The 72,089-nt window shown below is 39.9% G+C and overlaps 1 protein-coding gene across 9 annotated transcripts; it reads left to right on the top strand.

Moving 5' to 3' along the window:
- The first annotated feature begins 20,963 nt into the window (after window positions 1-20,963).
- On the top strand, window positions 20,964-68,504 carry CCSER2 (coiled-coil serine rich protein 2). Of its 9 annotated transcripts, none has more exons than XM_033148839.1 (13): window positions 20,964-21,081; window positions 29,188-30,645; window positions 32,267-32,469; window positions 41,212-41,302; window positions 42,956-43,115; window positions 43,624-43,813; window positions 47,187-47,270; window positions 48,446-48,532; window positions 49,535-49,633; window positions 56,035-56,119; window positions 59,957-59,996; window positions 60,344-60,402; window positions 67,633-67,752. In XM_033148839.1, exons 2-12 carry the CDS (start codon window positions 29,235-29,237, stop codon window positions 60,363-60,365), a joined length of 2,472 nt encoding a protein of 823 aa, XP_033004730.1. In that variant the 5' UTR covers window positions 20,964-21,081; window positions 29,188-29,234; the 3' UTR covers window positions 60,366-60,402; window positions 67,633-67,752. The 9 variants fall into 9 exon arrangements, with proteins under 9 accessions (XP_033004730.1, XP_033004724.1, XP_033004722.1 ...); XM_033148832.1 differs by lacking the exon at window positions 59,957-59,996 and adding an exon at window positions 22,253-22,316 and having other exon boundaries at window positions 20,969-21,081; window positions 67,633-68,504; XM_033148833.1 differs by lacking the exon at window positions 59,957-59,996 and having other exon boundaries at window positions 32,270-32,469; window positions 67,633-68,504.
- The last annotated feature ends 3,585 nt before the right edge of the window (window positions 68,505-72,089 follow it).

Genomic DNA, 72,089 nt, shown 5'->3' with positions numbered 1-72,089 from the left:
GCAGCAATGCATTGCGTCAAAATCTATGTCCAAATAACTGCTGCTTGGGCTTTTTTAGCTTAGGGGTGAAGCATCTGCTTTTCATGCAGAAGATGGCAGGTTCAATCCCTGGCATCTCCTGTTAGTGCTGGGAATGCCCCCTACCTAAAAACCTGGAGAGTCAGTACTGAGCTGTATGGACCAAAGGTCATGTACATCTTGCTTTGTTTGGAATTCATTCTGCATGCACACACATATTTTGTGGATAGTGGACAGGTATAAAGAACCTCTTCATTCCTTGCATTATTATGTGGGAACCACTTTCCTATAGTTTCCTCTAAAGCTGTGATGGCCAAACTTGGCCCTCCAGCTGTTTTGGGACTACAGTTCCCATCATCCCTGTCCACTGGTCCTGTTAGCTAGGCATGATGGGAGTTGTAGTCCAAAAAAACAGCTAGAGGGCCAAGTTTGGCCATCACTGCTCTAAAGCAACCATGTTGGAAATGTCAAAACTATGGGAATGGGCCCCATTGTTCAGGTACTTCCATTCCAGTGGAACAAAAGAAGTTGCTTTCTACCTGGAGCGGAGAACCCTTTTGGCAAGGGCAAGCAGATCATTTTCTCCCCCCAGAAATGATGATATCAGATGATTGACAGGTGGGTGGTCCCACCCACCTGGCAAAGTTGGGGAGGTAGCTCTGGAGAAGGATTTGAACTTCCTCTCATCAGCTGATGAGAAGGGGGTTAAATCCTGCTTACTGCACGGTTGAGCTATGGGTGAGAGTTCACGGCAGAGAACTAGTTCATGCAGCCAACCTGGCAGGATTTAACCCCCCCTCTCACAATCAGCTGATGAGTAGGTGGGTTAAATCCTACTTTCTGCAGGGATCAACAGCACAGCTAAACTCGGCAGAACTGAACTCTGCCTCTTGCCCATCTAGTGGTGTCTGTTGATTGACAGGTGAGTGTGGTTAAAAAAAAAAAAAAGACCTCATGGGCCAAAGTGGAACCCCTGGTGGGCCAAAAATGCCCCACAGGTCTGAGACCTCCCATCCCTGCCTTATCCCAAATTAGACCATTGCTTCTCCTTATCTCTCTTATCCCTGCCTTGTTGCTTCACTTAGCGCAGCATTGTCCACATTGACTAACACGGAACAAAAACTAGGCCCAGTAAACAAAAACAAAAAACAACAACAAATAAATAAATAAATAAATAAAATAAATCCCTTAATTTATTATTGGGACTACAGGATAAGCTAATGAATCACTACCATCGACTGCTACTGGATACCTGGACTGAGGGTGTGATTTTGGCTTCCCTTCTTGAGGTCAAAGACACACAACCCAGTTTTCGTTTCAAGTGTAGATAACACAAGCTTGAGGAGAGATGATGGAATTTCAGTCTGAGTAGAGTGAAAGTGATCCTAATTGCAACATGAAGTTACCTAATGTTCAACGAGTAGCGCTCGTTCAAAAAGTGCACCCAGTTTTCCATGAAGGTAATTGCTCAGTAACGTTAAAAGCGTGTAATTAGGCTGGGGAGGAAAAGAACAGAGAGGGCTGATGAGAAAGTTACAGTCAATTTCAAATATTTCAGCACTAAAATGGTGCACTAGAATGGAATGGGACAACAAATGTTCTTACACACTGAAGATATAAAGATGAAACAGCATTGGCTGCAACCCACAATCCACTGCATAGTCTTTCAGTATAGTTCCTATAACAGCTATATAACACCTCTTTTTTCCCCATTTACGCTCTGGTTGGTAGCTCACTACATGTGTTCCCCATGCTTTTGATAGCTGAAGCATTCCCCCCCCCGTGCTAAAATTTGCCAGAAATCACTAGCCCTGCCCGGGGGGGGGTATATAAGAAGTACATGCAAAGGGCAAGAAAGTTGGGCAAAACCAAAGAACAGGAAATGGAAGCTGGGACTGCCACTCTAGCCATCCTTTATGGTTGCCTTTTCAAACACATTCCCGCCCATGGGAATTGCTAACTGTGGTTGTTCCAGAGTGTTGCTGTTTTCAGGTGGGATTCAATCACACATGGGCAAATTCAGGTTGTACAATTAAAGCTGATTCGGAGCTCTTCCACAACAAATCCACTCCCCCCCCCCAGGTCAGACTTTTTGCGATAAGCAAAGTTCCCCCAAACAGTCTGTTTTCTTCCAGTCCCTCTCCTGACCATGCCAGTGAAATAGTTCAGGAAGATGTGATGAATTGATGAATAACAGTCTTGAAGACATGTTCACAGGCCCAGAAGAGAGAAGGCTTTTTCTGTGGTGTCCTCACACTTCTGGAACTTCTTACCAGCTGACAGCCAGAAGTCCACCACATTCCACTATTTTTGGAAAGGTATCTCTGGAGGCTTTCAGATAGGACATGTTATTCAACTCTGGGGATCTTTTACTGCTGGTTTTATTAACTCTTTTATGGAATCAGTTATTTGAATTTGGAAGTTTCAGGCTGGGGGCTATTTTATCATGTTACAGTTGATCTTAATAGGCAAGCAGCCGTGGAGGAATTTTTATTTGGAAAGGCAAAATATAAAGGTTTTTAAAGGAATGAATAAACATCAATCTCATTCAAGAGCCAGACTTGAGAGCGGCCTGGAAGCCATACCTGACTTTTGTACAGCAATCTGGCCACCTAAGTATATCAAAGGCAAAAAATAGGATTTAGACACTTAATTCCCATCACTATTTGTAATGTTACCATGCAAGGCTAGTCCAGAATCTTGCATTCATTGTCCTCAAGGGTACTTACACCTTCCACTGACCTTCAGAACTCATAAAACATCTAGTGAGTATCAAGATATTAATGTAAGATGTACCCTCAAAAGTTTTGTTCCCTAAATATGTCTGAATGTATATTAAATATTTTGATAACATTGTAGAGGGTTTCCAGATGCAGAGGATCTGGAAATCTGCCATTGCTTTATTCCCACAAGAGTTTTTCTGTCAGTTGCATAATGCCACAGAATTACGAGACAGATGGTGATGTTTGCTGAGCTTAAATTTCTTTTTCCCCTCCTTTTTGGAAGGGAGCACCCCCCCCCCGGATATTTTTGTCCCATCTCATCCATAAGTCAGCTCCTTCCTCATTCACTTTGAACTTGTTTCAGCAAATTTTCCAAATCATCAGGGGGGCAGGTAACTGCTGTTTGGGGATTGGACAGGGAGGAGGAAGAAGAAATGACCATTATGTATTGTTGGATTGGGAGCACATCCATGCCCTTAGCCTTTGTGAAGTTGTCTTTGTTCCCTATTTTGCTGTAAAAAAATAATAATTCTTACTTGCGGTAGTTGTATTCCTCTGTAGCAGCAACATCACCTTAATTCCAACTGCTTTTCCTGGAGTCATGGGGCTGCTGCTCAGATCATTCTGGTTGTAGTCCACAAGCCCCCTGGTCCTTGTGCAGCAGTGATCTATCACTCGAAGCCAGCCATGCCAGATAATGGCCTTTCTATGTGCGATTCTGTCTGCAGATGTCAAGGTATAGCAGCTATTATTATCAGCTAGTACCTTACGACTGAAGGTTGTTAACCTTGGCCTTTAAACAAGATACTACCTGCATAGATGTGCACACCATTAAGAGGATAATGTATGAAGCTTTCAGGACCCTTGAGAACTGCAAGGGCCGAAGTCTGAAGAGTGTCCCAGGGGCTCAAGGGCGACTCTGCCCACTGAGACGGCCTGTTTGTTTCCTCTGATCTGAGACTTGGCAGGGCTGTTGAGAATGGGACAGGCTTAGGTTTTGCTTGGCCTCCTCTGGCTGGTGCCTGGGGAGCTGTCCAGCAGTGTCTGGTGCTGAGTAGAAGAGGAGCTGTCCAGAAGATAAGGCATCTTCTCTTTGTGCTTTGCTTATTGGACTTCTGCTGGTGGTGCTGATTGAAGCAGGGGACCCCATCTAGTTATTCTGATGCAAATTGTGGAGTAACTGTGGCCACCTGAATATAGGCTTGCCATATTTCAAAAAGCAAAATCCCTGACATCCCCAAAGTTGTTGAGGACACATTTCTCAACTCCTTGTTGAGGTTTCCCCCCTCCTGCTTTGGGAGGGTGGGACTGAGGAGGTAAGTTCTTTTGGACCTGCTCCCGAGCAAGTAGCCACAGGCACCCTGTTCCCTTTTAGCCAGGCTCCTTGCCTCCTGCTCTGCATGCTGGGAAGGGGAGCAATTGCCCTCCATGAGGCAGCAGCTGTGGCAGCCTTGAGAAGGTAAAGCAGCAGCTCTTGAGGGGGGAGGAAGGCAGGAGCAGGATAACAGAGTCTCTGGATGGCTGGTGGGCGCTTGGGGCTGCTCTCACCCTCTTTCCACCTTCTTCCGCGCTCCCCTCCTCCTCCTCAGTTGGGGCTGCTGCACAGAGGGAGGTAGGGGCGCAAGCACGCTTTGGGTCTCCCACATAAGGGGGGGACATTCCTCCCACTGCTCAGCAGAAAACAACAGGGGGGAAACCCGAGTTGCCATACATACAGGAAATTCTGGGCATCTCTTAAAATTCTAAAATTTCCCCAGGACGCCATTTTAGGCATCCGATTTCCTGGCATGTCCAGAATTTTCTGGACATATGACAAGCCTAATAGGATGGCCTTACATATTTGATTCCTGAAATAAGCACCACACAGATGAGAGGCTGGATCCTGACCTTAATCTAGCTCATCACATAGTAGGAACTGTTCTATGGCTGTTGTTGGCATCCATCTGTCTCAAGAGACAACGGAGAACACCTCCAGGAATAAAGTCAGATTTCTGCAGACTCACAGTGCCCGCTGTGGCTGCAGAGACCTGTAACTCACAACTGCCTCCCACACTGACCTCTCCTGGGCAGTGCGTCTGGGAATCCTTGGCTGTCCAGAAGACAAAACCCCTCTCTTAACCTCGCTGATGTGGTCCAAAGGAAAGCAGACTGATACATTTGGCATCAGCTTGGCTGCAGGAGTTGGTGGGAGGAGGCATACAAGGTGCCATCCAACTGTCTTAGGGACTCCACTCTGGATTTCTGTAGGGTTTACTCCTTAGCTTTTTCTCCTGCCAAAGATGCCCTGCAAGACAGTAGCTATCTACAGACTGTAGTGTATGTTCTAAATGCCCAGATTTTGAAAATCCTACTGTTTGAGCTATAATCAAAACATGGCTTCTTTTCTTTTCTTTTCTTTTCTTTTCTTTTCTTTTCTCTCTCTCTCTCCCTCTCTCTCCCCCCTCCCCCCGCCTCCATAAGTCCTTTCCTGAAAACATTCTTTTCAGTCACTATAATAGAGATTTTCCAGATTGCATTTACGCCATGATCTATGACATGGAGTAGCTGTCAAGCATGCCATTGATTGTTAGACACATGCTCAGTAATTATAAGATCTAAACCAGCAAAGGCAGGCAGGAGATATAATTAGAGCAGTTCATCTGTATGTATCAAAAGGATCCATCTGTCTTAGGCACCCAGTGGTACCTCTGGTTGCGAACAGGATCCGTTCGCAATGTGAAAAGCCGGCAACCTGAAACGCCATATCTGTGCATGTGTGCAGCACAGTTTGATGCTTGTGTGCATGCGCAAAGCGTGATTTAGCGCTACTGTGTGAGCGGCGAAACCCGGAAGTAACCCTTTCTGGTACTTCCGGGTCGCCCTGGGATGCAACCTGAAACAAACGTAACATGACATTTGACTGTATACTTTTGGGCAGGAAGATTGTAACAGTGCTGGAGTTAATACTCTGTGTATGTAAGATGAAATATTCTGCCTTTGTTAATACATTTTTTCCTCCGTCTGCATTTCATGACTCAGAGAAGGAATTTTGTAATTACAAATCATATTGCAGTCAATGCTAAATTAAATAACCAGCTAGTGATTAATGTCATGAACTTTGAAAGACATTTTATTCTGAATATATATGACTCATGCATTATGGGCTGTCATAAATTACTACACCAGAAAACTAGTGGTCAGCATTCAACTACAATGTGTCGTGACTTTACGGTGTTTTGACAATGTCACACAATGACCTGGGATGTTGCTTTGGGTCGCTTGAGAAATGTGATATTTATTAATTCCAGTATTAAGTACCCCAGTCTGCACCTCTTTGACTTAACATGTGGATCAGACAGGCTTATCAATCAGGTTTCGTGCTTTACTGAATATTGCGCTGCTTTTTTGACAGTTTAAGTGTACCAAAATATATACATTGATACAAACAACGTAGCAGGTAAAATCAAGCAGAATACACTAGAGGAACAGAAATACAGAAATGGGTCGTCAGATAAGTTTATAAAAACAAGGAATCATTTTCATAAGAAGGCTTGTTGAAATAACCAATTTAAAGCAGTATCACACCACGTCAAATAGTCATGGTTTCTCCTAAAGACTCCAGGAAACTGTAATTTATTAAGGGTGGTGTTAGGAGACCCCTATTCCCCTCACAAAGCTATAATTTCCAGAGTGGTTTAACAATCAATCCCCCAAATAAAACACCTAATAATGTGTAAATTGGCCCTGAAGGAAAAATCTATAAAGTTCTGTTTAATTATCTGCCAGCTTCACATGTTAACGGAGAGAACTTGTAGCCACAAAGCTAGAATGGGTTCTCACAGAATGGGATCACTATATATCTGTAGGGGTGCAATTGGGCCAAATACAGCTTTGCTGCAGTTGGTGTCTTACAGTGCAAGTCTATACATGTCTACTTGGAAGTAAGCCCTACTGGGCTTAGTCCCAGGTTAAGTGTGTACAGGATTGCAGCATTAATAGTGAATTAAGGCCATGCTCAAGGCCAGCAACCAGCATTTACCATGCTGCTTTCAATGCAAACATAGGTGCATTGACATTATTTTATTGCCGGGTCACAACAATGGGCTTTGAGGGACTGGCATTTCAGAAAATAAAGTAACATAGAGTTACTAGTTGTTGACTTGCTGTGTCTGGCCTGATTCTGCCTCATATATAGTTGCTCTGCCTGATTCTTGCAAAGCTAACACAGCCTATAACAAGCTACTAGGCGGATAGCCAAACTGGATGACCCGTTAAAGCAGAGCTTTCCAAACTTTTCATGTTGGTGACACACTTTTTAGACATACATCATTTTGTGACACACCAATGTGTCATGACACACCGTTTGGAAAGCTCTGCATTAAAGAGATGCATGCATTTCACATGTGCACTTTTTTACTTTAAGAATACAGTGGTACCTCGGGTTACATACGCTTCAGGTTACATACACTTCAGGTTACATACTCCACTAACCCAGAAATAACGCTTCAGGTTAAGAACTTTGCTTCAGGATAAGAACAGAAATTGTGCTCTGGCAGCGCAGCGGCAGCGGGAGGTCCCATTAGCTAAAGTGGTGCTTCATGTTAAGAACAGTTTCAGGTTAAGAATGGACCTCCAGAATGAATTAAGTACGTAACCAGAGGTACCACTGTAACAGGTTTGTGGTGCCAAAATCCCAAGAGAGCAGAAAATATTGTTTATGTATGTGACCACAGCTGCGCGGATGTTATTGACCCAGAGATGGAAAGAAGATAAAGTCCCTACCAGAGAAGAATGGCAGATCAAATAGATGGATTATGCTGAAATGACTATAATGACTGAAAGAATCAGAAATCTGGAAGGCAAAAATTTTAATAAGGAATGGGGAAAATTTATAACTTATCAAAAGACAATTGTAAATGGTTAAAATCATTAGTAGGATTGGAATATCACTTGTAGTTTAATGGTGAATTTTTGATACAGTGGAGAGATAAAAAAATTAGGATTATTATAAAAGATGCAGGAGGAAATGATTAACAATAGGACCCACAAAGGGGAGGTGGGAAGTCCAAGATTCCTTGGAATTTTGTTTTTATGTTGTATGTTGGACATGTGACTGTAAAATGTTAATCTGAAAAACCCAATAAACAATTTTTTTTAAATAAAAAAAGAATAACAGGGTTTGGGGGGGAGAGATAAAATCAGCACCATGACACATGGACAGTTGGTTTTTCATGAGACCAGAGTTCAAATCCTGACCCAGCCATGAAGCTCACTTGGGCCAATCACTCTCGCAGTCTAAGCTACATCACAGGGTTGTTGTGGGGATAAAATGGAGAGGGGGAGAAGCATTTATGCAACCGTGAGCGATGATCACAGCCTCAGTGAAAATATGCCCCCTCCCCAGCTGCTATTTGCACAAGAGAGAGGGGACTCTCACTGGAATCTGCCCCCCCCCCCACTAATGGAAATGGCTGCAGGAGTGGGGGGAGATTTTCACCTGCACCAAGATACAAGGGAGAAGGTTTAAGCCCCTTCTCCACATGTTGTAATAATCCCAACCCTGACCACCACCTGTTAAAAAGTAAAACCAAGACATTACACAATTGGGCCCTGAACTCGTCTACGAATGTGCAGTTTTTCATTCTTAACTACAGATTCCAGTGAATATATGGACATTTGGGGGCAGGGCGGGGGGGGGAGCCCCACCACACAATGACGCCTAAACAATCTCAGCTGTTTTCTTCCTGCTTATCATCTCTGATAGTGAAAACCCTGCAGCCACCCAGAGGCTTGAGATAAAGAGAAAAAGCAAGAGACAGCGGCTGCGTGTAGAACTAGGGGAGGGTGCAGAGCGATGTGATTAGTTTTAGAACAATGTCATTTCCTTATCTCAGTCACTGGATGGGATGTCTGACCTAGCATTAACCAAAAATTTGAATTGTCCCTAAAACCTTTGTTGAGGTTATTTACAGAAACCTGGCTTTTGGAACAGCCCAAAGCTCATACATACTAAACACGCACCCACTTGTTACTACCACAATGTGTGCACTGCCAACTCCCCCTGCCCTTAAATTTTATTTGTGCTAGGACTCTCTCCACTGCATGCAGAAGTTATATGCTTGCGTAGTTATAGAATCATTGAATTGTAGAACTGGAAGTATGTACACAAAGGCTTGTTACAGACCGGGAGATTAACATACAGAGTTTCATGTTGCGATGACACCTTCCCTGCCCCCCCTAATATTGATCCTGCTTTATTAGAACATCTGAAAGGTGCTTCAGACAGCAGTTTTGAAGTGAACTAAAGTATGTCTGCACTGTAGGTTAGCTCACTGCTGTTGCTTCTTAATGTTAATTCACCACATGTGGTCTACTTTTGGATTTGGTCATTTGTTTCGTGCTGTTCCTGCTTAGAATCGCACAAATGATAGCTTCTTCTTTGAGATTTCCCAAAAGGATGGCGCTCAGATCTTTTGCTACCTTGAAATCGTATTATAATCAGTGCTTTTTTCTGGGGGGTACGCATACCCCTAAACATTTTGTGAATCTAAGTTTGGCCTCGTTGAGGGGGCAGTATTTCAATATGAGTAGGAAAATGAGAGTACCCCTAAACATTTAATTTTTAAACAAGAAAAAAACACTGATTATAATTGTAATTAGTGCTATTTTTGTAGAAAAAGAGGTGTCGGAACTCACCATGAACACCTCCTTCGTTCTCTTAGAATGGCAACAGTGCCCTCCTGAGAGGTGCCGGAACTGAGTTCTAGCGAGTTCTGGCAGAAAATAGCCCTGATTATTTTTAATAGTACTATCCATGTTAATAAACAACAGAACAGCCACCTAGGTCTCTGCCCAGTGAGCTTATAATCTATTGGGGGCTGTTGAGTTGTTGCTTTTATTTTATGTATTTTGTGGTTTTATATTTTCATTTTATTCTGTGAACCACCCTGAGACCTCCGGGTATAGGGCGGTATATAAATTCAATAAATAGTAATTATTATTATTATTATTAATTTATTTTGCAACAGGGGAGGGATTTTTGCTGGGGTGAGAGCTACTTTCTATTAAAAAGACAAAACAGTGGCAAGCCTTCTGCAAGACAGCTATTTGAAGTACAAAACACCCTCAACAAAGCCTGCTTCTTACTTGCTGTTTTGCCTTGCAAGAGAAGGAACAGCTTCAGAGAAGGACCTGATTAGCTGACTCTAGGTGGTTTGTTCCATTGTGACTGAGATGTCCAGGACTGAATACACACACAATCATATTTAAAACACACACCCACACCCTGGGAACTGTAGTTTACCCCTCAAAAAGCTACAGTCCCCTGCACCCTAAACAGACTACAGTTCCCAGGATTCTTTCCTTTTTTGGGTTGGGGTGGGGATGCAGCCTAGGATTCCGGGCCTTCTTTAAGAATCCACTTCCTGGAAACCTGTAGACAAAAGTGCCTCCATTTTCATCAAGAATAGCTTGCAGACTGATGCTAGCATTTCCCTATTTTGGATGCTCTTGAGAGTTAAAGGAAGAAAATGGAATGACCAAGCGGTTTGCTGTTGATATCTGTTACGAATCCATTATCTCAGATTGTTTTGTTTTCTCTTTGCCCGTCAAGAGAGGGATTTCAGCAATAAGGCAAAAAGCAATGAAGTCTGGTAAGCTCCCTGAGATTTGGGTTCATGCTTTGTTTTATGGAAGGGCACCTTTGAAGAGGGGACAAGGGTGTGTGGACCAGGTACCCCTTCTCATACCCCATGCCCATATTTGGGCATGAGCCCCCCAAACCCATATATTTATTGTTTAGAGTAAACTGCATAGTTTGGGCTAGAGGAGCTAATCCTCCTCAACCCATTTGTTCCTTTGCTAAGGGGGGGGTGTCTCCTGCCTTCCTGAGAATATTATTGGGTGCGTTTCCCTCATCTTGCCTTCTCAGCAGATGAAACTGCAAACGACTCAAATCCATATTGCAACATCGGTTCTGTTTCTTGGTCCAGCTTGCCTTCCCACAGCGCAGCTGCAGTTTGGTGGTAAATAAATGCAACATTGGCAGAGGTCCAGCCGTTTTGTACGCACAGACAAGTGTGGGTGGGAAACACACACGAATCTTTCATTGCCCAACAGTAACTCAGGATTTTGGCTTTCAAAAATGCTTTCATTCCGTATGCCACTTATATATGCTTCGCTGCTTATAAAGGCAGTAATTTCAGGTGAGTGCTTTTCCTCTGGCTTGTTGTTTGCCATGTTGCATCTGCATGAGCTCAAATGAAGAAGTTGCTGGGACCATTAGAACAGATAAATGCTAAAGCAAGCCAAAACCATGTGTGCGTGAGCCTTTCAGGATCAGAACAGAAAGGAAGGGACCCCACTTCTTACTATACCTGATATTCTTCTCCTTTCCCTGCCCCCCTGGATATCATGAGAATTATTTTCTTGGATGCATCTTCCTTGCTTTCAACCCACTCCTTTCCTCTTTTGGGATTTGCTTTCTGGCATCAAGAGGATTTCCCAGCTCTGCAATCTGTCATGCCCCAGGCCTTTCTTCTTTCCTGCCACTCCCCAAGTGACCAGCTTGCACTCTGCACTGCTGCTCCCTGTCCCAAAGCAGACAAGCCCCTGCTCCTCCCAGCAACACTAAATCCTGGAGCTGGGTGAAGAGCAGTGGACTGTGAGCATTCTGCCAGATCTAGCCATCCAATCGCTGTAACTGCGTAATAAAGATACAATGTTATGACCCAGACTTCACGCTGCAGTAAACAGCATCTCATAAAACAAACATTAACAATCTCTCAGATTCCCATCATTGCACACCACTTCTTGGAATTAAGGCTGTTCTGGAAAAGGCAAATACAGTCTGATGTGCTGCTCTTCATCCTCATTTTCTACCTACAGGCCCCAGTGACAAGTTCTTAATATCCCACCCCCCAGTTTTGGTGCTGCTTGCATTAACAATGTGTTGTTTCAGGCAGTCATCCATACCTAGGCTGCTTGGCTATTCAAATGTCTGCTCGGTGCTACAAATGCGCATTTACTTTCCTGGCTGATGGGTGATTTAGAAGGCTAAGAACATGGCACATTTGGGAGCATCAAAGGGCTGGCTAGTTTAATCGGATACAGGCCTGCCTTCCAGCATTTTAAGATTTCATTGGGTCAAATTAGAAATATGCTTTCGTAAGTTGGCACACATGGTAAATAAAACAGCAGTAGCCTCAAATGCTGTGCACAGCAGAGACAGAAAATCACTAGCATATCCATTAGGGTAGCCAGGCAAAAAAGAAAACAGGAGTCCTACGGTTTTTACAGGTGCGTGGGAAAGGGAATAATTACAAACTATGCCTCCTGAAATAATTATTAAACCTTCAGGAGCCCTGCCCTCTTTTTCACCTGTCCATACTACTTGGCAAAATTTTAAATATATTAAATGGTATAGAAATGGAAGAATCCATAATCCATGTCTTCCCCACGTGCAGCTGGAAATGAGGGAAGGTGAAAAAAAGATTTTCTCATTGTGTGCAGGGGGTTTAGGGGTTGCCATATTTCAAAAAAGAAAAACCAGGACACCCAAAAAATATACTGTCGGGGGGGGGGGGGTATGTATGGCAGCCCTATGATTGTTCCTTGGCCAAGGGAAGTGAGACCTTTGGTTAACTTGACCATTCATCATTTCATTTGTGAGAGTCAGGGGGCTGAGCTGTAGGCGGCTGTCTGAGATGAGCCAGGAAACAAGCAGGGATCAGAGCCAGGGAGCAAGCCAGAGGAAACAAGAGAGGCCTGGGAACAAGGAGTACTAGTTTTCTCCTGTGGACAAAACTATGGGGCCGGGGGAGGCAGGTGATTTGGGAAACTATGAGCTGGAAAGTGTTACCCCCCCCACTCCCATGTTATGGTTATGATCAAACTGACAACCTGCGTGATTGCAGTAAGAATATGAAAGGAAGTGGGATAGAATCAGCATCACATTTACCATCTCGCCTTGAGACTTTGAATATAATGTTTTAAGTGGCATGGGCGAGCATAGAATCCAAAGTACATAACTCTGATAACATATTCCTTTAAAATGACATGTGTGCTAAAGATCATGGCCTGAAGCCAACTCAAACGATAAATGTTGTATTAAAACCAACTGAAGAAGTTAGTAATGGTTAACTTCAAACACACATTTCTGATCATTTGCAGGGGGAAATGTAGGTACGTGGGTATGGGTGTAGCTAAGGGGGCAGGGCAGGGGGGGGGCAGTTGCCCTCAAAATAAATAAAAATACATAGCAAACTGAGGTTCTGCCCCCACCCCCAAATCCTGGCTATGCCCATTCATCTTCCCCCCTGCAATTCTTATAGCAGTTTCTTTGGAGATGAGAGGTAGATAAGGAAATATCTCATGGAAGAGAGGGTTAAACAATTCCTCCCCCCCCCAACACTGCTCTGATTCTGATTCTCCAATAATTTATTATAATAGTTTAGAATTTAAGCTCATTATTAGCATGTCTGTTGCAATTCTACTAAACTAGTGGTTTAAAGAAATATGATTAATTCTGTCCCCGACCCTTTTTGTGGCTGCTCAAACAGATAACCCTAAATCTTTAGTGCTGCTCCGGTCAGTTATAGATATATTATTCTTTCCAAAATATGCCCAGTACTACTAGTTCCAGGATAGTGACACTGTAGCTGGGAAAGAGGCATTTCCTGTAATAAGAAGTACAGTAAATGTTTTCATTTCTGAAAATAGTTGTGTCTGGTTAATATTCAAGACACAGAGCTGCATTCGGGTTTTCGCAGCTGCATTAAGAGGCTACAAAAGAGCTGTCAAATCCAAGCTGCCTCTGAGTTGTTAACGCAAAATGGATACCAAACAGAAGAGCCTAGCAAATCACCTACTACATTCTGCTAGTGAGACTTCCTAGTCTCCACAGCTTGTTGCTAAGATCCGTCTCTATCAATTCATGTATGTTTTTGATTGCTTTGAGTCCCGGCAAATTCTACATGACATCTCTCTTTTTTCCTTCCAGAGGTTGATAATGGCAGGGCACATTCTTCTGGCTTTGAGGAGGCATACTTACAAGGCACTCAGGTGGGGGCGGGGGCCAGAAATGGATACTAAGTCCTGTAAAACTGTGCAGGATGCTTCATTGACTAAAATATTTCAGTCAACATAGCTTCCCTAATATTTTGTATTTTAAAATTGCCCTCTTGTCTTCTGTGCCACACCAGCAGTATTCACTGGAGCTTTTGAGCCCTCCTTTTAGGAAATTTGTGGAGTCAGGTGGGGGCAGTGCTTTTTTTCTGGGGAGATGCATACCCCTAAACATTTTGTGAATCTAAGTTTGGCCTCATTGAGGGGCAGTATTTCAATATGAGTAGGAAAATGAGAGTACCCCTAAACATTTTTTTGTAAAGAAAAAAAGCACTGGGTTGGGGTATACTGAAATGACCTACAAAGAGGCCAGTGAACATGTTGAAGACATTTTGTAACGTTGTTGTCACGTTATAGTGGTCAGTGAGTCTTTCCCTCCCAAACTTCAAACTTATTTCAAGCTCACTGACATATGGGTCTCTTTCAACAAATTCTTACATGTAGGCAATGCTTCCTAGAATGCCCATGTGATCATGAAATATCTCACCACTGTGACCATGAGCGGTGCTTTTCTAACGCTTGAGAGCAAGTAAAGCTTGGATGTAAAGATGGGTGCAGAGAGTCCTGTACTAACATAGAATTCATAGAATTAGAGTACTGTAGAATGGGAAGGGGCCCCTTGGATCATCTAGTCCAACCCCCTATAGAACTCTCGACCCTGGAAAAGACCTCTCAACCACCTCATACATTTAATAAGGTTAGTGTTCCATGGGATCTTGTTCTCAGGTTTGGTGCAGTCTCATCACTCCCTGCATTAATTGTGACAACATTGCATGTGGTGCCTTCATTATAAATGCTGAAGGGGCTAAGCCAGAATCAGAAAAGGTCATTGAGGAGTCCATTCTTCTGATTTTGTATGTCATGTGGCAGAGGATAGCAACACATGTACTGACGTGACAGTGTGTGTAAAAGTGGGAGGGGCCTGCTACTAATTCAGGAGTCGGAGCAGGCATTCATTCCTCCTTGGCCCATTCCTAGGCAAAGCCATGCTGAATTGGCGTTTTCCAGTTAGTAATGGGACAACCAATATATAAAGAGTTTAACAAGGCAATCCCACACAAAAAATATGTCTACTTCTTTGTAAGCATCTATATGGGCTTGCCCCACACTAGTTCTGAATTAAAAACATTTAATTTGTGATATCCGAAGACTAAAAACAGGGGTGCTGTAACTTTACTGAGGCTGTAATCTGAACTCCACTTACCTGAGAGTAAGTCCCGTTGTGTTCAAAAGGATTTTCTTTTGAGTAGACATGGTTAGGCTTGCAATGCTAGTCAAAGAAAGAGATTGCTGGTCAAGGATAAACATGCTAGCAAACACCTAGAGGCACAGAATGTATGCCTCCGAATGTCACATGAATGTACAGGTATATAAAAATTGTTTAAAATGCCTTGTAAACTATGTCTTCAGGTTTTCTGGCACAGTGGTCTTGCAAGAATGGTAATGTGCCAATCCTAGCACACAAACTCGTTATGTGCCTATGCCATGTGAAATAATATTGGAGACTAGAACAATATTTCTTTATCTGAAGATAATGAAAGATGGGCATGGATCTGTCAGTGGAGCTTTGTACGACAGGCATGGAGCCCTTCTATTTGCTGTCAGAGAACTGTAAGGCATTTTCTTCCTTGTGCTCTACATACACATTATTTATGTAGGACATGATCCTTCCCAACCTAGCACTTCTAAGCCCCATTGATTCCACCAAGGGAGATAAGCATATGCTTCATTCTTCCCCACTAAAATCAATGGAGCTTAAAAGTGCTTGGCCCCAGCCATGCATGTGGAATGAAGGTCAGAAGTGTTACACGGCAGAAAAATAGCTTTACAGCATTTATGTATACTTATAATTAGGACTCAAGTTTTTATTGACTTTTCTTTCAAAGGTTGAAGATGTAAAAAAAATCCTCTGGTTTCAGTGAATACAGAGATTAGTTTTCTCTTTTAAAATTTGTTTCTTTTTTAGTGTGTTGATTATTGGTTTATTAATCTTAAAATATATAATATGTCTTGTTCCCTCGAGATGACTTCCATATTCATCTTGAGACATATTGAACAGTAAAAAACAAAAACATACCCAGTATATATATAAATGAAAAGGTAGTACAAGTTGCCAAAATATCCTACTTACCAGTGCTCACACCATAGGGTCTTCCTCCAAATAATGCAACAATTTATGCTGCAGTTTCACGCTCCTTTCACGCATGAAATGGAATCAAATGTAGAATGGGGCTCCAGGCTCATGTCTCCGGTCGTACTCTCAAGGTAGTGCAGCACTGCCACTCACACACACACACACAAAACAGAAACACACACACATCACATCTGTATTATTTCCTTTGGAGATGATTGTTGCAAGTGAAGCCAATGGCACCATGCAACCTTGATGGGTGGTACAGAAATATAGTCAAACTCATATTCCAAATGATTTCTTTTTATGAAAGCAGTATATAAAGTGAAAGTGGGAGAAAAGCTGTGAATATATGCAGCAAAGAAAAATAGTTTAGTGTACTCAGCAGGTAGGCTAGAAATGTAGCAATATACACTCTAGTACAGAGCTTTCCAAACTGTATGTCGCGACATGCCCAGCAGTCCTCCCGGGGCTGGAAAGGCATTAGTTTAACCTCTGGTTTGCTAGTAAAACTGAATAACAGTGTCACAGAATGATGCATGTCTAAAAAGTGTGTCAGCAACATGAAAAGTCTGGAAAGCTCTGCTCTAGTTGTTCTTGGAGCCTCTTAGCAAGGTCCCAGTGTTTTATATCATCTAGTCAACAGGCACATAGCTGAGGGACTAACTACTACAGAGTGATTCCTAATGCTAATTCCTAGTGTTAATCATGCCTTTCCTTGGATGGACTTACCAACACACAGCTCACTAGGAATTAGCCGTAGGAATCACCCTGAGACAGTGACAAGCATACCCTCCAACATTTCTCCAATTCCATAATAATAATTTTAAAATTTATACTCTGGGTGGCTTCCAACATATATAAAAACAAAACAAAACACAAAACATTAAAAAAAACCTTCCCTATACAGGACTGCCTTCAAATGACTTGGGGGCCAGATAACTCAATACCTTTCCACATTTTTCTGATGAAAATAGGAACGTCCTAAGGCAAAGCGGGACATTCCGGGACAAAAACAGAAACAAGGACAGCTTCTGTAAATCCTGAACTCTGCCTGGAAAATAGGGACACTTGGAGGATGTGGACAAGTGAAGAAGAATGTGGCTAATCCTGTGCCAGACAAGTATGTGGATTTAAGAGAGGATTGTGATTTCTAGTTATTGTAACCAAGAGCACAATATTCTTAAATCTAAAAGTCTTTTGGGAGCAAGTTTGTGTCACTACCCCACTCTGCCCCGCTTATTTGTTTTTTGGAGGTGCTTTCTTTTAAATATTTTGTTAAAAACAAATTTCTTCTTAAAACGTGGCTGTTCTCCTGTACTCCCTTCCACCTACAGATGGGATGTTAGCACTACTCTTTTATAAAAACGCATTAAGATAAACACAGTTGGGACATGTTTTGTATGAGTATGTGTAGAATTCCTCATACTGCTGCCAAATACTGAGACTTGTTAACAATGTAATGCTAGCAAAGATAACTTTTTAAAATTCCTTTGGCATTGCTCTCAACTAAATAAATGGAAGATTCAAGCCCTCGTTTCCTCGCATACCTCTTTTTTTCCAGCTCCCCTCTGGCACATATGTATCATAGTCAATGAAAGCAGCTGGCCATACATAATTAAGCAGTGTTCACTTGAGACATCAGCCTCTTGTTCATTTCAGTCCATCCACTGTGTGTGCCCATTGTACTACGTTGCCCTTGAAAAGAGAAGGATGCTAGGGGCTGTAAAAATATATATGACAAAATTGAAGACAACTTTTATAGTGTGTGGTTTAAAATACTTCCAAACCAAACAGATAACCGAAAGCAATTTAGAAATGGAAGAAGGCCAAACACACCATCTACGATGATCCACCCACTCTATTGTTTCCCACATAAGTGCTTTTTCTAATATTACATGTAATGCATCCCCAATAGCAGTTTCCATTGCTCCCTCTGATTGTTTCAAACATTATTTGCTCACCCTGAAAAGTGGTTGCTTTCTAAATTTCCTGGTACCTACTGCCATCTGAATTAAATTTTCAGCATCCTCTTTCTGTTTTATGTCTTCCTTGTCTGTACGCCTTGGTTTTGCTTCTCTCGGTTTTATATAAGCATGGCCATATAGTTTTCTGTACCCCACTTTCCACATTGTTGTTGTAAAAACACACTTTAGAAATTATTTGCCCATTTCAGGGCATAAAATCACACAACCGTGATGCAATAACTGAGCGCCACAGGAGGTTCAGCAACTTTCTCAAGATCCATTCCTTCCCTAGCAAGAATAGAAAACAAGCCTAAATATAAGGTTGTTGTTTAAAATGTATTTTAAGAGGGAAGATGGAAGAATTTTTTAAAGAAGAATTCACATGTTTTGCACCACATTAAGAGAAAATTTATCATACAACAGTTCCAGTGAAATCAATCAGGCAATTTAGTCATTATAACTTAAGTTTTGTACTTTGGCCACCTCATGAGAAGAGAAGACTCCCTAGAAAAGACCCTGATGTTGGGAAAGATGGAGGGCACAAGGAAAAGGGGACGACAGAGGATGAGATGGTTGGACAGTGTTCTCGAAGCGACTGGCATGAGTTTGGCCAAACTGCGGGAGGCAGTGAAAGATAGGCGTGCCTGGCGTGCTCTGGTCCATGGGGTCACGAAGAGTCAGACGCGACTGAATGACTGAACAACAACAACTTAAGTTAGAATGGATCAGGCCCTGCGTGCAAAGATGGGAGGCAGAAATCCTGCTATTTTTGTGTATCTTGCAACCTCTGCAATATATATCTGTGTAGTGAACTGGCAGCACGTAATGTTGAAAAAAATCACATGAAAATAAACTCTTATGGGTTTTGCTATCAGTTTTCTGTCAATAGGACTATAACGGTGGGTTTACCTTAAGACAGTATGGAACCAGTCTTGCTCTTGACCAATGAGTATTAACAGCTCAGAATGTCAGGTGATGTGCCCAAATGGGATCTAATTGTTAAAATAAGAAAACCAGATCAGAGAACAGGGTAGATAAAATAGGCCTACTCGCCAGATAAGGATGATGCAATCCAGATCACTGTGTGGAAAGAAACAATAAAAACTGCAGTTCGGGGTCTAGGGATGAGAGAAAGAGAGAGAGAAGAGCTTTATACCTAGAAGGAAAGCATTTGGCCTCTTGGGACTAGACTTTTAAAACTTTTTTTCCAACTCATGAATAATTTCCCAGTTTTCCTTGCTACTCTACAGATCCACCACATATAACAGAAAGTTCCTTTCATATCATTGCATTTCCAATAATTACCTGACTCTTACTTATAAATTTTTGCTAATTTACTTGGTGTCATATAAGTTTCCTTCAAAACATAGCAACCTGTAAATTTCAGCCCTCTTTCCCACAGCTTTTCCCACAAGTCCATTTCTATATTGTGACCCACATCTCTTGCCCAACAAATTATTGCTGATTTCACAATTTCATCCTTTGTTTCCCATTCCAATAATAGTTTATACATCTTAGATATTAACTTATCATTATTTTTTAACAATTCCTTAATGGAATGTGGATTTTGATCAACAAAACCATATTTTTTATCAGCTTAAATGTTTCAAACGCATATGGGGTGCTGCAAAATGCGGGGTTTTTGCTACAAAACGGTTACAAAACTTTGGCACCAGTTTCAAGCAGACTGGACAACGTTGGGTTTGGGGGGACCCCGTCACTCCTGGGTTTGAGTGTCTATTGCTCCCTTCATGGGGTGCTACAAAACATGGGGGCCCCTACAATTCACTACAAAATGATTACAAAAATTTGGCACCTGTTTCAAGGGGATCTCTGATTTTGGGGTTTGTAGGTAATAAATGCTCACTTCCTAGGTGAAACCTGCTTAAGAGGAGGGGGAAAGGCTTGGGGAAATAGATTATTATTCCCTTTCTGGTCTAATGTCCTATGAAAAAGCAAAAGGCTTTGGAGGAGGCATAGTAATCCCATTCATGGGTGTGGGTAGGCAAAAGTGGGGTGGGTCATTAGTTTAGGGCAGCCCTCTATTTAAAGGAGTCTTTTTTCTGAAAAGCTGCCAAGCCTGGTTTAAAGATAAAGGTGGGCTTTGGGTCCCCAAGCATTGTTTGGACAGATTGAGAAGGAAGCACTAGGTGCTGCCTTCCTAAATTGAAATATATTTCAATTTAAATTTAATATATTTTAAATATATTTCAATTTAAGTGACAGTGATTTATCTATAAATTTGGGTCTGAACCTGAAAACAAAAAAATTATAACGGTGTCCTTTTCAGGTGTGATGTAAGGCCACTATAAATTAGACAAATTTATGTTTTGCAGCTAGCTGGGGGAATATCTCATTCCCCACAAAGCAAATGGTTATTGGATTGCCAACTTTTATTTAGGAGTGGACCCATTGGAATTAATGGACTGTTAGCCATGGCCATTAATTTCAACGCATCTACTCTGTATCCCAGCTAACAGGTTGGGCAACCATCATCTGTGTCATGTATGCACCAGCTAGTTGAGATTCCTGCCTTGCAGGGGGTTGGACTAGATGACCCTGGGGTGTCCCTTTCAACTCTTATGATTCTATGGACTTTTGGATCAAGCCACCGGACAAACGCTACGGTCGCCGGTTTAAATTTGGGCGGGAAAAGCCGTTGCCGCGGGGAAGGGGGACGGGGTCTCCACCTTCGTCGGGATTGGGCCGAAGCACGAGCGGCGCGCGCACTCCCTGCCCAGTAACTGTGCAGCGCGAGACAAGCGATAGAAGAATGGGCGGGGAAGGGCGCAGGCCGACAAAGCAGAAGCAGCGCTCGGCGGCGGCAACAACACGCGTGCGCACTGCCTGCCGCATTACGTCAGCGTCAGCTGTCAGCCGCCGCCGCCGCCGCCGCCGCCTCAGCGGATGGGGCAGGAGGCCGGCTGTGAGTTCCGGGGCGTGTGCATGAAGGGAGGCGGGTTCCTCGGAGGACGCTGGCCGGCTGCAAGCGAGTGAGGGAGAGAGAGAGAGAGAACGACCGAGGCTGCGACCGCTATTCCCCCCCCCCTTCCAACACTGCCGGTACGCTGACGGACGCCGGGCGAGGCCCACCCGCCACCTGCAAGGCGCTGCTCCTCCCTCCCCGCCTCGCCCTTGGGTGAGTGTCAGCCGCGGGTGTGCTGAGATGGAGAGTGAGGAGCCGGCTGAAGGGACGGGGGGGGGGTGGAAGAGGAGGAAGGAGCCGGCTCTCTGGTTGTGGCCCCCCTCCCCATGCCCTTTCCAACATCCTCTCACGCATTGTAAGGTTGGCGGGGCAGCGAGGGGCCTCCCTGCTCTTGGGCTGAGTCAGCGGACAGCTGGTACCTTCGTCCCATCTCCCTCTCTCTCTCCCTCCCCCCCCCCCACCTCTCTTCTCTCTCGTCGTCGTCCCCATCTGCGAATCTCGTGGTTCTTCGGTGGGCGCGATTGGCTGCACGGCCGTGTGACTGACTGTGCTGGAGACGAAGATGCTGCATCACCGTCGTGACCACTAGCCAGCTCTCTCTCTCTCTCTCTCTCTTTCTCTTTCTCTTTCTCTTTCTCTCTTTCTCCCCCCCCCCCACCCCCGTTTAAAGAAAAACCAGGCTTAGGAGATACCGTACTCGTGTTGTGTCTTGGAGAGAGAGAGAGCGAGAGAGGGGGGAGGGCAGGCTTAACTGCTGTGTCAGGGAGCAGATTTGCTAACCCTCCGGTTGATGGAGGGAGGGGGAGGGATGCCTGGGCTCAAATCTGCTCGGAGAAACGCCCTGTCTCTGCCCGGGAAGCCTTGTCCCTGAGCCTTTTGGGAACCCCCTAGTTTATGCAGGGTGAGGGAAATTCAGTTTGTGCTTGCTCATGGTTGCCTACAGCATGTGTTCCTGGATTCAACCCAGGCCTTGAAAAGAGATGCTGGGGAGACCTGGCAGGAGTCGAGCACTGGTCCTAACTGCAGGCCTTCCTCAATCCACCTTTGCTGGCGTGAGGCAGGAGGTGGCCTTGCGGCAGTGTTTCCTGCCCACTAGTGTTCCTGTAGGGGTGTCCTTTTTATGCTGGGGGGGGGGAGAATTTGAGAAGTGTTATGTACAGTATATGTGTGTGTGGCCGGGTAACACATCTTCCGGCTTTAAAGGTTGGATGACATCTCCATATTGCTTAAAAACAGACAAAGGCTGCTGCTTCTGTACCTGGGCTGGTGATTGAAGGAGTGCTACTGTGTTTATTGTTATTTCAAACATACAATGACTCATTATAAGCTTGTCCCTTCAGGGAAGGTAATATTGAGTGTCTTTCTTTGTTTTCTTATGTTTCAGACTTTGAAGCTCTCTGACCTTGGGCAAGTCATCACTTCTCAGCCCATTCTCTCCTACTGCTATTGTGAGGATAAAAGACACAGTGTTTGTAAAGCACTTTGCAAATGGAAAGTGATGTTGAACTAATAATTAACAGTATTTTAATTTTTTTCCACGTAGTTGGAAGAAAAGTTCACCATTCAGTCTATTTGAGAGAATTTCTGAAACTTGAGGATAACAACATTCATGGTTACTTTTTCACACACTCAAATTCTTGCCACAGTCTTCTTTTCAATGGTTATGTATGACTATCTCTTTTTCCCTTGTCCTCTGCTGTCTTGTCCCTTCTGCTTCCTGACAGCTGGTATAAGGAGAGGGGTCAGACAGGCGTCAAACAATTCAATCCATTTGGGAGAGACAGAGGCTGAATTCAGCTGACATAGCAATTCATGGGTTGTTTTTACATCTGAACCCATGTTTGCTCACAGACTTTGTGTTTTGGGATATAGGAACATTGTTTTAAACTGGTTTGCACTGGAAAGCTTGCCCCAGCTGTAGTTGTCATTAAGTATGAGTTCACAGCGCAGTAGCCTCTTGAGACTGAGCAGCAGCCATAAATGTAGTTTGTTGATGATTTGTGGAGCTGGGAGTGAACTTATGAAGATAAGTGCTAAATAGTAAATGAAAACAAGCAATTCTAAACCATGGTTTGCCAGTTTTATATTTGGAAACACAAACTGTGCTGTGGGTTATTAATTATTAGCAAAAATGTTGTGCTTGATCGGCCTGTTCCTCTGCAGAGTTAGGTACACCAAAGCCTATTGAAATTGGTTGGATGGGTCGCTGACTCAGCATAGATTGGGTTATAGTTCTTTAAAGGGTTTCTGGTTCCTGAGATGAGAGTCTTATCTCCCTGGGTGTGGTCTTGCTGCCAGGTAATGATAAGCAGTAATGATAATCATTGCACAATTGTTAAAAGCAATTACAAATACTAAATTTAATTTATTTAATGTCATGTTCAGAAGGTAACAGAATAGATAGATTCCTACTACTCACAAACAGTAGTTTCCTTAATTACCTTGTTAATAATACTGAGGTGGATTCAGCTAACCCCTGATCTGCTAGCAGGTCAGCAATGACTCCCACTAACGCAGCAGGACTCCCCCTCTGCTCCCCCAATTTACACTGGAGGTCTGGGAAAGCCCCCAAAACAGCATGCAGTGGGAGGAGAGGGGAAGTTGTTCAGTTGGGCAAATAGAAATACTTGTGCTGACAGAACAATCTCCTTAACATTGTGCTGAATTCCATCCACTTTGCCCTTGTGGCAAGAAGGGTAGTTTTTTCATTGTTTCCCATAAGAAATGCTGTTAATGTTGCTGAGTATAGGTTTTGAAGTAGAAGTGTTCAAAACAATCTTAAGCTTTAATATTTCTAGGAAAGTTAAGAATATTTTAGAAGTGTTCTGATCCCTTCAGAAATCATGTCTCTTAGCATAAGAGGGCATACCTCTTGTGTTAGGGATATGGAAGTCTTTATTTGGTCCCTAGATGTAAATGTTGTGGTTCAGATTGTTGTGTCTTTTCTACAAAGGATCAAACAGAAGAAGTTGCAGATGGAATCTGGGCTGCCTGTTAGCCTCTTTTAAGGCTAGCATCATTACTATCTTTCTAATTATTTGCAATGTCATCTGGTGCCTAGCAGTTTTTTTTTTTGCAAGTTCCATCATGAGATGAGCATTCACATTTCTCAGAATGTAGTACATTAATAACATTTGTAATTCTAGGCTGTAAAATTGTAATAGCAATAGTAACAAAAAAGAAAACGAATGAAAGAAATGAAATTTAAAAAGAAAAAAGGGCTGTGTCACAAAGCAGCCTTTCTCAACCTTGGCTCCCCAGATGATGTTGGACCACTGGTCTTGCTAGCTACGGATGATGGGAATTGTAGTCCAACAACATCTGGAGACCCAAGGTTGAGAAAGATTGCCTTAAAGGCTAGTGCTAGGATTCAGTCTAGCACTTGGAATCTAGTAAAAGAAAAAATAATATGCAACCCAAACATTCACGAGGAACTCAATTCCCTTTCTCTCATCACCTTTTTTCAGGACAAGACAGCAACTGTTTGTTGTCTTTGAGCATTCCTTATGGAGTGGAGGTTAGCTGTGCCAATGCAATATGTTCCCAATTGTCCACAATCCAGGTTTAGTTTCTTTGTGCTCAGTTCTGCTTCTGTGAATATGTTCAGGCAGCACGAGCAAAGCCATGTGTGTACAACTCTTGACAGGGTATTTTTGGGAGATGGGCAAAATGTTCCTCACTGTAAGTGTAAGGAATCTCTACAGATGATGAGATCCTCCTCTCCCTTGCTAGCTGGCCACAGTAGATATCCATATGGTTGATATCTACTTTAATAATGTATCAGTATTATTTTATCTGAGTACCATTAGCAAAGGGTGCTGTTGATCTGTTGTTGAAGAGAAAATGAATGCAAGTCAATTAACACCAGGTGCTATAAGAAATAATTTTGAGTTCTGCATTGCTTCAAATGATTCCTAATTGGGCAGGAATTAAGGCCCATTTGGTCCAAAGCAGTGTCAAATGTAGCACAAGACAGTCCTTGTAACCAAATCTTACAATATTGCCCAGGTCTGTCAATGAGCAACATAAATGAGAAGATGGAGACAATGTGTGATGATTTTAAAAGCTGTCCTATAACACCTTAAAAGCTTTTTTTTTTAAAACCCCTGTTGACATAATACATTTGTAACAAAATTGAATGAGAAGTAACTGATTTGGAAGCTAAGCTGCTTGATGGATAGTGACTGTCTCAATTTTCTGAACCATAATATGATAAACCTGTTCAGTTGTTCAGGGTTACCTTTGGAAAAATGCTAATATAAAACATTACAAACCATTGGGCTCTTGGCCGTTGCTCTGGTAAACCCTTCATATATTTAAGTGCTTATGTATCTCCCAAATTTGAAATATTAAAATACAAGACTGTCTTCAAAGCATGTAGGAGAACAATTCTGGGAAGAGGATGTTTCAAGTCAGGGTGCAACCGTGAAAAATGCCCTGTTGTATGTCCGGAGCTATGAGTTTTAGTGGGGGCCACAAGCAGAACCCCCGCTTTTTGTTGATTGAGTTTTGTCTTGTATCAAGGAGGTGTTCCAGCAGATATTTAGACTCCAAGTCATTAAGGCCCAGCAGCCCACAGGCAGCTATTACAATGGTTTTAAGAGCATTGTTCTATGCTCCCATCTTACTTTCCCAGTTAATAACCAGGCATCAGCATTCTACGCTTGCTGTAGCTTCTGGACCATTTTCGTGGTCAACCCCACTTAAGAGTTGCAATAATCCAAATATGAGGTCACCAGAGTATATGGTACTCATGCCAAACCATCAGTTCAGGAACAGCTTTAGCTTGTGAGCCACATCTGGAAATAGGTACTCCCAGGCCCACTGAGCCTCCGTTGACAACATGGGGTTAAGGTGTGCCCCAAAGCTACATACATGTCACTGCAGGAGGAGTACTACCTCATCCAAGCTGTTTCACCAACTCCTGGAAATGAGCTGGCTGTCCACATTACCACCTTATCAGCATTCAGTCTATAAACTTAGGCAAACAAACAATGTACAAAAGTTAAGGGCTACTCTGCTCTTGTGAATGCCAGTGAAAGTTATAAAATCACTCTAGTTCCTGGATAATGGTGGTTAACGACTCCCAACACTATAAACGTAGAACATGATGCAGCTAAAGTTAAATGGATTTATGCCTGCTGCTGGAGGATTTCAGCAGTTGCCAGACACTCCCATTTAAATTAATAGTACCTAAAGATGCTAAATATTGGTCAGGTTGTTTTATCCAAAATGTTTAGTAGACATAGTTGGTTCAGTTGTATTCAGTAAACCTAACCTTGTATTGAATTTGGTCAGTGAAGATGCTGGTTAATTCATATTGTTTAAATAATTCCAATCTTACACTGCTATATTCAGTATAAATTTATAAAGATACCCTGCCTGACAACTGTTGTTCTTCATCACAGATGTTGACTGTTTTAGTTGATCACAGATGTTCATTGGAGGTCAGCAGGCAAGTGGATGTTTACATGTGTCAAATTATAAGTGCTAGGATTCAGTAGTCCATTGAAAAAAAGTAAGTGCTCTGTCTCTGGGTTGCATTCCAGCAAAGACTAATTGGATTTAGCTAATGCTGGAACACCTTTCCCCATCTCATAATTAAACTTAGCTTGCAGGTGTCAACAGCTAACAATATTGTAGTTATTGTACCCGACTTGATTACAGAATGCTGCAAGTATTATTTAGTTTCTCTATGTTTCTCCTTAGCAAAGGATTGTGGAATAGCCAGTAGACTTGTTTCCCATGTTCCCATTGTAAAACATGTATCAGCAACACATTACACACTGTAATAGACTGATCTCAGAACTACATTATGCTTCATAACACAAAAATAATGATTCACTTAAAAAAACAACTCTTCCTCCTCTATGTTCAAGTCTGTTATCAGAGTGCTTCAACAATGCAAGCACTACCACCCAAATAAGCACAATAGAGAGTACATTAGTGAAGGATAGGGGTGTTAAAGCTTCACTTAATTATTGTTTGTTTTTAATTTGACTGATACAAAGTAACAAACAGACATAAAACTTAGCCAGATTATATTTGTATGGGACCAACTTCCTAGGCAATCATAATAGTGATTTTTAATTTAGAAGGTTAATTTTGGTCAACAACATGCTTGGAATTATTTACACACTTGGTGGGTAAGGATGAGTAAACATTCCATTCCGATAAGTTTATGGCAGATCTCAAAGTGCTGCTCTGGTATGGTGACTGCGTCTTTCCTTCCCAAACTATACTTGAGGTGCACCCAGCATAGGTAACTGACTGCGGCAGGATGGAGAAAGAGTTAATGTCTTGCTGACTGGAGGAGGAGATGAATGAACCATGCCTATATCAGTTTTTACAGTGCTACATTGAAAATAGGGCTTTTTCATGTGACCTACATTTCTCATGAAGGAATGTAGGTCATAACTAGCTGGAAACTAGAGTACATACATTGGTTGGAGATTGATTTGACTGTTCAGTAGTTACTGTAAGCCATTTGTAAATCATAGCCTTTTTGTACACTTGCTATGAGCTTATAATCAAAACTGATAAGGATTTATAGAGCTTTGGGTGACCCATTTCTAGTTCAAAAATTACTTACTAATCTAAGTGAAATGAAGTCAAAGGTAGCAAGTTGCCACTATAAGGAGTTTCTACTTATTGGATATGAAAGATAGCATTTAGCTGTTTCATATGTGAAAAATTCTGGCAATGCCTCAAGCATGGAGCAGCCTAAGCTACTTGTTAGGGCAGTTTTAATGTATGTGTAGTTTTGTTACACACAGCAGTAATTATGTTACCATTCATAGTATGCCCTGAGCTCTTGTGTACACAAATAAAGAAGTGTAGAATTCAAAGTCCAAAAATGAAATTTTATGCATGCATGTTAACATGATTGGAATGCTTAAGAACAGAGGTCAGCAACACTTTTCAGCCATGGGCCGGTCCACCGTCCCTCAGACCATGTGGTGGGCCGGACTATATTTTGAGGGGGGAAATGAACAAATCCCTATGCCCCACAATTAACCCAGAGATGCATTTTAAATAAAAGCACACATTCGGCTCTTGTAAAAACACCAGGCAGGCCCCCAAAATTAACCCAGAGATGCATTTTAAATAAAAGGACATATTCTACTCATGTAAAAACGCTGATTCCCAGACATGGGCCGGATTGAGAAGGCGATCAGGCTGCATCTGGCCCACGGGCCTTAGGATGCCTAACCCTGTTTAAGAGTAAAATGCTTCCATTTTGTTGTCTCCTTAGTTTTGCAGTTACAAACAGTAGTTAAAAACTTATCAAGTATGGTACCCAAGCCTCTCATGACATGCTCACTGAATACCAATAGTATTTTACCCATTTGTGTACACAGTAAAAACATTAAACCTTAAAAGATTCCCTAACCAGGGCTGCCTTCAGATGTCTCATGAAGGTTATTACCCATCTCCTTGACATCTGATGATGTGCTATGGCCATAGGGCTAATGCAATAAATAAATTGAATTGAATTGACATCTGATGGGAGGCCATTCCACAGGTGGGTGCCACAGTTTCAAGCCATTTTCAATATATGGAATTAATACTTTACAAGAATATTGGTAGATTAGATCAGTGTTGCCACCTCATACATTATGTTCTGGGCTTGTATTCACAAGAATGCCTTTATTCTTTTTCAAATGCAATTGCTCATCCTGCGCAATGTTTGGCTTCCGTTTAATGAAAGTGTTTCTATCTTTCCGCCTGTGCTCTCAACAGTTTAGATATTGTGTGGATAAATTGTAACTGTTGCTGTGGAGTTATTGGAAGTAAAAAATCTTGAGATAACTACATGCATCAGTGTGGACTCCTGAGCAGATAGCATTGCTTACTTAGTGACAACACTTGATATTCAAAGGGCTTTGAGGTGACATTTGGAAAGTTTCCTTGGTCAATGATTTGTATTGGCAGCAGACCACAGGATGGCTTCTGAAGAAGTTGGATATATGATGCATTTTGATGAAACCTCCCATGTTTATTTCAGATTTATCCCCAGATCATCACCCTTTGCCAACTTTACTATAACCATGAACTAGTTCCTACATCTTTCTTCTCCCCTTTTCTAGCATAACTGGTAAAATCGCATTTGGCAGATTTACTTGGGTCTCTTTCTGAAATACTTGTTCTTGTGTAAGCAGATTCTATTCATTGTAAATGTATTTGAGTTGTTTCAGTAATCAGATAGTTGCTCCCTTAAGGATGTCAGATTAGATTTATATAATAAACTGTGTACACTCTATAATCAAGGTTGTGAAGTTAACATTTTCATCTTATTCTCTTTCCTTCTCTTTCTAGAGTCTAGTAATGTTAAAGGACAATATCTCATGGAAGGACTATAGCTAATGGAAGAGAAAAGTCATATCAGGAGATCATTGGTTTCCAGGTTACCAAAGTATGGAACAAAACCTGCTGGAAATATGCTACAGACCATCCCAAATGGGACAGCTGTTAATTTATCAGGGAGTACTCGGAGCATGGACAAAAAGTTTGGCAAGCACAATGGCACTATTCGTATGTCTTCCTTCTCTTTTAACTGGCGAAAATCAAATAAATACCAACTGGGTGATCAGGTCAGCAGTGAATCTGACTCTAGTCATAATTCCAATGAAAGGCTGACAGATTCTGAAAAGTGCCCTCAGTCTGAAGTAGCAGTTGATAAAGAAGTGCTCAGGGTGGGTTCAAGCAACACCTTGTCAAAACTAGCTAAGCAAAACAGCATGTTTGTGTCACCTACCGAAGAATTAAACCAAAAGGCTTTGCCTGGGCTGGCCAGTTCTGCTAAGTACACTAAAAGTTCCTTGTTAGGCAGAGCTTCATTTTCTGGACTTCATGCTCCAAAATCACACTTGAATGGAATTTGTGGGAGCCGTTCAACTATAGGCTTGCAGAGGAATAGAGGTAATTCTACTGCCACCAGGAGCAGCTCAGGGGAGAGTTTGGCAAAATTGACTGACAATGATAAATCTTCTTGTGAAAAAATGGTTAGGTCACAAAGCTTTTCACATTCCATTCAAAGCTCTATCTTGCCCCCTGCAACCCTAACCAGGTCACACTCTTTTAACAGAGCTGTGGATCTTACAAGGCCTTATCAAAACCAACACTTAACTATTAGAGCATCTCAGAGGTCAAATCTATTGTCAAGAAGTGCACGGCAGATGGATATGCCCAATGGCAACGAACCATTAAGATATGGGTTTTCTAGATCATATGCTGCTTTAGCTCCCCCTGGTTTGAAAAAACAACCACTATCCAATGGCTCTGGGGATGCACCTTCTCTCAGATTTAGAACAGCCCGTCCATCTTTATTGAAGCCTAGCAACCAACATTTGGGGAGAAAGATACCTGTGGATGGCAGCACAAGTAAAGATACCGAAAACTGCACAGAGGAGGACTTGATTTCAACAAATAACAGTGGAGGAGTTGGTGCAAAAGGAATGCAAAACAGTGAAAGAACTGAAGATGGAGAAACTGTACATAATAATGTAGATAAAATTATTAGCATGGATGGCGATGTTGATGAAATATCTATATCTTCCTTGTCCTCTTCTGAGAAAAATGATCTGAGCGAAGACTTTAGTGATGACTTCATAGATCTAGAAGATCCCAACCGACCAATAACAATTCAGGAAGAAGTAGTTTCTGTTCAAGAGCTGGAGCATGGCAATGGAATACCGCTAGATCAGATTTTGTCTCTTAAGAAAAGTGAAATATCCAACTGTAATTCTGATGAATGGCTGAATATACGTGTGTCTGGTAAATATGTTATGTTTTTTCTTTGAAAATGGGAACCTAAGCTCTTACAGTATTGCCACTACTATTTTGTCACCTAATAGTGTGTATTAAAAATTTTGGTTAAATAACAAATATGTGAATAAGTCTACCAATAGGTTTTATTAATTTTTCAAAATTTTATTAGCTTTTCTACGTGTGTTTAAAGAGTAGGATACATGCACAGCCAGTTTTAGAGGAAAAAACAAGTTATTTCTTAAGTGTTCTGGAGGATGTTTTCCCCAATGTGTTTTGTCCACAAACACATTATTAACTAGTTCTATATACAGTGGCACTAAGAAACTTGGCTCTATTACAAAACTATTTTTAATTGTCCTAATGGTACCACCAAGAAGCTAATTTGTATGTCTCCTCAAACAAGGTAACGATGAAGCTGTTCTACCATTGATTGCTGTTCATCTTCCTGGATTTTTAGTGCCATCATGCTAGTGGGCAGTGGGGAGATGCAAATTCTGTGTTAAAATAATGTGCCTGATCTAGCCAAATTTGACCATAGTTGACCATTAAAGTCCTCTTTAATTTGATGGAAGAGTTAAAAGTAAATGACTAACTTGTACCTATAAACCTCTATGGAGTTTATTAGTGGTTTAAGCTGCGACATAGTACTCAGTACTTTATAAGAAGCACTTCAGGTGTGATAGTCTAACATTGATGGCAGAAGAAACTATGGCAAGCCATCATTGTTATTATTTATTAATTTGATTTATATACCACCCTTTATCAGTTATGTCTGTTCTGGAAGGGCTAATTTTAGAAAGTTAAAGTCTTGCCTCATGTTCTCTTAGCCATGTTTTGCACCAAAAGAAAAATAGTTTATACTATAAAACACTGTCAAACTATAAGTTGAGCTGTGATCCTAAGCATGTACACATAGAAGTAAATTAATATCAGTAGGTTTTGGTATGTTTGTTTTATAAATTGAACAATTTCTTAGAAAGTGTTGACAGACGGAATGCTTGTAGTTGTGATCAGAATATAAGAGGTAATCTGTATCTTTATTCCAACAACACAAGGGTCAAGATTCAAGGACAGAGTCCTGTTTCTTCTCCTTGGTTGCATCTGAAATTTGAAAAGGGAGGACAATTGACTTCTGCTTACTCCAGTGGAACATATAAAATGTTCGCAACATGAGGTTCCATCTAGTTTGGGAGGAGGTTCTGAACAACAGAACAGTATTTGCTAATCTGCCATTTCTTACTGGAACTCATGAATAGGTCCACTTTCTCAGCATCCAATGTTAATATTGTATTTTAATTGTTATAACCCATCCTGAAATATTGGGGTGAAGGTTAATAAAAATAAAAATAGTAATTATTAACAACAACAACAGCAACAACAACAACAACAGGAAAGAACTGTGTAGCTTAGCTAAGTTACAAAGTATTGTGAGCTTGCCATTCTTGAATATGTTTGTAACATTGCTGGCCAACCTGCTTTACTATTTGCATTAGAATATTTACTTTTTAGAAATAGTACAGAGAGAGAAACTGGGGGGACTCTTGATAACTGCATGTAAATTGCAAATTGCAAATTTTGAGAGCTTGTGTATAGTGTTAACTTCTTGCTTTTGCTTTTATTTAAATAGTAGATGACAAGAGTGAAAGTGCAAAACATCCTGCTGGGAGCAATGTGATTTCCTCTGATATGGACTACAGAGCTGGCTCTTCCTTTGAGCTTTCTCCATCTGATAGCTCCGATGGAACTTATATGTGGGATGAAGAAGGGTTGGAGCCCATTGGAAGTGTCCATCCATGTGGAAGTTACGATTCTTCAGAAATGAATAGTATAGTAAGCATAACTTGTTTATTATTATTGGGATAGTACAGTGGTACCTCTGATTACATATTTATTCGTTCCGGAGGTATGTTCTTAACCTGAAACTGTTCTTAACCTGAAGCGCCACTTTAGCTAATGGGACCTCCTGCTGCGCCGCCAGAGCATGATTTCTGTTCTTATCCTGAAGCAAAGTTCTTAACCTGAAGTTTTATTTCTGGGTTAGCGGAGTATGTAACCTGAAGCGTATGTAACCCGAGGTACCACTGTATTCAAAAGCAGTTATGGTAACTTTCTGCAAGGCTCACGGTAGCCTAGTTCACCTGCAACCTTAAATTTATAGTCTTAAAATAAGACTGCTTTAACAAAGATGAATGCTTTGTTGCTCCCCTGTTCGTAGTTTGACATTATGCACAACCTGAGCTTGTGCTGATTTGACAGACCTTGGTTTCTGCTCTTAGTTTGGGTTTGCACATGACGAACCAAGCTTTGGCTTGTTTAGTCACCCAGTGACACAAGAGGTAAAATGCTTGTGTTTATTTAATTAGAGTTTAACTTAAAGGGAGTATGGCATCCTTTGTAAATAGGCAACACAATTCTGATTCAGGTGAAATGAGACCATTTGCTGACTATCTGATTTAAATCATGAAATGATGTAGAAACAAGTTCCTGCTTGCAATTTGATACAGTAAGCCTGGAACTTGTGTGCTTTTAACAAATGTGCATTCAGCTTTATGGGTGTGACATTTTTTTTACGGGGGTTGGGGTTACTGGAAAAATGACTTTGATAATCCCACCCTCCATTGAACCCAATGTTTTAACTACATGGAATTTTGGCTTTAGGCACAATCCCTGGAATGTAACCCCCATGTAAATTGCAGCCTTACCTTGCTGAAATTCAGTTTTTAAAGTGATAACCAATAGAACAGTAGTGTGTTAATTTAAAATCTGGAATTATAGATTGGAAATAGTTGGAATCAGAGCTGCAGGTTTTCATTATTATTACTACTATGTATTTATACCCCATCTTTTTCCCTGGTAGCCTCAAGGTAGTTTAGTCACCTGAAGTATGTACTCATAAATGTAGCAAAGTCATATATGATGCAGAGGATATTTTGTATCTTTGTGAATGGTTGTCTGCATTTAACATTCTTCAACTAGTGTCCTCAATTACGTGAAAATGAAACAGAAATATAAGCTTTTGGTTAGAACAGGTACTGTAGAATTATTTCCATTAAGAAACACTTCCCACAGTAGCAGTTGCTTCTGTTGTTGGGATAGGTAGAATGTGGTATTGGGTTTAGAATTTAGGAAGAATAAACTTTTTAAATAAACTTCTCAAAATTCTAGCCCTTATTGCTGCAATGATATCATAATAATAATAATAATAGTAATAATAATAATAAACCTTAATTGTCACTATACCACCTGTGTGCAGTGAAGTTAAACTTGCTGAAATTAAATATGCTGAAATGTTTGTGGGCAATGCCAGCTGATATATCAGAAGCTGAAGAAATGGCTAAAATTTCCCATGCCTGGAGGTGGGCATTGTCTGGAGAGCAGAATGGCTTTACATAATCTAGAAAATGTGCTTTTGTTCAGTTTGTATAACTTATATAGTGTGCTGAATTTGGATTTCCTAGGTCGAGAATTGTAATTTAGTGTAAAAGTAAATGCAACTGTGAATAGCTCTTCTAAAGCAGGGTTCTGAGATCCAACTGTGAAAAATTGCACAACTTCCAATTGCTTCCTGCATTTGCTTTTTAGTGGTTATCTCCTTGTATTCTGTGGTTTCAGCTGCTGCATAAGGCACTGTGCTTGTTTCCTCTTACCACAGGAGAGCTTCTAGCTGCAATTGAATGGTCTGCTTGAAGTTGCAGATGGGCTGCGTTGTAGCTGCCTTTGGCTAATCATCAAAGAAAATATTTAAAACAAAACTGGCAATGATGATACCTGGAGAAAAGTGAAAAATATCTTGCAACTTTAATATAATTCATTTCACTAAGCCACATTGTTAAACTCTGATTTAGATTACTTATAAAGACTGCAAGATGTGTTGCCTGTATAAATTCTTTTGATTTTTTTCAGAGGGACAAATTCTGGATAAAGATCTTTCAAATATAATGTTGTAGGGGAAAATATTCTGTACTTGAAGACAGACAAAAAGAAATTAATTTTCTCTATAAATCTCCCTGTCCTTTTAGCAGTGCTTTCACTTTTTCTTTTCTAAGAGTCTGTCTCTTTACTTAAAGAAATCTGAAATCATCTTTATATTTTTAGTACTATAAATATATGTGTAACCTGCTCTGAACTCTGAAGATCAGGCAGGAGAGAAATTCAGATAAATGTACCTCCAAGATTTGTTTGATAGTCATTATGCCTAAAATATATTTCACTTTGAAAGTATATATTGAAATTCTCAAGTCTAGCAAGATTAGTTTGGTTTCCCAGGCAACAGGAGGTCTTTATTTGGCTAACCACAACTGCATTTCTGTAAGGCTGAGTAAAATTCCTAGAGCTCTTGTTCAGCTGAAACTCCCTGTTGTAGAGATCAAAGAGAATAAATCTGTTGCTTAAGTATTTATCTCCTTCGAGAGCGTATCTTTTTCTTTTCGTGAAACCTGTAGATTTTTGTAGTAAAACCACAATGACTGACTCTTGTTCATAGTATGAAATATAAATGGGTTTGGAAGGGGTGACAGTTTGAGTTTGAAATTTCATGTAAGAAGCAATAGCCTATGTAATGTTACCTGAAGCTGTGCTTAGTTGTCTGATGCTTGTAAATATCTGCAATCAAAATGTGTTAAGGTGTATGAAAAAATGCAGGCATTTAATAATAGATTTGGAATGGATCATTTAGTCCAATCTCTTGCACCCTGATAGACGGTTGTCCAGCCTTTGCTTAAATATCTTCATTAAAGTAGGCTCTTACATTGTCAAACAGCTCTTATTGTTAGGAAGTTTCTCTAATGGTCCTGTTTACACTCTGGTGCCGCTTGCCAGCTCCCCAAAGGCAATAGTTTGGCCACTAGGAGAACAGGATGCTGGACTAGATGGGCCTTCAGCCTGATCAAGCAAGGCTCTTTTTACATTATTTAGCTGAAATCTGGTTTCCATTTCCACATGTTAGTTCTAGTCTTGTCCTAGAGAGTAACCGAGAGCTAGCCTGCTCTACTTTCTGCATGACAATATCACCATCCTGTTTCTGCCAGCTAAACATATCCAGCTGTTCCTCATGTGATTTAGTTTCTAGATTCTTCACCATCCTGGTCACCTTCCTCTGGACATGCTGCAGATTGTCAGTGTTCTCCTTAAAAGGCAGTGTCCAGAGCTGAGCATAGTACTTCACATCTGGTCTGCTTAGCAGAGAATAGTGTGTTTCTGTCAATGTTGACGGTGATTGCATTTGTTATTTTACCAACCTCTTTGAACTGCTAGCTTTATCTTGTGACTAATTTAGACAAATATTTTCAAAGTACTGCTGCAAAGCTAGGTTTATTCCCTTCCTATATTTGTGTATTTGATTCTTGGTACCTAAATGCAGGATTTTATTTTTATCTCTGCTGAATTTTATCATATTGGTTTGGATCCAGTGTTCCAACCAAGCTAAATGCAAGCTGCATGTTTGATAAGCTTCCCCTCTACTTTGACCAAGTCATTTGTAAAAATGTTGAACAGCATAGGGCCTAAGGCAGAGCCCTATGCCATTCCAATGAAAGCCTTCCTTGAGCTTGACCAAGTCATTAATGAGCACCAACTGGGTACAGTTGTTCAACCAGCTGTGGATCTACCCAAGACTTGTATCATCTAACCCATATTTTACTAGCTTGTCAACAAGGATATTGTGCAAATTTTGTAATGGTGATAGCTGTTTTAGAGTACATTAGTCATTTTATGAGATAGTAGCTCTCTCCATTTGAAGAATCCCTTAAAAATAAACATATAATCTTAACTCTCTTTGTAAAGTTGGTTGAATTCTCTGTGGTGCTGAATATCTAGTGCTCTTCTTGGTAATTTCATGAATGGAGGCTAGATGGCAGTATAAGAGCATAATGTGATGGTTTAAAAATCCTTCAAATCATGTCTGGTGGACAGCTTTCATGGTGCCTCCTTTATTCTTTATGTAATTGAATATAAAAATACAGTATTAAATGCAAATATCAGCAGTTGTATCTACTTTCATTTGCCATAGTGAAAGTGTCTGCCATACGTATCATAATTATTTGCACAGAAGTTAGCATGCTTGCCATAGCTTTCCAATGAGTAAAATACTGAAAAACTTACCAGGTACAACGTATCATTAGTATGGTGTTAGTTCCACTTAAATGACACTGCCTATATTTTATATCTGGTGATAGTGGCTATTTGGAGCTATTGCACTATTTTTAGTGTGTCATTTATTTATTTATAACAGTTCTGCCCTGCCAGCCCACTGCAAGGACTTCACTAATTTAATTTTGCTTTTCATACCATGAAATTTAATCATGTAAATTTACTATGTGTTCTTTGCTGGACTTTGTGAATTTACATATTTAAATATTTGCTCTGCATATTTTGCTCCCATTGTATATAACAAATTGCATTTTCAGTACCTTTGTTTTCCATTTAATTTAGAAATAGAGAATACTTCCCATAATGCAAATTTTAATACTTCTATATTAGCAGATTAAGTGTTTTGTAATAAGCTGCTAGACTTTGCATAAGCAAATGTATTGATAATATTAATATTTTTTAAAAGCTGCTCAAAGGAACTTAAAATTTAATATTTCCTTTCTGTGATCTTGCTGTGAAGCAAGTTTTGGTTTTGCTGATGTCCTAAACTAGATCATGTTCATGTTTCTGTTCCCAGCTTTCTGGGTTCAATTCAACTAAGGTTTTGGATAGGTGGAGCAAGGTTTGCTAATGCATTGGGACTTTCTCCCCTCTCTCTGTGCGCTCCTCACACTCCCAAAACTCTTCTGCAACCCCCCCCCCATTTAGCTGGTGTGGGGTTACACAAGGGGTGGAGGTGGGGAGTCCTGTTGTACAAGCGGAGTTCATTTTGCTCTTACATACCCCCCTTAACATTGGCTGGATCTAGACACATCAAAGTGTTTCAGTTTAAAGCGTAAATTTAAACAGGGAAAACAGGTAGAGAAAAACGGGACACTACATTGCCATCCGGTGGCACCATGTTATATCCCACATACAACACATAAAAATCGCTTTTTCTTTACCAGTCTAGCTGAGTCCACTATATTGAACTCCACCCTACGTATCTAGTGTGTGAGTGTATATATATATACACACACACACACACACACACACATATATATATACATATGTGCTATAGGTTTCCTGAAAGTTGTTTGAAGAGACAAGTATTAAATTAAGTACGGTGTTTGGGGGTTAAGGTTTCTGTTGGGGAAGAAAGAGTAGATTTTGTGCTACTGGTAGACTGCTGGGCAATTTCTGCTTGACCACCTAACAATTAGGTCCTAACACCTACTGGCAGCTGGGATTTTTCTGAAGAATGTTGGACTATGTAGGCATTGATTTTACCCACCAGCAAGGAAAGGGTACACAGTACAGTGGTGCCTCTGGTTATGAATGGGATCCGTTCTGGAACTTTGTTCGTAACCCGTGATGTGCATAACCTGAAGTGCCGCGTCTGTGCATGTGCACAGCGTGATTCTGCGTTTCTGCGCATGCGTGTGGCGTCATTTGACGCGTCTGCACATGCGTGAACCGCCGAACCCGGAAGTAACGCATTCCGTTATTTCCAGGTTCGGTGCATTCGTGACCCGTGTTGTAGGCATCCTGAAGCATTCGTAACAAGAGGTATGACTGTACCACATAACACAGATTAGTTTTGCCTTAACTGCTGAGAGGGCATACTTGAGGTCTCTTGTTTCATAACATAAGATGCATCTTTGAACCATAGCAATTCTAGTCTGTTTATTGTTGTTTTTGAAGAAAATACCAAGCAAGAACTAAAGTCTGTCTGTCCCTACCTTACAGGATGTTATCAAACTACAGTATAGTTGTATTCCTGGTATATTTTTGTGTATTTCAGGAAATGGGTGTGCTATGAACTAAGTATATCCCTTAGTAGTGGTAGTAAATGTGCATTTTATGTCAGTAATGCTAATGCTTTTTTTAAAAAAAGATCATCTATAAGTATATTTGTCATCTCAGTCTGTTCATTAAATTTGGGCCTTAGATATTATATAACATGTAAAACAAAGACAGCATTGTAAGTGTTGTTTTCCATTCTTCTCATAGACGTTATACACTGGATAGCTGTCCTCCTTTTTCTTTCTTTTAAATCTCTAGTATGTAGTATGTATGCATTCATTCTCAAATTTGGTTTTAAAGAGCTTGATTATATTACTCGGAAACCTTGAGAACTGCTAACGAACGTTGTTTAACCTTCTCTAGATTATCTATATTTTCATGTTGAATGTGGGACTGCTTCCCAGATTCAGAGTACAATGGTACCTCAGGTTAAGTACTTAATTCGTTCTGGAGGTCCGTTCTTAACCTGAAACTGTTCTTAACCTGAAGCACCACTTTAGCTAATGGGGCCTCCTGCTGCCACTGCGCCGCCAGAGCACAATTTCTGTTCTTATTCTGAAGCAAAGTTCTTAACCTGAAGCGTTATTTCTGGGTTAGTGGAGTTTGTAACCTGAAGCGTATGTAACCCAAGGTACCACTGTAATGGTGTTGGTTTGTTGCTGTTCAAAACCAAAACTGCATTGTCTGCATTTTGTTTCCAAACTTAGCAAAGCTTGGTGATTGCCTTTGGCAACAAAATAAAATAGAGGGTTGTAGAAGGCACGCCCTGCCACGCTGAGCAAATATGAGCCTATAAAGAGAAATGTGGGAGGAATCAAAGTAGAAGAGAACCCGGAGAATGAATAATACTGCTGCAGTTGGCACTGACCTATATGTTTAAATCTTACAAGCTAGTGAAAAGTAACCATATTGATAGAAACCATCCCAGTTCACACACTCCATGCAGAACTAGTATAAAAATGTAGAGATGGAGGTTGAGGTTTCAGTATACATTCTGTGGGCAGAAGCCAGTGGAAAGTTCTCCTTCACAAGTGTTTTTGAAAAGAACTAGGGAAGTTTTGCAAAAGCATCCCTTTAATTTTAATTACATGTGTGCTAGAGACATACCCTTTTATCCGTATGTTCTAAACATGTATAATTTTTTTTGAACTTCATGCACTCATTCTTTTAGGATGGGTGGGGAGAATAAATTGTTTCTTGAAGAAATGGAATCACATTCTAGTGCAGAGGATAGAAATCTAATGAGTTCTTTTAATTTGTTTAAAAAAGGAGCATGTGCTAATATTTTTGATAACAGCATTACAAGCAATATGAATGCTTGTTATTACAGATGAATTATTATTGTGGTTAGTTATTGCCTTCACATTTGTATAGGCTAGCTGTCTTACACCTAATATCTGGCACGTGCATAGCTACCATGGAGAGCAAATGTGTGCTAAATCTCCCTAATTTTTGGTTTTTGTGTTGTCTAAATGAATTAAATTTGTTAAATTGGAAGAGACTTTTTTTTGTCCAAATAAATTATTCTCTAATATTTACTTCAGCAAATCCTTCATGGATGTTTTTGTTTGTTTTTTGCTTGCTTGTCTGAGTCAATAGGATGATGGAGGGATGGTGGCTTCAAATGCTAATAGCACTTCTTTGTCACCATGACAACAGGCATACTGACCTATGTGATTGTTTAGTTGGCTTCAGGGAGACTGGAGATGTTAAGGCAATGTCAGTGGTTGCTGCTTCCTGATTGGACAGCTAGTTGATTAAGGTTAGAAGGACTCCCTGACTTACCACATGGTTTTTATGGTAGCTGCAATAGTAAGCCTAAGTTGTGGAGCATTTTTACACTTAATCATCTTCCTTTTTTCATTCTTAAAGGTATGAATGCTGTTACATTGTGCTAATTGTGTTACCTGGGTAGGAGTTAAATTGTGTGATGTTCTGAGTCTGATAGCTCAAAACATAACAACATAAAATTCTATATATCAAAATCATTCTAGTTGCCCCCCTCCTTTTTGAGGAGATAATATCACTTTTGGGTTTGCTAGTCAAGCCTTACTTTTGTGTAACTTTCTGACTTGTTTCAGGTAATGGTTGTAAGGCAATGGGGGGAGAACAAAACCTTGTCTGCCAGTCCTTCATTTATTTGCGTGCAGGATATCACTAAGCTTGACACTATGGCATGGCCAAATGACTGACAGGTGGAGAGCTGTACCCACCTAGTAAAGTGGCCTGTGGGATTGCTCACTTTTAGCTGGCCTAGCTATCCCTGAAGTTTCCCTTACCCTCTGCATCTGGCAATTTACATCTGTAGATGGATCTGCTGTAGCCATTGGAATGATTATTCTGTCCCTCTGCGTGACCAGCATTGCAGCTGTTCAGGCAGGCAGGTCTAATATCTGCTCTGGTTCCTTTCTACGCCTTGGTTTCTAAACCTGTCTATTTTTTATGTGGAAGATACAGCACCATAAAACTATTGTATTATAAGAAAGGGAAGGGAAGCTAGCTCTCCTGGTACTTCCAGGAGCTTGAAAAGATGATACACCTTGGCTTGGAGCATGGTAATTTCACTTTGGTGTTCTGATGTGTGAGACAGTTGGAGAGTCAATGAAATGTTTATTTCAAAAGACACATAGTTAAATTTAAACTGGAGAGACAGACACAAACGTGCACATCTTGTAGCAGGTATTTTTTATTTTCTTGTAGGATATTTTGAATAATCTTGATTCATGCGATCTTGAAGATGATGATCTTATGCTCGATGTTGACTTACCTGAAGATGCACCCTGTGATAATGGTTAGTGAAATAATTTGAATATGTCTTAAATGCTTTATTGCAACTTCCCTTCCTCTGGCTACTTTGGTTGCCCATTTCTCTTTGTCTCTTTCCTTGCCAACTACTACTGTCATTTCCTGAACTTGGGAAACATCCACAGCAACACAGAGCCCCTGTGTTCAGCTTCATGTCTTTATTCAGGGGAAATTGCTGCTCCTACTACTGTAATACAGCTTCTAAAGCATCCTGTTCTGAAAACAGCATTTCCTTAAAACCTTTTTCAAACAGTTTATGAGTACTAATTTTACTTAGTGTCATAGCTTTCAGCTTTCAAAGTACTTTTAAGGAGAATTCTTGATGTGTTTTGAAATGCATATACTGGTAATAAGAGATTTTGTTAAGTAATCACATGCTTTTTTGTGTAAAAGCTCAGCCAGAGTATAAAAGTATTTTATACAAATACTTTTGGCTGTCTTAAGGTTAAGTTGTGAAAGCTGTTACATGTAGACAGAGTTCTAATATTTGTTGAAGAGTAGCTTTTAATATACAGTTGTGTTGAATGTTTAAATAGACCTTACTTTTATACTTGTTAGATTCTTCATAAAAAGTTTATTAAATAAGTTTGTTAGAATAGTTCATAGGGCTGTATTTTACTTGTTACATTTTGGAGTCTGTGAGGGAACTTGCGCTCTATTTATAGCAACCGTTCTAGTGCAGCAAGTATGTTCTCAGTGAGCAAGGCGGTAGTTCTAAATCACAGGGTCAAATTGGGCTCATTTCCCAACAATACGCAAGCAGGGAATGAGCAGGAAGGAAGGCCTGTTTACCACGGTCTTATGCAAAACTATGTCTGAGTAGGCAGTAGAATAAGACTGCTCAGTTTTATGAAAAGCTTCTCGTAGTTGAGGCCTGACAATGTGAGGAGAAAGTGTCTCGGTAAGTAGAAAGCCTAAAGGATTTCTTGAAACTTTTCCTTCCTGGCAGTATTTTTATTTTTATTTTTATTTTTTTTACTTGGCTTTTAATAGCTTGTAAGTAGCTGCCAGCCACAGCTTTCACTAACTAATCTGTTGTTGTTGTTGCTCGTGCAAACTGAGAGATCTCTGAAATCTCATTTTCATTATATATGATAGAATGTATATGTTAAAACTTTTTTGTATTTAAAAAAGCTTTCTGTTTAAACATTCATATATCTATCTTGCCATAAAATGAAATGCTGTTTCTGTTGCTTTTAAAGGTTGCTCTTAAATCTTAGGATTCTGATGGCAAGGGAATTATTCATTACAACAAAAAATACTGCTGAATTCTGTCAGCATCAGTTTAAGTTTTGATGACTTCTTGTCTTTTGTGATTGAAGCAATAAGTTTCTTAACTGAAGTAGTAATTTGACTGTGTGGATGCACTTCTTTAAAACGTGTGTATCCTGCCTTTTGCTCTTGAACTGATAAACAACAGTAATTAAAGCCTCATCACAGTTTTATACAAATAATTAAAAGCACCAAATTAGCAGCAGTAGCAGTTGATAACACAAATTTATTGTACATCAGTTCCTGTACTTATTTCCGTACATCATTGTAAATCACTAATGAGTTATATCTGGCAGCCACTTTGCATTTCTGGGTGATCATATTTCTATTTAGATGAATATTGAAATAGTTTCTATTACCTATACAGTGGATTGTGAAAATATGAATCGTTATGAGCGGCCAGAAAGAAATATTCGACAGCAGAAGGAGGGGTTGTGGAAGAGGACACCACAGCGATGGAATGCCCAAGACCATTATCATCTTGGTCATACTGACCATTGTTCCCATAGTAGAAACGATCTGAACAGGTAAGGCCCTTACTTCTCACTCTTTTTTTTTTTTTTTGGTTAAAACTATCTATATCTATATCTATCTATCTATATTTGGAGATGGTGTTTAACACCAGTCAGATTAAATCAAATAAACAAGGATTATTTGGTGTATGTTGGAGGGGGTGCGAGAAAACGGGGGATTATGTTCACATGTGGTGGGGCTGTAAATATGTACAACTTTTTGGCAAAGGGTGTTTAAGGAGATAACAGAAATCATTGGGTTAAAGCCGACTGAAAATGCTTAGTGCTTGTAGTCTACAGTTTATATAATAGAAAAGGCTACTTTTTATTGCATATACATGTGCTGTTGAAAAACAAAGTATCCTTTTTTCTTTTTTATTTGAGCCCTATGCATAATTGATTGATTTAAGGATGGAGTTATAGCTGTAGTAATACTTGATTGGTATTAAAGATTTCAGAATGTGTCTCTTACTGTAGTACATCATAGGATTGTCTATTAAAACATTTCTAAAACACTTTTCAGGAGCTGCAACTATTTTGACTCTACTCCTGTCGGTCACCTTGAGGGATATGGAGCACCAAGCTTGTACCCACCTCTGAGAAGTTTGCCGCCAAACACTGTGATGCTGGATGAAATGACCCTTCGGCATATGGTTCAAGACTGCACATCTGTGAAAACTCAGTTATTAAAATTGAAAAGAATATTTAATCAGGTTAGCAAGTTTTTAACAACATGGGAATTGAAGGGACACTTGTCACTAGTTTGTGTTACGGTACTTGATGCTAATAAGTGTGTGTACATACACGCCACCATACCAACTGACCTAGCCCTTCTTTGATTCTAGTCTTTATTATCAAGTAAAACACTAGGGTGGCTTGGTGTTTTGTTTTTGTTTTTTTTAAATAGCAAGCAATTGTATTTCATTTGAATTAAATTGCTTCATTTGTGATCAGTGTTAGAAACTGAGATATGAAATCTAGGAGCTAAATGGCACCTTAAATGTAGGTTATGGGCGCAACAACTGAATGTCTAGGTGCACTCTTTTTATAACAAGAATACATAGCTGAAAATGCAGCTAAAATAGTATGTTCATTTTCCCCTGCCCCTGCCCACCCCCCTAATATTCTTAAGAGGGTCTCTTCTCCAGTCTTCAGAGAGTAGCTGGAAGTGGGGAGGCAGAAAAGTTCCTCCTTTTCTTCTACTCTACAGATTTAACCTGAAATTTTAAGCGCAGTACTGTGCCCAGTGCTCAGAAACTGCTTGTGCTAATGAAATTCCCTGTTGCAAAGGAGCCTAGAACAATGGGAGTTTCGAACACTGTTTATGATGTAATTGTGCTCAAGTCCATGGAAGTGAAGCAAAATCTTTTAGAATGCCCTATGTCACTGAAGGTCACTTTGTAAGTTCCCCTTCATGCAGGAGGGAGCAGAAGTACAGTACATGTTTTGCCGAATGTGTGATGTGGTTCTGTCATGGGGAGGAAATAAACCTGTTTACAGGGGTTAGATTAGATGTGAGGAACCTTTGGGCTTCCACATGTTGCTGAACTGTGACCCTCATCATCCCTGGCTATTGCCTATGTTTTCTGGAGCTGATGGGAGTTATAGTTCAACATCTGGAGGGCCAAGGGTTCCCTACACCTGCTTCAGATGAAATAATGGTGGTGATTGTTCTAACACTTCTCAACCAGATTTGTAGTGCTCATATTTCTATGGTGTTAATTCGCATGCATATGGATTGTTTTTCTTTTGATTATATTTCGAAAAAGAAAAGGGTGTGATTGTTAGAGAGACTAGCATACATAGCTTTATTGATAGGATCATGCAAAGCTTTAGTCAAATACTGGTAATTGAAAATGTGAAAGTTAAATTGAGTGTTAACCTAATTGTTCTGGACTGGATTTGCAAATATCTAGTCTAAGCCTCGTTAGAGAGAGGCAGGCTTTTTTCAGAAGTTCTTTGCGAAAACAATAACCGTAAACGTCATCCCTTTTTCCTGCCCATAACTGTCTTGGCTCAGCCTTTCTATTTTTGTACCTGTGAATAACACACCTGACTTTCCTAAGTACAAAAGGACTTCAGCTTCAAGAAACCCTACCTAGTAATGGACACTCTAGCTGCCCTCCCTCTAGTCAGGTCCTCTGGCAAGTAGAGTACTGCTGTTAGCTACAGAGCAGCCTGGATGGAAAGGCAGGACGCTCCTTCCTTTAGGAGCTGTGCTTCCAGGGTGCTTGTGTATGTAAAGCACTGCTCTTAAGTGCCAGTCTGCTGTATTATTATTATTATTATTATTATTATTATTATTATTCGGTTACTCACCTGGTAAACCACTGTCTCAAGGCCATTTACATGTAAGATAATTAAAAACACAAAAACAACAGATACATTTAAAACAATACTAAAACCCCAACAAATGGGCACTCATGGTAAAGACCCATTTATCCAGCTGGGAAAGCCTGCCGGAACAAAAATAGGCTTCCTCCTACGCATCTTTCCCTCTCAATTACAGCTGTGTCTAAGAGCACTACATAGTGAGGGAACAGTTTTCAGTACCTGCTCTTCAAACTGCTTTTTCTTGGGGAAAGTGAAATAAAACATCACATCATTGTGCCCCCAAGTCTAATGTGTGCTGCTAGTACAAATTATGGTACACTGATAAAATGTATGATTAATTGAAATCTTCCATTTTCTAACATATCAGTGCAGTGCTGGCTTTGTAGAGAAATTTCGCTTATTACAGTTATGATGTCACTAATGATGAGGTCCCAACATTCTTAGTTCTTAAAGGCAACTAAGTAGTCGATGGTGATTATGTATCTTTCAGCTAGTCTGGGAAGTATAAGAAGAATTCAATATATGCCATGTAGACGGAAAATAAAATTGGGAAAAAAGGTTGTTTTCAAATACTCAGAATATTTTAAAGGGGGCTTTTTTAATTAAAGTAACCATATGTAACCAGGTCTTTTTTGCATGCAACAACGTGCTATACTGTATGTGTCCTATCAAGCTAGGGATATAGTGTAACAACCTATTATGTGTGGATCCTGGCTGGAAATTGTGATATTCAGTTTGCTGTTGCACTCCAGTGAGAACTAGGCCTTAATCCTGCCTCTGGACTATACCGCTTCAAACTGCAGGTGGGGGGTGCTCACATGATTGAATGTCTTCCTGTATATAGAAAACTAGCATGCCAAGGAGAAGATGTAGATACAAGCCCTATCCCCAAACACCTTTTTTAAACATTCATTTTTATTGTTTTTTTATACCAGTTGGTGCACTGTAAATAGAAAACAGTAGAATACTTCAAAAAGTAAACTGTAGAATACTTCATGAAGTGAACATCACTTGTGGTGGAAATATTTTGAATGGAGGAACCCCCCCCCCTTTAGTGGTGCAGCCAAAACACAGATTTACAATCTCAATCTTACCCAATCTGTTGCACTAATATAACCAAAGTGTGCCTAGTTACACATAGGAAATAGTTTAAATATAAGCTTCACTTTTCTGTAGTTCAGCAGCCTTCTAGGATGCAAGATTCCTGTAAATCCCTGAACCAAAAAAAGTTTTGGTGAAAGTGGAATGGTATAACATCCCATAGCTATGTGACCTTTTTATAATTATTCAGCAAACAAACTAGAAGTAACAAATTAAGTTCCAGCCCTTATAATTCTTGAATAAATCATTGTGTGTGGTCTAGGCATTAAGAAACACTTTCTTTCATCTCTCTCTCCCTCTCTCAAAGCAATTTCATAATAAACCTAATATTTAACAAGTTGAATACTGCTAGGGGGGGAGTTTCTTTGAAGATGGATACCATAAATTGTTTGACAATTTCAGGAACCTACAGATTCTTAGTGCTGAGAAACCAAATTGAAAAGTAAAATCAGTGCATACAATTTATTAGCTGATCTCAATATCTAGTTTTGGAAATCTGTGTTTGAAATAAAATTCTGATAAGATGGAACCATTTGGAAACTACCAGATCTCCCAAGGTCTGTTCAAAATGTCAGGAATTAGTAGTATTTATCATTCAAATACTATAGGATTTAGGTGCTCAAATAAATGGAAACCTTTCTCTTCTTGCAGAATGATGAAAATGTATCACTCCACAACATCACATTTTCACTTCCTTCAAGTCCAGAACTGCAGGAGCCTGAGCCAGTTTATAAGGTAAACCAGCCGTGCTTATTTCAGAGTTGACCCTTTTGAATGAAGGAGCTAAGGGAAAAACCTCAAGTGTGTAGGTCAGCACTATTATTTATTTATTTATTTAAAGAATTATCTTTAAATAAATAAATAGGTGTGACAAGGAGAGGTGTCCCTTTAAATTTTTCTTTCTTTGCAAAGCAGCTGCAAACTCGGCAGACTGTCTTGAGAGATAAGAATTGTGATGGAAAAACTGGGCAAGCAAAGAACAATTTTGCAAGGCAGAATGAGGAGAGAATACAGTTTCAGGAAAAGCACCACTAAGAAACACTTGGCCTAGGGAGCAGGTTTTGTTTTCCAGCTGCTATTGCCACATGTATTTGGTAAGAGGCTTGGTCAGGATTGCAAACAAACCAAACTTAAGGGAGGATCTTAACTTCAGACATAATGTTGGAGTAGATTCAGAGAAATCAGATTAAGTCTATTTATTTCAGTAGGTTTGGTGTAGTTTGATATCACCCAGTAGTTTGTTGCCCCCCAAATAAGCTATAGTTAGTTGTCCATTTAATTGTCCAGAACTTTCAAACCATAGCTTAACTACCAGTGGTGGAGCATTCACCACCTGTGCCCAGGGCGTGCATACACCAGGGTGTGTTCAGGGCATGCTGTGGGGTGGGGTATGTTGCCAGAGTGACCCCTGCCCACTGCTGTAAAGCGGGGCACACTTATGGGGCACTGCAAGCTGTTGCAAAGCAACAGGTATCACCCTGGGTCCTGCGAGCCCAGCGCTGCTTTTGTGAGTGACAGTGGGCTCACAGGGAGGGTGTGATATGCTGTTGAATCCTTCTCATTGCATCCTACAGCTGGAGGGCAGCTGAGGACACAGCAGCTCACGATGCGGCAGAGCGCCGTGACGCACCCCCCAAAAAACTGTGCCTGGGGTGATGGCCCCCTCAGCCCCCCATTCTACACCACTGTTAACTATGATACCAGAATGTGGCTAATATTTGCAGTTTTTTGTTTTTTCGTTTTCATTCTCAACATTTGGTAATGAAAATAATGCAGAGCCTAAACTTTAAAAAGCAATTTGCTCCTAGATAAAGATTTTACTTTCTCTCTTCCCCCACCCCCCGGGCAGATAAGAATTATATTTATCTACTTCATGGAAAACATTAAGATCTCCACTTTTTGTTTGCCAGACTGATGATTTGCTGAATGAGATCACACAGCTTAAAGAAGATTTAAAGAAAAAGGATGAAACAATCAAACAACTAGAGCATCGACTTGTGAGTATATTATACAGTATACTCTGCAGAGAATGTGATATCTACCATAATTTCTATAAATCAATGTGACAGCACTTCCTGTTGACTTGCGTGGGACTAACTTCAATATTTAAGTCAGTGGGAAATCCTTTTATAGGAGCTGCTTATGTATATTGGAGCAGTCACAGGAATTCCTGGATCAGGAGGATGTTAACTTAGTGTTCTTACATATTATGCCCATGTGCTGTGTATGTTAACTTTAGAGCACAGGATTCTGAAATAACAGGAGTTCAAACCGCACCATTCTTCATTTTAACATATCACACTGTCAATTTATTTTACGCTTAATGCTGCTGCATTGAGAAATTTGTATCAAGTGATGAGCTTTGGCATGCATAATCTAACTGTACTTTAAAGAGCAGCAGATTATGTTTCTTACAATGTAAAGCCTGAATTACAATATTAACACATTCAGGGGAACTATTAATGGAAGGAGGTATTTAAAAATAAAAATGAAAAACCTTCCAAACAATTGAAGTTGCTGTGAATGATTTGGAAATATTTCATGTTAATTGCAGATAACTGTGATAAATTTAAGTGTATAAAAGTATCAGGATATATATGAGTCTAGGTTCATTTCTGGGAGACAGTGGGTTGTAACCCATGAACTTGTTCTGTTTAGTGCAAGACTCCCACCTGCACAATGGGATGGGACTTTCATTTCCTGTCCTTGCTACTACCCTCCCCATCAGTTATGGGTTTCTCCCTAACCTTCTGGAGGAGATCTGGGGGGTTTGCAGGGAGTGCATGGGTAGAGGAAGTCCTGTTCTGCAGGTGGAAGCCCTTGAACTAATGGTATGGAGGGATTGTGGCCTTACTACCTCATGTTTTGTTTTAATTCATTTGCTAAATGTTATATAGTGTATTATACTATCTGTAAGACATTTTGAGATGTTTGTGTAAAGTAACTAAAAAGCATAATAAATAATCATCAAATCGTTTGTCTTTTGTGTATGCATAAAGTCTGTTAGGTGTGTCTGCGACGGAGACAGCAAGATATCTGAACAGCCTGCGTGCACATATGCTGACAAATACACACAGACCTCCTGGAGGAAAAGTGCTGTGAGTAGTTGATCAAAAGTTACAGTTGTTTATGTAAGATGGCTCCTGGTTTAGATCCAGTAGGTTTCGTAATCTTGCCATGTTACCTAGGTTCTTTCAATTTCTTCTTTTTAGTTGTATATAATTTTAAAGATGTTTTGCAATCTGCTACATTGTCTATACATAGTTATTTATTGGGTGGCCGAGACACACCGTTCTTTGTGTATTTGTGTGTGTGTGTTGAGTCTTAAAAATAAAATTTAGGTTTTCAGACAAGTAGGATTTCAGATTCCAGTCCTTCTTAATTCCTAAATATCATTTTTAGAAATGCCATCAAAATGCAATATAGTGCTAATGTAGTTCATATTAAACTTTAATATGAACTGCAGACATTCCAAAATCAAAAAACCATTTTGGATATTAGTAAATCATTTTAGATTGGTTCTGTAGTCTATTTCTAATCCTTATGGATTAAATTCACTGTAGTGTATCCAATATTTGTCCTACTCAGGATTGTTCTATTGAAATGAATGGACATTAGTGACTTGGGTCAATTAGTTTCAGTGGTTCTGCTGTGAGTATAACTTAGTTGGCTATAACCCACTATTTTCAAATCTCATGAAACCTATTACCAGTACATATTTTCCAGGCAAGGTTACCTCTTTGTCTTTTAAATAACTGTCAAATTTTAGTCCTGGGTTTACTTCGGTTTCCAATTTTGGAATCTGAAGTATTGGTGTAGATGACAATATTTTAGATTTCAGAATAACACTGGACACCAGCAGAAATCCAGAAATCGCACTAGTTCTAGATTTGAATGAGGAAAAATTGGGGTTCACCTGTCCTTACCCCTTTTAGCTAATTTGAGGTTAGTGTTTTCATACTTCTGAGGAGGAAAGAGAGGATTTCCTAATTCTATACATCTTATTCAACACTGATGGTTGAACATCTTTTCTAGGGTAAATAAAAAATTAATATGCAAACTGTAGCAATATATTTTGACTATGTTGAAATGGCAATGAAATGTTCTATGATGTCACATGCTCTACACATCACTGATTTTTAATGGAATTTCCTAGCAGTGCAGTATGTAGTTTATGGGTTGCTAGTATGCAGAATGTGTGCTACAAATGGTACAGGCACCTGTGTGGACTTCATAATATGGCTAGACATGAACGAATGGACCAGTGGACCCGGCTGTGGCATAATTAGGCCTGTCGCTCTGTCCTGCTAAACCGTTAGTAAACTAGAGGCAAAATAGCACTAAAAGAATTGCCCTGAAACAGCATTATACTGCTCTAGTTCTCATGGCACATTAAACCATGGTTAAAAACAAGCCCATATTTTAATGTGAACATGCAGTGTACTAGTGCACACTACTGAAAAGTTCCTGTTGCTAAGTGTGGGTATGTTGCCAGGAAACAAGCCAGCATCTGTATTGTGATGCCTGAACCTTGGCCTATTTCTCTCTAAACAGAGGAGCAAGGTTGTTCTTTGCTTATTGTTTACAGTTTGTAGGCAGTGAAACAAACGCAAACCCTGGTTCAGATGTCATCACAAGCCAAACTCTGACTTGTTTCGTGGCAGTGGCAGTAGTAGGGAAAATAGTAGTTTAACATGCTATGCAAACCAGGACATGATTTCAGAAGTACTATACGGTCTGTAGTTGTAAATTATTCCATTAAACTTCCCCAGAAGCCTCTCCTATACTATATCTAAGAGTTGTTAGTGGACACTTTGTTGTGGACTAGAAGTGAGCTTTAGGGTTTTGTGCTGAAAAATCATCTTTCAGTACATGATGTGGAAAAACGAATAACAAAAAAACACCATACTCAGTTCATAGTGATTTGACGTGTTTTGTATATTTGTAGGCCAGGGGTTGGCAACCTAAGGCCCTTGGGCCACAAGCGGCCCACGGGGGTCATTTAACCAGCCCACGAGCCACCCTCAAACTGAGCCGCCCGCTTGGCGAGTCCCCACGTGCTGCGCTAAACCAGCGCAGCGCAGGGATTCACTTCTGTGGTGCCGGAAATCACGTCGGCGCAGACGCCGGAAATCGCGGGTGCGCACACAATCCGGCCCATGGAGGGATCTCTGCTGGAGTGAACCGTCCCAGGTGAGGTAAACCTTGCCGACCCCTGTTGGAATTCGTACTTGATTAGGTTAAAGCAAAACTATAAACTCAGAACTCCTGATTTGACTCTTCTTGACATTCTGATTCTAATCTACTTTGAATAATTTTGAAGGACATTGAAGGACATTTTAAATGAACCTCACCAATTCATCAATAAATTCTATAATATACCATAGTTTTATTCTTACTATTTTCATTTGAAACTAATTCATCATACAGATAGATATAGGCATGTTTTAGTTGACCTGTTGAGACCCTCATTGAATAATTTTGTTTAATTTATTTATTTTTAAAATTTGTTTAATGCCCTTCATCCAAAGATCTCAGAGTGTTTCACAGCATAAAATCACAGCATAAATACACAAAATGCATAATAAAAACAAAAACAAGAAGTATTATTAGAAATAACTGTCATTTTCCTATAGAAGAACAGAAACAAATAAAAAATAAAAAAATGACTAGCTGAAATACTGGGCCCATAGTAAATAATGAAAGGGGTTGAATGTTTCTCCTAATATTCCACCCACCCACCCAGTTGCATGCCACTTCAATCCCAGAGCGGTGTGAGATTCCAGGGTTTCCAGGCACCCAGGTTCATGTTTCCTTCAGAATGAGGAACAGCAGAGACTGCGGTGTCTTTATGATGTATGGTTTATTTACAGAAATCAGGCATACTTCTTCCTCCAGCTTCTAACTTACACACATAAAACTCAACTCTCAACTCTGTCTTTATCTTACTAACTACACACATCTGCTACACAGAGCGACTTCCTTAATGAACCCATACTTAGAGCTATCACCAGAAAGCTAACCTGACTATTCCAGGAATTTGAATCCTTGCTTAGATTTTAACATTTGCTGAATCCGGAAATTAGAAGAGTATTGGCACACTGCTTACCCCACCCCACCCCAAATATAAAATATAAGTGTTGTAAGTTTGCACTAAGTAACTTTTCTTTCAAGATAAAAATCAGCTTGGAACAGAATTAAACCTCTGCGGTAAAATTGACTTTTGTGGTCTAATGCAGTGTTTTTCAACCACTGTTCCGCGGCACACTAGTGTGCCGCGAGATGTTGCCTGGTGTGCCGTGGGAAAAATTGTGTTTATTTGATTCCTATTCAAGAGAATTACTTTATATATAGTCAATATAGGCACAGAGTTAATTTTTTTAACATTTTCTAATGGTGGTGTGCCTCGTGATTTTTTTCATAAAACAAGTGTGCCCTTGCCCAAAAAAGGTTGAAAAACACTGGTCTAATGGTATTCTGCAGTGTGCTGTAATAATTTGTTTTAAAAATAGGGGAACCATTCTTGAAGTGGTGTGTAACTACACACACACACAGACACACACACACACACACACACTGGGGGGCATTAATTTATGATGATAGAAGTTGCTAGGGATAAAATGGACCCTAATTAGCCCAAAGTGTGTGGTAGTGTCACTTTCCCTTTCATTTTAATAGGGGTAGACTGGACACTTGCTTCAAAAGGAAGGACTTGTGTTTTATCAAATCAACTACAGAGCTTCTGTTGCTGCAGTTTTCAGGGCAGGCACGATGGTGATGTATCTAAATCTGCAACCTATCCCTGAGTTGTGCTACTTCTGGCTCTGCCCACAGTTAATTTTCAGTTTTCCTCCCCCATTAGTTGTCAAGGGTGGAGAAAAAAGAATGCAGCAGCTTTATGTTTCCACAAATAGGTAGGCAAGCTCCGCAGCTTACGATAGAGGGGAACATTTAAGCCCATTTTTAAAACTTCCTTTCTACACCCTCTCTGCAATAAGGTTAAAGCATTACTTTAGGAATTACAGCTGTTAATTCATCTCTCACATAAATATTACACAAGAGAGATGGGAGGGCAGGCATGCTAGCAGCTTTATAATGTCACCATATGTGTACTTCATTGCTGTAATTTATTAAAGAAAAACCTTCAGGGTTAATAGCTGGTTTTCAAAAAGATTCAGAAGAGTGCAAGTTATGTGCTAGGGGTTCAGCCAAAGGAAGAAGTGATCGTTTGCAGTCTATCAGTGGGCGGGGGGGGGGGGACTTTTATTCTTTCATATGTTTAACTATGGATTGCTGATGTGCAACCAAACTACCATATATTTACTGCAGCCTTGTAGAAAAGGAAGAAATGTTATGCAAAGGTTGCTCAGAGTTGATTCTTCATATAGGCAACCAAACCAATGGATATTTACATAACTGTTTTGCAATACTATATTGTCTATTCTTCATAACATTGTATCGTTCATTGTATGTTATCAAAAGTATCACCAATATCTCATGTAACGTCAAGCAACCGTTGCTGAATATTCTACTTGTTTTGCAAGCTTTTGTTTTCTGGAGCTCAGCATAATATATAGAATCCACACATGCAGGTTATAGAGCTGTTTTAAGAATTGAGTCTCACCTGAAATTTTCCCTCTATCTATCTAGCTAACTAACTATATAAGTCAGATTTTATTTAAATGTAGTGTGTGTATAACCCCCACCACAATATAATGACCACAATTCCCTATGTATCAACTTAGCAAAATCTGTCCACTCTTTTTAAAGTTGCAGTCCTATGCATATTATTTGAGAGCAAGTCCTATTATGGCTGCCAAATGCATTTTTAAAAGACCGAGTTACTCAGGATTCATGCCTGTGTGCACCTGCTGCAGAACAAATTGAAAGGACATGGTTTCACTATCCTCAAAACAGCATTTCTCTATTTATTAGCATTGAGACAAACAAACCAGGGACCCCTTTTTCTAAGTTAAAATGGAGACTGGTGTTCACATTATGATTACTGCCCAGAGGATGCATGAATTGGCCTTCACGTGGCAACTGTTTTATGCAGTGGCTGCAATAAAAGGCAATTGCCATGGCTAGTTTTTAGCTGCTTCTTAAACTATTTAAGCTTTTTTGGAGCTACATCTTTTTACAGTCTGAAACAAACCTAAAATCCAAGCATGCACTCAATTGCAATTATCCATGCTCTGATAACATTTTTGTTAGTCTGAATGTATTATATATGGGGCTATCCTTAAAAGATGGTTTGCAAACTACAGATAGACACTGTACTATGAGACTGTTAACCAGGGCATCTCATTAGAGACATCTCCCATCAGTATCAAAAGAGCTTCACTAACCACCATTTGATTTTCAAACCCAGTTTGAGTTGTTCATGTTGACGCTAAAGCTCCTTTCTCAGCATCACCCTGCCCACAAATTCAGATATCTACCAACACTCCTCTTCAGGTGTTCTAATGTTGGACAAAGGTGATGACCGAGAGAGGGAGTGCACCTAGGATCTATTCTGCCCTTTGGGTGCCAACCCAACTATTTCTATTTACCCAGGACTTCTAAGAATTTCACATTTTCAGTAAGCCATCTTAATTAGTGTATTGTCTTGTGTTTATGCTGATAGGATTTTGTGAGTTGTAATTATTTATTTCTTAAACCACAGAGCCTAGGGCTTGCCGATCAGAAGGTCGGCGGGTCGAATCCCCGCAATGGGGTGAGCTCCCATTGCTTGGTCCCAGCTCCTGCCCACCTAGCAGTTCGAAAGCACATCAAAAAGTGAACGTAGATAAATAGGTACCGCTCCGGTGGGAAGGTAAACGGCTTTTCCGTGCGCTGCTCTCGTTTGCCAGAAGCGGCTTTGTCATGCTCGCCTTGGCTTTGTCATGTACGCTGGCTCCCTCGGCCAGTAACGCGAGATGAGCGCCGCAACCCCAGAGTTGGACACGACTGGACCTAATGGTCAGGGGTCCCTTTACCTTTAATTATTTGTGTACGTCAGACTTAACATCTCATCCCAGGTGTAAAGTGTGGTGTTTCATTAAAACATCTTTCAAAGATCTTGAGGTATGCAGGCAATAGAGAATCTACCCCAAGTTCCTTGCTATAATCTTTTCAGGTTTGAAAGGCACACACTTTTAAAGCCTTCCCTGTTCTTTGGACGTCTTTGCTGATCTTTATAATAAATTAGAATTTGATAAACAAACCACTTACTTCCACCAGGTACTCTGAAACAATTTAAAAATGTATATAAAAAGGCTATTCTTGTCTTGATTGACTTGGTGTTGCATTTAATAAATACATTTCAAATACCTAAAGCCAATTTTTCCTTCAAATATTTTCCAGAATCAAGCTTTCACAAACCTTGCTGACCTTTTGAATTATTTCAGATTTAAAAGTACTTGTTCTTAGTAAGAGGAACAATGTGGCTTTTGGTGCTGTTTGCCCCCTCTCCGTTCTCTTTTTTATTATTCTTTCTCCCCCATCTTTCTCTGCACAGGGTGGGTATTCTGCTCCTTCCTTCTCTCCCTGGCAGGGCTCATTCCAGGGCATCCCTCGGACTGTTCCACCGCAACGCAGACAGAGTGAGTCTGTACTTCTCACTCATATCCCTCACTGTGCTCCAGTAGCAGTTTCCCCTTTGCACGCACTGTTCATTGTGTAGCATTCTGTTCTTTCAAGCAAAAACATAAGACACATGCGAGTCTATGGTCTAACCTCAGCACCTCTTTCACTTAACAATATAACTGCAACTTAACAGCTTCATCAAATGGTTTAATAATAGATCTTAAAAGCTACCTGAAACCTTTATTTCATCTATCCTGGAAGTTTGCTTGTTCTCCACCCTTCCATGGCTTTTAAAGTGCGTGTTTGTCCCATTTGTTCATGTTATCAGCATGTATGCTCATCCAAATATATTTGTTTGATATTTGTGGAGATGTGTTCATACAAGTCATACTTTGATAACAGTATGTGACACATTGCTATATTTGGAAAATTAAACTTCTCTTTCAGCTATGAAGCTTTTCTAAGAGATCTCTCAATCAGCAATGTGCCAATGTAACAAATTAAGGAAGAAGTGGCCTTTCCAGCAATGCATGATTTATTAATATTAATCATTAACTAGCAACAGCTTGATCTAAAATGGGATATTCTTTATGCACAATAGAAAAGATAAATTTGTTGATTTGTACTGTAGTAAAATAGAGTAGAAAACTAGTAAAACTGATATATTGTGAAACACTAATTATTTCAGGGGTAATATAAAGTGGCTACCTTGTTTGTGTAAACATTTTCATTTGCTTATGGCAGATTTTTTTTTTTTTTGCGTTTTAAATTATCCGTACCCCAGAAAGCTGATTTGCAAAGTAAGGATGTATTCCAATCAATTTTATTAAAAGTTGAGTGGTGACATAGTTTTTTTTAGTAGTTTGAGAATTTGTATTCTCAGCTTCAGTTAGATGCTGCTAAATAAATTAAGTATGGGCAGAAATTAAGGTCTTCGGCAATGTTCTTAAGAATATAGAATGATGATAACTAAAGGGCTACGTATGTTGTGAGAATGCTATTTGGGAACTAAACCAAGACTGAATACTAACTGGTAAGTGTGTGTGTGTGTGTAGATATAGATATAGATATATAGATATATAGATATATGCTCTCTTTTGAACAGAGCAAGAACCTGCTCCTATTTTATATTGTGGGCAGAATTGGAACTGTGAACTGGCATTATTTGACCCTTTCCCTGGTATTTGGACTTTGCTATATGCAGTTCCTGCTGTGGACATGCCCTTGTTCTAAATAGCAACACACGGATGTACTACATTCCCAACATGTGGCTCAAATCCATGACCCCTGAGGTAAAGGGTCATTCCCAAATGAATGCCTAGTTTCCATTATACTGGACTACACTTGGACGAGGAAGTACTTTGGCTGCTTAGCTGAATTTGCATGGACACATCTTCTCGCAGTGTTTGGGTTAGATAGATTTCTGTTGTGGTCCAACAGGATGCTCCTTATGATCTTAGTATATCTTCCATATTTGGTGGTTCATTAATTTTCAGTGCTATGAGCTGTGCAGTGAAAGTTGCTTAGGGCTAGAAAATCAGAGAAATAAGTAATATGAAAGAGTTCAGTGGAATGCACTTACTAGCCTGGTTCACACATCACATTAAGCCAAAGTTTGAAACAGGATGGAGCACCTATGGCCCAGGGGCCAAATGCAGCCCTACTGGCCTCTGCCCAGACCTTGGTACTCTCTCTGGGTAAAGCCCACTCCCCAACAACACTGTTTCCCCAAACTACATGCCTAACTGGCCTTCATTCACATTCACATTTAGAGTTTTTGCTTGGCTGGAATGTGTCCTTGAATGCTGATAATGACCCTTTTTTTGTCTGGATGGACAAAGAGAGGTATGTGAGCATGTGTAGAAACTAACCTACTGTAGAAAGGAAGTACCCACTTTTGCCTTCCCAGCACTAGCATGTGGTCCCCACTCCCAGAAGGTTGTCCAGATGGCAGTATAGTTTTCAGGCTGAAAATGTTTTCCGATTCCTAATTTAAAACAAACCTGTTTGCTTTTTGTGTTGTCCAAATCTGGGCTCATAGTTTGTTTCCTTCAAACAAATCACAAGTAGTAACCAAGGCTTGTTCTTTGCTCACTGCTTAAAGTTTGTTTGAGAGAAACAGGTCCAAACCTGGGTTCAGATGAAACGACAATCCTAATTCTCGCTTGATTTGTCCGTGGTGCAGCAGCAGCAGGAGTGTGGAACAGCAGCATAGGAAGCCGCTTATGTGTCTAGACAAGGTGTGGTAAACTTGTGACCTTCCACATGTTTTTGGACTCCAACTTCAAACATCCATGGCTGATGGGATTGGAATCCAACAAGACATGAAGGGACTCGAGGCAGGGGTGTAGCAATGTAAATTAGTACCCGGGGGCAAAAAAAAATTGTCACCCCCCCCAGAGGCATAGGAAGGTCAGGTGGTACCTGGTGTGGAATTTTTTTGTCAACCCCCCCCCCCATTGATTCCCCCCCCCACAAAAATGGTTTTACGTTATTTCATATTTTCTTACAAAGGAATAATAATAACAACAACAATAAAAAACTTTTATTTATATCCCACCCTCCCCGGCCGAAGTCGGGCTCAGGGTGGCTAACATCAGATACATAACATTGGTATAAAATCAAACAATCATTAAATTACCCCCTAAAAACATCTCAAAATCAAATTAAAGTCTAATTAGATGGCTTTCCACAGGGTTAGGGTTGGGAACAGTAAGTGCTCCCTGAACTGATATTTCAGCCTAATGACATAGGAAAACAGCCAAGTGAACAGCTAAGTGAACAGCTATTTTGGTGGAGGAGTGTCAAGATATTAACCGATATGCATGAAATTTCATATATAGCTATATAATCCCTAGTATAGTAAGATAAGACCTTTGGAGCAGGCATTTTCAAAAAAAAATTGTTCCTTTGTAATTTGTCACCCCCTCCATTATGGAACCCAGGGCGGACCGTCCCCCCTTGCTACGCCCCTGACTGGAGGCTCACCCATCCCCCATCTAGACTGGTAAACTTCAATCCCTCATACCCAGTTGCCTGGAAGCTTCTCTGTAGAGTCTTTGGTATGTGAACAGTCATAGAAGTGCTGATTAGTTTCATGATCAAAGGAACAATCATACATATATGGAGTCAGGATGGTGGAAGTAAGTGAAACAAATTTGGCATAATTTCAGGATAGAAACTTGTGCAAAACCAGCTAGGGGTTGGGCAGAGTAGTTGTGGATTTAGGAGATTATGAGCTGTGGAAATACCCTGACTCATTTTTGGGTAAGGGAAAGCCAAAAGGAATATGAGCTTATGTGTATCACATAATACCTTTTGAACATTAATGATAGACTACAGACCAGGGGCAGGCAATGTGTGGCCCTCTGGATGTTGTTGGGTGGCAACCCCTATCAGCCCCAGCCAACATGACCAATGGTGAGGATGATGGGAGCTGGAATATAACAACATCTGGAGGTGCACAGGTTTCCTACATCTGATATAGACAAATAAGGCCTTCAAAACAATATGATAAGCAGGAATTTCGGTGTAATCCTTCAAATTATCATAATTAGAGTCAATGCTGAGTTCCTGATAAAGGTGAGTAGAAATTAGGTGCCAAGTCAGTTTTGTCCTTTGAAAAGTTGGCATAGATTTGTTCTTAAGATTCAGGGATATACATGCTTTATGTAAAAGACCTGCTTTAGTACATTGGAACAAAAGCTTTCCTCAATAGGTTCATATACACAACCATGTAATGAAAGAGAGGGTACTCTTTGGTCATGGCAATTGCTCATTGTTGCGTCTTGGTCCTCTGACACCACTGTCCTTGTCTTTTTCTTGTCTCTGCTTTCCATTTTGCTATTGGCAAGGAGTTGAGGAATTAGTCCATTACTTCTATGATAAAGCGTGGTACAGTACAACTTCAGATTTATTCCTCCTTCCACTTCTTCACTATTGTGTTTGCTGCCTGCATGGTGCATGCATGTCAAAGTTGTGCATGCAGAGTTGTCTTGTTTTCGCCATACCTCACAACATTAATAGGAAAAGGCTGTTGGGTAGTTCTTAATGAAATCAAAGTAAATGTTTCATCTCACCTTTGTTATAAGCAAGAGAATCACATTTTCATGCCTGTATTTTTCTGCACCTTACTGAGTGGCATTAAGTTGTATGCAAAATTGCAAAACATTTGAAGTAATTTCCAGTTTACTGTGTGTGTCTTATGTGGCAATTCTCTTCATTGATTTTCTGCTATTGAGCACCCTGCGACAACTCATGTAGAACCAGCCTTCACAGGATGCTGCTATATTGTGGCAGGGTATGTGTGTATCCTTTATACTAGAACATCTAGAGAAATCCGGAAATGGATAATTTCTAGAACCTATATTTACTGTAATAATACCTGTTGGCAATATCCCAAGGCACAATTGGTGTTTAATACGTTGTCATAATCAGCTTCCTTGGTTAGACAGCTTTGGAAGTATTCTACAGCACAATAAACATATAGTGCTTTTCTTTGTGCACACAACATTGCATATGAGTTTTCATTAATCCTTATAACACCCTTGTAAGAGGCTGTTATTACGTCCATATTACAAACTGAGATGGGGATACGGTTGGAAGAGTGATTACTTAATGCTTCCTAATGAGTTCATGGTGGAATTTAAATTTAAATTGGGAGCTGACACACAACGTCTCCTGTCAAGCAGCATTAGTTTCATATTTGCCACATTAATGGAAAGCTCCACAAAACAGTTTAAACAAGTAGCTATCATACACATTTCAGTTAGGTCTGTACCAGGTGTTTGCTGGTGAACAACTTAAGGGTGAAAGTAGAGCTTTAGAGGGGAACCTGGCAATGGAGATATGTCTTCTGTTTCTTTGACATTTGCTCCATAAAACAAATTAACGTGTTTGCCCCCTTCCCCTGCAGCAATTTTTTTACGAGTGCTACAAAGCAGGCTGCTTTTTGTAGTGGATGAAAGTGTTTGTAAAAGTCCCTCTCCAATTTCATCTCAGCCATGCAGTTTCAATATACTTCAGACTATACATGTATAGCCAGCCAGTCAATTTACTTAACCAATTAGCTTATTGAAATACTTCTGTAACTGAAAGTTAATGAAAACTCAGGCTTAAATAAAACTAGACCTAAATTAAAACAAACTAGTAGTACATAGGCATTTCATACACTGGAAACCACATATTAATGCCTATGCAGATTTTTACAGTTGATAGCATTTGTTTCAATAAATGGCCTATTTATTGTGATTATAGAAAATACTGTAATTTTGAATATGTAAACATATTTCTCTTGCTTAGACAGAAGGTGCATCTTTCAACTAAGGTTATTAAAAGTGGCCAAACCATTCAATAATACCGTAACTTAGCAAATTTCCTTCTGGATTCAGTATAAATGCCAGTAATAAAAGTACATAAAACAAATGTTTTTGATCAGCTGAGCTCAACAAATTGAAAACAAGGAATTTTCTGATCCCATTCCTCATATCAAATAGACATGATTTGGAATATCAGTAGGCATATTCAGATTATCATATTCTGGATGATTGAGCCAAGATATGAACAAGACTTGTACCCACAAAGGCAGCTCCTTCATTCCTCTTTATGATGACATGTTCTTCATTGGCCCTTCCATTACGATAGGCCATGATGGAGGAGGAAAGAATATGGAGGCAGAAACTGAAGACCCTTGTTAATTAAAGACTTCCTGACTTTACTGCATGGATGGGTGAAAGGCTAATGATATCTCTGCTTATTGTTAATGTAAGATTATCCAAAGTGGCCAATATGAGAAATGTTTTATGCAGGACAAACCATGTTAATACCTGAAAAGAATGTGGAGCGTTTTTTAAATGAAGATTCAGAGCAAACTCTTTCCATCTTTTAGATAAATGTTTTCTTAATTTAGCTATGATAAGGTGTGTGTGTGTAGGTTGTTTTTTTTAACCTGACATTGATTATCCTACGCCAAAGGATAAATGGACATAAATCTGACATCAGGAATCACAAAAGAGAGAAACCAGTAGGAGAACACTTCAGTCTCCCAGGACATTCTATACAAGATCTCAAAGTAGCTGTCTTTTACAAAGGAATTTCAGAAATAGACTGGAAAGAGAAGTTGCTGAATTGCAACTCATTACCAAACTTAAAAACCATGGAGAGACCTGGTCTTAATAGAGACATTGGATTCTTATCTCATTATACATGACAAAGCTATTTTTAACCTTCTCACCCCTTGCTTTTTCCTTTAAGACCAATTGCAGTCGTTAACAGTCGTCAACAGGTTTACCACACCTATCAGCCAATCACCCATTCCCACCACCCTCCTGAGTATACCCCTCCCCACCCTCTCACTATATATAAGGGTCTGGTGACTTCTGTTTCAGTGTAAGCTCATACCAAGAACAAACTTAGTTGCTCTCTAAGGTGCTACTGGAAGGATTTTCTATATTTTTTATATTGATTTTTTAGATATTGCGGAATGATCCTAAATTTGGCATTGAAATTAAGTTTCTGGATTTGATTCTGCTTTGCTAATAAGGTATTATCCATTTTAGGAGGCTTTTAATACTACATAAGGATTCAGAACTTTTTAGCTATAAATTTCAATTCCATCCTAATTCAAACTTCTGGCATAGAAGTCCTTGAAATCTATTTTGTGGAATTTCTAGCTGTTCTGTCTGCATTGTACCTCTAATCTTGGCTCCATATGACAAATTGGGAAAAGATTTCTGTGTGCCCTACCTGCAGGGGAATTAAATTTTCTACTTTGGCCAGATGGCAGATTTAGGGACCTTTTACTACGAAAGTGACCCCAGTTGATAAAGCAAACTGATTCAAAGAACTGTGAGCATAAGGAGAAATGCATTAATGCAGTGGCAGTGCCACAGTGTAGTGGGGATTGGGTTATTGCAGTCTTCTCTAGTGTGCTGCATTTCAGATGTAGTTAGATTCTCAGCTCGCATTACCCTTACTTTTGGCTATGTTGGATGGAACTGGTAGAAACTGAGGCCTAACATCATAAATTGGGGAATGCTGAATTACAGTATAAGAAACAGGAAATAAGGAAAATATAGGATGCAGCCTATTAATTTGAGTAGGCCATAGAAAGGTGTTGATACTTTGCTTGTGCAAATGAGGGGAATCCTTAGGGTCTGGAGTGCTCTTCTGTTAAGTCACAGGGCACAGCCCGCTACATTAATGTATTAGTGAAAAGATGCACTGCAATGATTACTAACTAGTGATTTTTTTAAATGCATAATTGGAAGGTAATCTTCGGAAATGGTAGAAATGGAGAAAGGATCTGCACAGTAAAGCACTGAATTATCCCTTTTTGTCTTCATCATCCACTGCCATGCTTCTCCACTTTGACAGTTTGGAGATGTCATGGCAGATACAAGCCAGGACAACCTTTCTGGCTCTTCTGCATGTCCTTTTCTGTTAACCATTTCTTTTCTCCCTTTCCATCTCCTAAAATAGTAAACTGTGGAATGTTAAGTACTCCTACACACAGTGTTGCATGTACCTCGGTGTAACTTTGGAGTCTCCTGCAGCAGTTTAGATGACATGCACACATGGAAGTCGGGGTTCTGTCAAGATTGCTTAGACACATATACACACTTAGGTTGTCAACATTGTTGTGGAAAACACCTAGTTTACATACTGTATTTGTGGTGTGTAGCTGCCCTGAGACTAGGAAATTAATAAATCATATTTAATGTTCAAATCTTCAAATTGTTTATGTTGAGAGCAACTCTAGGTGCTGGAGGAAATGTAGAAGAGCAAAGGTGGTCATACAATTTATAAAGATGAAGAAGTAGAACATCAAAAAGATTATAGGTAGGCACTGGACCCATGAGAGAAAATGAAAGAATTTTAGGCAAGGGGTAGGATTTGCAGGTGGATTTTCTCCATACCACATTATGGTACCTGGCACTTGTATGCCTTCTTCTAGTAGTAATATATTTTCATTTCCTTGAGTTGCCAGTATGTATACTGGGGCATATGGTCAGAAATGATGGACTGCTGGGAAATACAAGAAGCGAATAAATATAAAGAAATGAGTAAATATTACAAAATAAATTGTTAAGAAATGTTGATAGTTTGGAAATATTTAAGGTCCTGGAATATTTGTTCCTGCATTTCTTGGTACATATAGAAAATCATTAACAGAACAGTCAAGTGCATATCTGCTCAGAAGTAGGTTTTATAGTAAAGTGGTACCGGGTATTTACTGTCAGATAAATGTGCCAAGGATTGCAACCTTAGAATATTAAAACATTTGTGTCAATAGAATTCTCATTTTGTAAAGGAGACTTTGCAATGGCTGTCTGTAGTTAGATTTCTACAATACAAAAGCAGTCCTAGAGTGCAGTGAAGAAAGGAGAAGGGGTTTCCATGACTACAGGAGGTGTGTGTGTATGGAAACACACACAAGGACACAATATGTTGTTTTCGTATAGCAAAAAGGAATTTCATTACTTTGCAAATAGATCTGCCTAGCAAAGTTGACAAATGTTATACCTTACCCAGTCATGAATCTCCAGGACTGGGCAGTTTGAAGACCACTTAAAGCATCTCTGGCCCAGGGAGATACACTTAATCACATGCAGAATATGTGGATGTATTCATTTGAGGCAACCTGCACCTTCTGGTCAAGTCCCCAGGCAGCTCCCCTAAGCAATAAAAGAGTACAGTTGGGGAGCTACTGATAAGGAAACTTGTGCTTCACTCTGCACCATAAATACTGGCTTGTTGAGAAAAAGTTATTTTCACTTTTGTTTCAGTCAAAATAAGATGGTGAAGCTTGTAAAAAATTACTGAGGTTTGGATGGTTGTGATGATGTACTGCAGTGTAGAATTGTGCTCACACTCTATCTCACTAACACATGGTGGCCTCCTAGATCCCTGATGATGATCATCATCCAGAGGGGTTTTAGGAAGGAAGCAGAATGTTCTAAAAGTGCTTCTTCAACCTGATCACTGGATGATTGCTGACCTGAAAAAAGTACAGCATTTGTATGTTGCATTTTGATTACCTGCTTGAGTTTTGCTTTCCTCCCTCTTGCTGTAGTGTATGGGAATCCTCCTAGCTTGATTCTGGTATAAGCTGTTATCCATGCATATATCTTGCAGTCACACTCTTTTTTCCCTGTTACTAATTATATTACTTTATTTTGGGTCACTTTGTACCTGCTTTTAAAACTAGCTTTTCTAGGAAGCTATGTGGTCTTCTTTCTCCCTGCCACCCCCCCCCACAAAACATTGTAGTCTTCCCTTCAGCCCTGCACAAAGTGACTACAGTCATGCAACAGTGGTATGTCATCTAACATCACATCTACAAAGCCAGGATTGCTATACAGAAATTCATTGAGAACAAAAATAGGCTAGCAACCTAGTCCTAACATATAGAGAGCTGTATCTACCCACAGTGTTGACATAATGATCATTGTAATGCCATTTTTACATTTGTGGTTTAATATGTCGCACTGGCTCAGTTTGCAGTTGACGCTAAGCTAAAACAAAGCTTGGCATGAATGAGTAAGGCCTTGGAGAGGAGATCAGGTTCACTTTACTCCCCCAGTCCTACTGTTCTCCTGTGAACTAAGCCACAGTGGGGAAATCTCTGCCCCACAGGCCTAATCAGACCCATTGAGCTTCCACATTTGGCCCACCAGGCTGTTTTGGTTAAGCCATGCTCACATGCCCTACCCCTGATGTCATCTATAGCACAAAGTGTGTGGCAGGTAAAGGTACAGCTCTCTGCTGAAATTGGGTTTGTAGGCACCACCGGTCAACAGCACTTGCAAAGCCCTATGCCTTTGAAACCACTGACAATCAACTGATCAGTGGTGCTTGCAAAGCACTGTGCCTTTGCTCACGTGGTTTGATGTCAGACCATGTGGGCAAAGGAAAATGCTACATGAAGGGTGAGAGAGGTAAGCATCTGACCCACTGACTAGATCTAGTTCCCCACAACTAGTTTGGCATGTCATCTGAACCTAGACTCAATGGTTTGTCTGGAGTGAGACAAACTATAAACCCTGGTTCTGATTACACACTAAGCCAAACCATAAAAAAGCTCAGAGCAGCACAGCAGGACAGGGGAAGCAGCAAAGCAGCAGAAATATCTTTTCCAGGAACTTCCACATTTGCAATAAGCCAGTGGCTTACAGTTGTGTGTGGTCCTGGTCTTTGACTAGCTCTTGATACATTCCAACTTAGGTATTTATGTAGAAAACTGGGCCTGGATAGTCAGTATGTTCCAGTAATTTGCAGTGTGTTGATCTTGTGGGGGGCCAGGGTACTCCAAACTATAGTCTCCAGGTATTTCACTTTCTAAAGTTATGGGAGAGGGAGGAGCACATTGATATTTCATACAGAAGTACCGGTAAGCATTTGTGTGGGGTAGGTTTTTTTTAAGTGCCCGAAATTCCATTGGTAAAATGAGATGAACCTATACATAACATGCAGCAAACATAATAAACTGCTTTATCTCACCCAGTTCTGTCTGCTCTGACAGGTGGTAGTTTTTTGAGGTCTCAGGCAAAGATCTCCAACCTTGCTACCTGTGTTCATTTAGATTGAGACAGTATGAATGTGGCTATTGCACACAAAGCTCATGCTCTTTCACTTAGATATGAGTTCTTTGTTGTATATTTACATCATTTTCTCAGGTGTAGCAATTGCAATATAATGTTCCTAAACTCAGGGTTCATTCTGTATAATCGTATTATGCAGTGACTTAATTAAAAATCTCTCCTTTTAATCTCTAGCTTTATAATCAAACCTTCAATTCATCTGTTTCTTGAAAAAATTGTTTGCAATGCATTGCAAAGTGTTATTTCAAAAAGAAAAAGAAAAAAGGTGCAGCAAATTCCTTATGTCAATGGCGGGTATGCAGCTCTTGCCCTAGTTGCAAAAACATTCTGCAAGCTCTCAGTTCAGACCTTTGACAACAACTTGACCTTTGACAAGTTCATCTGCTGGCAGCCCATTGAGCCGTCAGGGAGCCAGGAGAGAAACTTGGCCTTACCTACAGTTGACTTGTGGCCCCTTTAGGTTACCTCAAAGGTAAAGCAGCCCTCAACAGAAGAAAGGGTTTCCCCTCCCCACCTTATATAATAAAACCTTAAGAATTTTATTCATAGTTGTAGCATATGAGCACTTAATAGGAAATTATAGTTGTAACTTCTCATTTACATGTGTGTGCCATTAAATTTGCTTACCATTTCTTGGGCATTAACATTCCTTTTGCTACAATAGTATGTGTGTGTTTTTATTGTTTGATCTGGCTATTTTTCCTGCTACAATTGAGTCAATAATTTTCCCCCTGTGTTGCACAATTTATTTGAGATTGCTGGATTTTATTCTTTTGTTGCAGATGTCTGGAATGTGTTTCACCTGTTTTTCAAATGTAAACTTTTGAGGGGAAAGCTGGATTTCAAATTGCCCTAACAGATCAGTGTGTCTTTCATTTATATTAACTGATTTTTACCTAATTGTTGGCATGTAACTCTCTCTCCTATAGCCTCAAGTACTACAGCCTTCCAGCCACCTTCCCAGTTTCACAGACCTCGCCCAGGGAAAATTAATAAAAACGTCACACATCGGGGCCCACAGTGAACCAACAGAAGACCAAAAGAAAAGTGCTGGCCATGAATCTCAAAATGCTGCAGATGGCTCCTTCACCAATAGCCTAAATGAACTGAGCACTTTAAATACACAGTTAAATGTAAGAAAGTCAGAGGAGAATGCACATTCCACCAAGAATATAAAAGTTAGAGAGAAACCTAAAGAACTGTCTGGTAGAAAATTTAATACACTACATTCGCATCCCTCTTCTCACTCAGCTTCCCAAGTAAATACTCAAGAAGTGCAGACCAAATTAGTTCTAAAAAACAATTGCTCACGGACAAACCAGGCTTCAGCGCCAAAGAGTTCAAGAGCCACCAAGACTCCGAAGCAGAATGCTTTAGTGCCTCCTCCAGTAACGGTTGCAGCAGCATCTGCAGATGGCTCTTCTGCTTCAAAGGAGCCTGAACAGCTGCCGCCAAGCTACCCAACACAACTGCAGCTGGCATCCAGTCAGTCTGATCTGAGTCACAAGAGCCAGAAAATCTCAAAGCTTCGTCCTCCAACGATTTCCTTTAGGCCCAAGCAAATGACAAATCCAAAAATCATGATGCCTCCTGAATCTCAGAATACCTGGTCAAAGACAAACCACTCAAGGCAACTAATACAAGCAAAAGAAAACATGCAGAATCAAGATTCAAACATTCATTCTGGTGACTGTGTGGCTCCTAATCGGCATTCCCGCCTCCCTAAACCAAAGACATAATTGAAATCATGACTTGCATATGAACATCTCAATGTCCTGTATTGTAAAGCTGCTTACTCTCACCCTTTCTTGTCTCAGTCAAGAATCTTCATCAAAAGCATGCATGCACTGAATGCTTCAGTTCTTTTGGTAGTTAACTGTTATAGTCTAATCTCTCTTGATTTTGTGCCATTTAGAAATGTGCATCATCCCTTCAAAATATGGTTTACAAAAGTCTGTGCTATCCATTGATTGCATTGCCCATTTGTCCCCTTTGAAGATTGTTTGGCTTAATACTAAAGTTTGAAATGGCTACTGGTTGCTAAGAGTAATGCACCATTTGTTTGAGGAGGACAGGCTGCTTGCTGGAAATCCAACCCTTAGTAGTTTGGACCACTGAATGTTAGGTGGTTATGGATACACGTTTGGCTCTGCCATCAACTATAAGTGATAAATTAGTTTTTTATCTTCAATCTCAGCCATAATTCTGACTCTGTATCTCAGAGACCTATGCAAAATGCTCCTATTTATTTACAACAATGAACCCAAGACTGTCTAAATGATGTATATTTGGTGTTGAATTGGGGTTTTTATTTTATGCCAGGAGGATCCCAAATTGCTGTATTTACTTTTTGAATTTATATTTCACTGTTCACAAGTGGCAAACAAAATTTCACAGGGTGAAATGGATATTAGTTAAATTTTAAACAATCCATCCAAAACCTTTTCATGCAGATAGTTGTAAAATGGTATGTGCTGTGACTGGGAATAATGACTCCATGACACCTGAGTTGTGGATTTTTGCAACATAACTTTCATGTTAAGATTTAACTTAATTGTAACATTATTTATTAATTTATGTTGCTGTTGCAAGTCTTACGAACCCAACTTGAAATGTTTGCACAAACCTTTGCCATAAATGTAGGGATTTGAAAATTATTTTTCATAATAAAAGCTTGTTTTTTAAGGAAATATTTTTAAAGTACACAGACACACTTTGGGAAATCTTGTGGAGTCATAAGAACAGAACTGGTACTCTTTCAGAGATTAATAATATTGCATTTGTGGCTAGTTCCTAGGTATTGAATGAGGGGTAGAAAATGACTGGTAAATGAGAAAAAAACACTCTTAGATACTCTGTATGAAGATGGTTGTAGTTTAAATATTTATGGCACAATGAAGTGTAAAGATATACCTGTAACTTACATTAGCAAATATGCAATAAAATGCTCTTATCAGAAATACTGCAAATACCCCAAAACCAAATATGTAGTAGGTTAACTGCATCTAAGTCTTATTTGAATGCCAACCAGAGAACAACGGTTAGAAGGTAGCCTTTTCAAATGCTGCCTTTTGTACTGTTAAATGAAGCAGGTGTGAGTACATTACAGTAGTAGGTTTGAATCCTTTGTTGAATGCTATCTCAAACATTGATACTTCAAAAATGAAACCAGAGCATTTGCAGCTTGGGCTTCCTTTAATCCAAGAATCTGTGCCTCCCTCCAAAGGGATGTTGAAGATGCTTGCATAAATCAAACATGGTTCATTAGTCATAAGACTGACCAAGAATATCCTCTTAGGTTAACTATATCTATGCACCTTAAACCCGTAAGAGCATATGTTTGTGGTTGCTGTCCTCAACTAGGAAATGCTCTTATCCGCCCAAGAATTGTCAACAGTAGAAAACATTTTCAAGATACAAAGCTGATCGATGGGAACTGCAGGGTTGTGAATTTTGCCTCCCAGCACTTCACATTTCGGTGATAACTGATGAGGAAGCCCTATCATTGTAGGCTCCCAACACAATTTAGAACCCTCTAAATTGCTTGAAGGCGGCACATGGGTCTACATGATTCCCAAGAAGTTATGGTTCAATATGTGAAGGGTCAGAATGAGGCCCACAGCCCCTGTATAACCCTTTTGCATGAGTAATGCATTAAAAGGGCTAAAGTACAACTAACTTCCTAAAGCAACACAACTTTTTTAAACTTCAGTTGCCTTTTTGTGAGCAGGGATGGGGTAATACGAGGCCCTAAAATTTAAATTGTACAATGGTTTTCTCAAACCTTGAAATGGATTATAACTCGAATTCTCACATTATGCTGTTTAATTAAGGCAGACTAAACACTTCCTTTTATATTCCATCTGTCCAAATAGTTTGATTAAATGGTTACTTGGTAGATGTGATGCTCACAGTAGATATTTTAGCATTTACAGCGGCACAGCAGTTTGTGTTACAAAAGTGTTCCTTTCTGGTTGGAGTCAAGGTGCAATTATAGCATACTCATTGAACAACAAATATAGCATGATCACATATTGTCATATACAGCTGGTACTCAATGGTTTTCCAATATTCTAACATTACTGGAGCAGACGTTTTTGATGCAACTTCTTGCCCCTTTAGATACATTCAGACATTTTGTTGAAGAAAGAGAGACCAGCTGTCATTGGTAAATGAAGTTTTAGGAATAATTTGATTCTATCTTACCATTCTACATCTACCCTTATTAAATCAATTTCAGTCCAGCTACAAAAAAAATAACTTGCTAACCCACCAACATGTATAATGAGCAGTCTGACAATTTGCTGTTCTGGAAAGGAATTGTTGCTAGCCCAGGGCAACTACTCTAAAAGCTGTTTTCAGTTATTAAAGACCCTTGCATCACATTTTAAAACTTGGACTTTTATGGATTTTCTTGGATATAAATTAGAAATAATTAAATTATTTATTTTTAAAAAATTAATATTACTAAAATAACTGTTTCCCCCAGAGCACTTAATGAAAAGTTAGCACTAGAGAAGGTCTTGGTTCTATTTCTTAAATTACTAAAATATAGTACCTATTGAAAATAAAGTATTTTCCAAATATAGTTTTAAGATTGCATGCCCCATTTTAAAAAAAACATGTCTGGCAATTTAGAAACAATGCTGAGGATAGCGGATCGATTACATGTAAGGTTTAGATGAATAGTCTGACTTGATTGTGCGGCCAGCACTGTCGCTAGAAAGATTGAATGAGTTGCCAGACTGCCAAAGGCAATTATCTGACAGAGGAAGCTTAGCTAGGGGCTTGCACCATCATGCATTTGTCAATCTCTAAACAGGATATGTAATCCTTCCCCAAGTATGACTATATCAAAGAAAGTTACAAAGTATGTTGAGAAAGTTCAGAGTGTGAGACAAAGCTCTTTTAGGTGCTGAGAGGGAAAACTGAAGGCTCATGGCAGTTTGTAGAAAGTGCTGTTTGGAGTGCCAGGCCTGTAGTGGGACTCTAATGGTTGTATATTTCAAGAAATATTAATACTTAAAGGGAATAAATGCCATTAGTACCAGTAGAGATGATTATTCTAAATGCAGATATATAAAAATGGATTTTGTTTAGGTTTTTAAACGTGTGCATTCGACCTTTCTGGATTCTCCTACGTTATGCAATAATTCCTAAAGTGTTAAACAGCTCCTCAAAATGTCTATATATTGAAGATATCTATCTTTTAACAATAGCTGTAAAAGCGAAACAAAACTAATTTTGCACTTTATAAACTATAAGCTCCGTTGCTTGGAGTTGTGCCTAAATTTAATCTAAATGCCTGTGGTTGAGCTAGTGAAATAGTTTTTCATTATGCATTGGAATTAGAGTTTGGGCTTTTAAAACAATGGCAGCTTTCCAT

Source organism: Lacerta agilis, chromosome 5 (genome assembly GCF_009819535.1).
Source record: "Lacerta agilis isolate rLacAgi1 chromosome 5, rLacAgi1.pri, whole genome shotgun sequence".
Classification (NCBI taxonomy): Eukaryota; Metazoa; Chordata; class Lepidosauria; order Squamata; family Lacertidae; genus Lacerta; species Lacerta agilis.
The sequence above is the reverse complement of the archived record's forward strand: the minus strand, read 5'-3'. Positions and strand labels throughout refer to the sequence as shown.

Excerpts from the sequence above, each read along its gene's own strand:
- CCSER2 (XM_033148831.1), top strand. The coding sequence starts at position 29,235 with ATGGAAGAGAAAAGTCATATCAGGAGATCATTGGTTTCCAGGTTACCA. Across the intron at positions 32,470-41,211 it reads CTTCAGAAATGAATAGTATA|GATATTTTGAATAATCTTGA; the intron begins GTAAGCATAACT and ends ATTTTCTTGTAG. Across the intron at positions 49,634-56,034 it reads CCTCCTGGAGGAAAAGTGCT|GGTGGGTATTCTGCTCCTTC; the intron begins GTGAGTAGTTGA and ends TTCTCTGCACAG.